This window comes from Episyrphus balteatus, chromosome 1, assembly GCF_945859705.1.
Source record: "Episyrphus balteatus chromosome 1, idEpiBalt1.1, whole genome shotgun sequence".
NCBI classification, from domain to species: Eukaryota; Metazoa; Arthropoda; class Insecta; order Diptera; family Syrphidae; genus Episyrphus; species Episyrphus balteatus.
The window spans coordinates 110705938-110771395 of record NC_079134.1 but is presented as its reverse complement, the minus strand read 5'-3'; the positions used below and the strand labels follow the sequence as shown (position 1 = coordinate 110771395).

At 33.9% G+C, this 65458-nt stretch overlaps 2 protein-coding genes and 1 long non-coding RNA gene across 6 annotated transcripts; 2 read left to right on the top strand and 1 right to left on the bottom strand.

Annotated features, from left to right (window-relative positions):
* Positions 1–18787: 18787 nt before the first annotated feature.
* On the top strand, positions 18788–45757 carry LOC129914531 (uncharacterized). Its single transcript, XM_055993838.1, has 2 exons — positions 18788–19665; positions 45269–45757. The coding sequence occupies exons 1-2, from the start codon at positions 18927–18929 to the stop codon at positions 45727–45729; spliced, it is 1200 nt and encodes a 399-aa protein (XP_055849813.1). The 5' UTR covers positions 18788–18926; the 3' UTR covers positions 45730–45757.
* A 3364-nt stretch (positions 45758–49121) lies between these two features.
* Positions 49122–49894, top strand: LOC129906507 (uncharacterized). Its single transcript, XR_008770810.1, has 2 exons — positions 49122–49354; positions 49447–49894. It is a non-coding gene; the product is annotated as an uncharacterized LOC129906507 (long non-coding RNA).
* Positions 49327–51711, bottom strand: LOC129906505 (uncharacterized). Of its 4 annotated transcripts, none has more exons than XM_055982286.1 (4): positions 50781–51711; positions 50551–50699; positions 50308–50462; positions 49329–50243 (listed from the first exon to the last, which is right to left on the bottom strand). In XM_055982286.1, exons 3-4 carry the CDS (start codon positions 50317–50319, stop codon positions 49599–49601), a joined length of 657 nt encoding a protein of 218 aa, XP_055838261.1. In that variant the 5' UTR covers positions 50320–50462; positions 50551–50699; positions 50781–51711; the 3' UTR covers positions 49329–49598. The 4 variants fall into 4 exon arrangements, with proteins under 4 accessions (XP_055838259.1, XP_055838261.1, XP_055838262.1 ...); XM_055982287.1 differs by having other exon boundaries at positions 49329–49718; positions 49791–50243; positions 50308–50699; positions 50781–51706; XM_055982284.1 differs by having other exon boundaries at positions 49327–50243; positions 50308–50699.
* Positions 51712–65458: the final 13747 nt, after the last annotated feature.

Genomic DNA, 65458 nt, shown 5'->3' with positions numbered 1-65458 from the left:
CGATGTGTGCAAATGTTCCGCATTAGCATTAGATGTTCCGTTTTAGCCATAAGACGTTCGAAAGTTTCCAGTTTTGGTATAGTTTGTCGATGGCCACGACCATGATACAACTACTATAGATATGGCATTGCGCATATGTTTGGTGTTGCTTTTCTCAATTTTGTGCGCGTCGATGACGTCACTGAGTTGAGGCAAGTAGGTACTTTTGGCGCGATTTCACTCTAATTTCTGTTGGTATTGCATTTAGTATTAACTTTTAAGGTGCGTTTAATTGATAAAAACAACATAAAATTGCTTTAATCGACAAGAAAAACAATTTTTTATACTTTTAAATCCATTTATGAAAAAATAAATGTGTATTAACATTTTAATATAAAAAACAAAACTGCAAACCAAAATACTGACATGTTTTGCTTTGAATTCCTATGCTGAAGAAGAAATGTCAAACTCTTTGAGAGTCTGTGACGTAGATGCGCAAAACGAAACAAAATTATAAACGCGAGTGCGCTGTTTAGTTGTATCATGCAATCTGCAATAAATAAAAAAATGGCGCTTTGTCATTTTCTTGCCTTTGTCTTTCTTTCTTCAACTCTCCTTACCGACTAACAAATTTGTTAATGTAGCTCCTGTAAAGCTTTATAGAAGGGATAATGTTTGTTGGGTTTTCGCACTTTTCACCACGCTTCTCTTTCGACATTGTGTTCATACACAAACAGTTGTAAGTGTGTGAGTGTAAACTAGTCTAATCCAAACTAACAATTTCGATGTTATAACGATGGTGAGAAGCTTCTCGTCATGACTAATTTCACACCTAAAAGACTCATATAACCCTGTTTATCATCAAAAAGGCCCCCTTTTTTCACTCCTATTAAACTTATGAGAAGTACAATGAAATACTCCTGTAAAGTTTCTCATCAGTAGCCGAAAGTGGTATTCGATCCTATAGGTGTGGGAAGAAGTACACTATAAGACTACTGTAAAGTTTGTCATCAACAAACGAAAGTGGTGGAGGAGAAATAAAAAGTGAGGTTGGATATAAAAGGAGGGGAAATAAAAGGAGAAGAAATAAAAAAAAATTAAATTGTGTTGCATTTATATTGATTTTTATTTAAGTATTAATATATTTATCTGAGGAGGTAGGTAGATACTAATAGTATAAAAGAAAAATACTTTAAATTTTACACCAATTTTAACTGTTTTTATATTTTATTTTAAACTATTTAACACAAAAAATAATTACAACAACGCACTTGAGAATTTTTAAGTGTGAATAAAAATCAAACACTTTCCAACTAACATTATTATATTATGACACTGTAAGCACTTCCCAACATCATTATAGTGTGACACTAAACAGAAGTCCAGCGAAGCTTTATACAATGCTTACAGAGAATTTTTCATCGCACCTATAATCCCACTATAAGATACTCCTAAGATACGCCCTTTGAGCTCTAAACCTGAAAGCAAAAATGTTAGTTGGGATGGCAATCTTCATAGTCTTCGTTTGTTTTCCCGACATGTCCATTTAAATCTCCGCCCACGAACAAAAACTCTTCCTTTGGGATGTCCTTAAGTAGGTTGTGAAAATCTAGCCAAGAAACGAGCCCTATTTCCCGTGTTACGCCATTTCGTTTCTTGGACACACAAGACTACTCGCCTTCTTATCATATGAAAAATTCTCTGTAAGGGAAGTGCTCTGTTGGGAAGTGCTTATAGTGTCACAATATAATAATGTTAGTTGGAAAGTGTTTGATTTTTATTCACACTTAAAAATTCTCAAGTGCGTTATTGTAATTTATTTTTTGTGTTAAATAGTTTAAAATAAAATATAAAAACAGTTAAAATTGGTGTAAAGTTTAAAGTATTTCTCTTTTATACTAGGTGTGTTTTTTTGTTTATCTATATAGATTTTGTGCAAAAAAACGACATCGAGATTTTTGAAATCCGTGCAAAACTTTGGCACCACTGTACATATACTTTGGCAGCTGTCTTTCAAAAATGTTGCTTTTGTTTTTTTTTTATTTTAACTCCGAAGTGGGAAGGCCATTACATCCATGTTGGATGCAAACAAAAATTTCATATGGCCATCATTGTATATATATTTCCATAGTACTATCATGAAGTAAAACGATCTTAGGAACTCTAGTGTTGACTTGAAAAATCAGAATTTGTATGAAAAAAAACACACTGAGTGCCACCTCAAAAAAGTGGCGACATGAACTAATACTAAATTCGACTTCATGATAGTACTATAGAAATATATATACAATGATGGCCATTTCATCCATGTTGGATTCAAAAAAATTGTTTTTTCACAAAAAACCAAAAATTATCTGTATATTCTTAGCTACATTTTAAGACTATGACCATTAACATTAGTTGCGTCGTTCGTGTGTTATAAGCGTTTGAAGGTAGCCATATTGAATTTTTTTTCGATTTTTTAAAAATCAAATGTGAAAACTTTTTTATTTTTATTTCTAATTTTTCGAAAAAACTTTGGTAATTTTATATCCATATCTGTTCAACAATCTTATCAGGATCCATTTAAGACTTTTATCTGAAAAGTGCATTGCGTATAACTCGAGATATTAACATTTCAATGCAACCATGTCAAACAAATTTTTTATTATTTTTTTCTATGAGAGTTTTTTTCAAACCTCGTTTTCTCCGTTTTCAGATATTTCTGTATGAACACAACAATTAAACTACCTTGGCACTACTGTTTTTATCGAGAGAAAGTAAAATCTGGATAATTATCTGGATTTTTCAAAAATCTATACAGATAAAGTTTTTGTTGTTTTTAACACGTAAATTGTTTTGATTTCAAAAATCTCGATGTCGTTTTTTTGCACAAAATCTATATAGATAAACAAAAAAACACACCTACTATAAGTATAAACCTAGCTCAACAGATAAACTTGGTTTATAAAAATAAGTTAATACTAGAATTAAAATCAATATAAATGCAACACAATTTAATTTCTTTTTGTTTCTCCTCCTTTTATTTCCCCTCCTTTTATATCCTCCCTCATTTTGTATTTCTCCTTCACCACTTTCGTTTGTTGATGAGAAACTTTACAGTAGTCTTATAGTGTACTTCTTCAAACACTTATAGGATCGAATACCACTTCCGGCTACTGATGAGAAACTTTACAGGAGTATTTCATTGTACTTCTCATAAGTTTAATAGGAGTGAAAAAAGGGGGCCTTTTTGATGATAAACAGGGTTATATGAGTCTTTTAGGTGTGAAATTAGTCATGACGAGAAGCTTCTCAATATCATTATAACATCGAAATTGTTAGTTGGGATTGCAATTCTTTCACAAGGTGCAAACACATTGTACTGCTGCATCTTGCTTTGGATTTTTTTAGCTGGTCCTTTGATAGTGGCACAAGTATCACATTTTCGGCACCACTTTTCAACGTCTTCTCTCATACGTAACCAGTAGAATTGCTGTCGTAGCTTTTCCAGCGTCTTGCCTACATGGCCTCCAGTAGTTCCATCGTGCATCTCTCGGAGAACATCATTTACCTTTGACTGAGATGCGACTAGCTGCGTTACATAGGATTTACCATCTGCGGATTCCCACTTACGCCTGAGTAGCACATGAAGTGAGTCCCATTGTGCCCAATATGCTTTTAGAGTGGGGCTTCGGTCGGAGATGTCAGCCCATTCTGGTTTCTCTTGATGTTCCTTCCATGCAAGGATGGGTTCGATGTCCGAATCTTCCTGTTGGGCCATTCTGAGTTCTTCATTACTCCAGCCGCAAATGGGATCAGCTCTCGTTCTTCTAACAGCGACAACTTCCTTTTCTTCTAGTCGTGTGCAATGCTTGCAGTCTTGCTTGCACGGGCGCCGAGATAATGCGTCTGCATTTGAATGCAGCTTTCCTCTTCGATGTTGAATCTGACATTGAAACTGTAATGTTTTATTCCGGGTTCACAATAAAACTTATTTAACTCAATTTACTTTTTTTCAACTCAATTTACTTTTATTATTCGCTCAAACAAACACACTTTTAAATTACTTTATTTACTACTAACAATTCGCAACACTTTATTTCACTTTGTACTGTACTCTTTCACTTTCAAGATTAAACTGTATCCGGTCGGTGTCTACGCTGCCCTTTTATACCGGAATCTCGAGACTCGAGAACGTTCTCAAAGGCTCTCGTCCCTGTCTCTCGAAACTTCCTTTCCAGGAAGGGCACTTATACTTCCAGACTAGTGGGATATTTTGAGATGTACTCAGTGGTATATTTTGAGATGTGTTCAGTGGGATATTTTTAGATGTGTTTAGTGGGATATTTTTCTTAATTACTAAAGGTTCGTTCACGTTTCTACCTTTGCAGTAGTAGGTAGTGTGTTCAGACTTTTATCTTAAAGTAGTTCAGTAATTCATCGTTACATTGCCCCCCTCTTAGGATTGTTCGTCCCGAACAACTCCATTGCTTCTTTCACCATTATAACGATGTAAACGGTCACAATGAACTACCTTTAGTTTGCCTCTTACCCCTCTTTGTATACGGTAAACCACGTCGTTAATTCTGGTTATTGCTGTGTAAGGGCCTTCCCAGTTTTGTTGTAGCTTCGGTGATAGTCCCTTTTGTCGGTGGGGATTGTAAAACCACACAAGTTCTCCTTCTTGAAACCCTGTTGCTGTCGCTCGTGCGTCATATCTTGTTTTCATCCTGTCACTAGACGCTTTTATATTTGTCCTTGTCCGTTGGTGAATGTCAGCCAGTGTTCCTTTCAGGTTATCTACGTACTCATCCATTTCATGTGGCTCGATTGGAACACTTCCAAATTTTATCTCACTTGGCAGGCGTATTGTTGAGCCAAATAGGACTTCCGATGGTGTGTGTCCAGTAGAACTATGTGTTGCACTTCTATAAGCCATCAAGAATAATGGAATATGTCGGTCCCAGTCTCGTTGATTATCATTGACTACTTTTGACAGGTGTTCCTTAAGTGTCCAGTTAAATCGCTCAACCATCCCATCAGATTGTGGATGAAGCGGTGTTGTTCGCGTCTTCTTGATGCCAAGGAGTGAGCAAACCTCTTGAAAGATCTTAGATTCGAAGTTCCTTCCTTGGTCGGAATGAAGTTCCATGGGTACTCCGAACCTGCTCACCCAATGAAAGACAATCTTATCCACAACTGTTTTGGTTTCCTGGTTTGGAATGGCAAATGCCTCAGGCCATTTGCTGAAGTAGTCCATCACTACAAGGATGTATCGATTTCCGTTGTTGGTTTCGGGAAAAGGACCTGCTACGTCTATTGCAATTCTCTCAAAAGGAGCACCCACATTGTACTGCTGCATCTTGCTTTGGATTTTTCTAGCTTTGCTAGCGGCACAAGTATCACATTTTCGGCACCACTTTTCAACGTCTTCTCTCATACGTAACCAGTAGAATTGCTTTCGTAGCTTTTCCAGCGTCTTGTTGATGCCTAAATGGTCTCCAGAAATTCCACCGTGCATCTCTCGGAGAACATCATTTACCTTTGACTGAGGTACGACTAGCTGCATTACATAGGATTTACCATCTGCGGATTCCCACTTACGCCTGAGTAGCCCTTCTTGCACATGAAGTGAGTCCCATTGTGCCCAATATGCTTTTAGAGTGGGGCTTCGGTCGGAGATGTCAGCCCATTCTGGTTTCTCTTGATGTTCCTTCCATGCAAGGATGGGTTCGATGTCCGAATCTTCCTGTTGGGCCATTCTGAGTTCTTCATTACTCCAGCCGCAAATGGGATCAGCTCTCGTTCTTCTAACAGCGACAACTTCCTTTTCTTCTAGTCGTGTGCAATGCTTGCAGTCTTGCTTGCACGGGCGCCGAGATAATGCGTCTGCATTTGAATGCAGCTTTCCTCTTCGATGTTGAATCTGACATTGATACTGTAATGTTTTATTCCGGGTTCACAATAAAACTTATTTAATTTCCACTTATATTTCCGTTCAAATAAGAACACACTTTATTTCAACTCAATTTACTTTTATTATTCGCTCAAACAAACACACTTTTAAATCACTTTATTTACTACTAACAATTCGCAACACTTTATTTCACTTTGTACTGTACTCTTTCACTTTCAAGATTAAACTGTATCCGCTCGGTGTCTACGCTGCCCTTTTATACCGGAATCTCGAGACTCGAGAACGTCCTCGAAGGCTCTCGTCCCTGTCTCTCGAAACTTCCTTTCCAGGAAGGGCACTTCATACTTCCAGTCTAGTGGGATATTTTGAGATGTGTTCAGTGGGATATTTTTAGATGTGTTCAGTGGGATATTTTTCTTAATTACTAAAGGTTCGTTCACATTTCTACCTTTGCAGTAGTAGGTAGTGTGTTCAGACTTTTATCTTAAAGTAGTTCAGTAATTCATCGTTACAATACGTCTGAAGTATCTCGATCCATCTTGCTACTTGACCCTCTGGATTTTTGAAGTTCAAAAGCCAGTTTAGTGCACCATGATCTGTGCGAAGAAGGAACTTCTGTCCATAGATGTACTTATGGAAATGCTTTGTTGCCAATACTAGAGCTAGAAGTTCCCTTCTGGTCACGCGCAATAGTTTCTTTCTTCTTTCGAGAGTATCTTGCTGAAATAGGCAACGACCTTTTCTTCTCCGTCATGAACTTGCGATAAAACAGCACCACCCTGCAAACCAAACCTCAGTAGTTTAGGGGAAAATACAACCACCAACAAAGTCTAGTTTGTAGATGTATGTGTGTTTCCTTATATACCAAAATCTCTCCCCTCAAAAAAATAAAATTGTTTTGTTTCTCCTTTGTAAAATGGGAGGAAAAGAGCGCAACGTATGCAATATACAAAGTTTTGTCTCCTTTGTTCGCGTTTGTTTTGACTTTTGCTGCATTTTATATTTTCTAGCGAAACCTTGAAAGCCGCAGCAACATAACTTTGCTGAGCAAATTATCTTTGAATGTGAGTTCGACTTTTTCTCTGTGCAGACAAAAACGAAAAATATATAAAAAAAATTCCACCATCATCGGGAAGTTTGACACCGCTTCACAGATTTCTTTTACGTACAAATTTCACCACTTCTAGATAAGTACTTTTAAAGTACAATTTTCAGCGGTTTTTCTGTATCTAAAAAAGTACTGGCAAATATACATTAGAAGCACTTCCGGATGTGCTTCGCTGATGTACTGTTAAAGTACATTTGTCTGTACTTTTGATGGAGGGGAAATTTATTTCATCTTGCATGCGAGAAAGAGATGGTTGCTCCACGTATTCTTATATACAAGAAGTATATAACTGAGTTTTTTCCCGAGCTCCTATCTTTTTTCAGCGGCAAAGAAGTACTTCTTTTACGTACATAATTCACCGGTTTTTTCTGTAGTTCTACGTTTGCAGAGCACTGAGCATACAGCTGCCCAACATCACAACCGCAATCCAATCCACAAACAGCCCTGCAAACCAAACCTCAGTAGTTTAGGGGAAAATACAACCACCAACAAAGCTTATTTTGAGAATGTATGTGTTTCCTTATTTACCAAAATCTCTCTCCTCCAAAAATAGAAATTTTGTATCTCCTGAAAAAATAAACTCTTCTTTGATAAATGGGAGGAAAAGAGCGCGATGTATGCAATGCACAAAGTTTTGTCTCTTTTGTAATGGCGGCTCGCGTTTGATTTGACTTTTCCTACATTTTATATTTTCTATTGAAACCAGTAAAACCTTGAGAGCCACAGCCACAGCAACATCAAAAAAATTTTTCGCTGCTCAATTTGAAGAATAAAAATAAAAACAATTTAATTTAAAAAATATATAATCTTCTCAGTGTTGAGTGTTATTTGTGAAAACTATTTTCTCTAAACAATATCTACCACACAAATTCTTCGGCACGCCACAAAAATTTATTTCCACCATCAAAATGCACAGCCTCAGCCTTGGTCATTTAGAAAAAAAGTAATACAAAAATGATACAAAAACAACCACCAATTGATTTGGAAAATAAAGGTATGCTGATTATAAAATTGATAAATTATAAAGTTGTTGATTTTTCTGTCTTTTAGTGGCGATCAATTCCAGACATCATTGACTGAGTTTACAGCAGCTTCAGCCTTGAGCATTTAGAAAAAAAAATCAAAACAAGATACAAAAACTACCACCAAAGTGCAGACTGCAGAGTATTTTTTTATTTTTTTCTTTTTCATTTTTCTCAACTGGCCAGGCCACAGTCGCGTGACCAAGGATTTTTTTTTTATGTATTTTGTTTAAAAAAAAAAACTATTTTGTGTTTTTCCAATAAAATATTAAATAATAGTTGTTTAAAAGAATTGTTTGTTTGTTTTGAAGATTTTTTTATTTACAGATGAAATTAAAATATGGATTTTAGCAGTACGGATATAAACCCATGAAAGTGCTCCAAATAAGTACTTTAAAAGTACATGTACAGTGCTTTTTCTGTAGGTAAAAAAGTACTGGAAAATGTACATCAGAACCACTTCCAGATGTGCTTCGCTGATGCACTTTTGAAGTACATTTTCTGTACTATTAAGAGGGGAAATTTATTTCATCTTGCATGCAAGAAAGAGATAGCTGCTTCACGTATTCTTATATACAGAAAGTATATAACTGAGTTTTTTCCCGAGCTCCTATCTTTTTTCAGTGGAAAAGAAGTACTTCTTTTACGTACATATTTCACCGGTTTTTTCTGTAGTTCTGCGTTTGCTGGGCAACTCCAACATTACTTGCATCTGCGTCAATGATTAATTGTTTGCTTGGAGTCGGATAGGCCAGCACAGGAGCTTCACATAACCGCAGCTTCAGTTCCTGAAAGCTTTTCTCACACTCACCTGACCATTTAAAGGGTTTACCCTTCTCCGTAAGTTGGTTCAAGCTGTTGGCGATTCTCGCAAAATCCTTCACAAATCGTCGATAGTACGTTGCCAGACCGAGGAAACTCCGAAGTTGATGCTTGTCCTGAGGGGTTGGCCAGTTCTTCACAGTGTCAACTTTTTCAGGATCAGTCTTCACTCCTTGGGATGAGATGATATGCCCCAAATATTTAACCTCGGTCTTGAAAAGTTCACATTTCTTTGGATTCAACTTAAGATGTGCTTCTCGTAGCCTCTGGAATACAGCCTTTAGGTTTTCACAATGGTCATCAAATGTTTTTCCGTAAACGATGACATCATCCAAATAATCTAGGCAAGATTTCCAGGTTAATCCATTCAAAACGCACTCCATCAAGCGCTCAAAAGTAGCTGGGGCATTACATAGCCCAAACGGCATGACATTAAACTGCCACAGACCATTTCCTGTGGAGAAAGCCGTCTTTTCCCGATCTTCTGGATGGATTTCTACCTGCCAGTAGCCACTCTTCAAGTCCAAAGTCGAAAACCATTGTGCTCCTTCCATTGCATCTAGAGTATCGCTGATTCTTGGCAGTGGGTAGCTGTCTTTCTTCGTCACATCATTCAGCCTGCGATAGTCGACACAAAATCGAGTGCTTCCATCCTTCTTTTTGACGAGAACTACCGGTGATGCCCAAGGGCTTTTGGAATTTTCGATTAGCCCGTCTTTCTTCATTGTTGTTATCATTTCTTCAACTTCACCTTGTTTGGCCAAGGAGAGACGTCTTGCTGGTTGACGAATCGGCCTAGCATCTCCTGTATCGATTCGATGCTGCACCAGTTGTGTTCGGCCGTATTGCCCGCTGGGTGAAGAGAAGATATCAGCATATTCATGAAGAAGCCTTTCCGCAACATTAAGCTGATGTTGACTCAGGTTGTCTGAATTGAGAATTTGTTTCTTTAGTTTCTCCGAGTTCATAGTCATCTGTGTATCCACCTCGTTGATCTTAGTTATTGCGGCCATGAGATGATATGCCCCAAATATTTAACCTCGGTCTTGAAAAGTGCACATTTCTTTGGATTCAACTTAAGATGTGCTTCTCGTAGCCTCTGGAATGCAGCCTTTAGATTTTCACAATGGTCATCAAATGTTTTTCCGTAAACGATGACATCATCCAAATAGACTAGGCAAGATTTCCAGGTTAATCCATTCAAAACGCACTCCATCAAACGCTCAAAAGTATCTGGGGCATTACATAGCCCAAACGGCATGACATTAAACTGCCACAGACCATTTCCTGTGGAGAAAGCCGTCTTTTCCCGATCTTCTGGATGGATTTCCACCTGCCAGTAGCCACTCTTCAAATCCATCAAATCCAAAGTCGAAAACCATTGTGCTCCTTCCATTGCATCTAGAGTATCGCTGATTTTTGGCAGTCAGTGGGTAGCTGTCTTTCTTCGTCACATCATTCAGCCTGCGGTAGTCGACACAAAATCGAGTGCTTCCATCTTTCTTTTTGACGAGAACTACCGGTGATGCCCAAGGGCTTTTGGAATTTTCGATCAGCCCATCTTTCTTCATTGTCGATATCATTTCTTCAACTTCACCTTGTTTGGCCAAGGGAAGACGTCTTGCTGGTTGACGAATCGGCCTAGCATCTCCTGTATCGATTCGATGCTGCACCAGTTGTGTTCGGCCGTACTGCCCGCTGGGGGAAGAGAAGATATCAGCATATTCGTGAAGAAGCCTTCCCGCAACATTCAGCTGATGTTGACACAAGTTGTCTGAATTGAGAATTTATCTCTTTAGTTTCTCCGAGTTCATAGTCTTCTGTGTATTCACCTCGTTGATCTTAGTTATTGCGGCCACAGATTCACATTGCCCAACAACTTCTCCTTTCTTAAGCTTGATTGGGTACGGTTTGATGTTAAGTATCCGTACAGGTACCATGTTGTTCTTTGGTGCCACAAGAGTCTTCCCGATGATGATGTTTTCGGAACTTTGCTCAACTTCTGGTTCAACCATGAGGTATCTATGGCTTCCAAAGTTCCCCTTTAACTTGGTCCACACAAAAACTTCTGAAGAAGGAGGCAGGCACATGTCTTCTTTGATGACAGTTCTAATTGTTGTCGAGTTTTCAGTGCCATAGACCATTGGAATCTCTACATTTCTGTATTTCAGGACTTGATTACCGATATCCAAAATGATTCCATGCTCCTTCATGAAGTCGATTCCAATGATGCACTCGTCACATATATCTGCCACCAAAAACACATGCGAAAACTCTAGTTCAGCTACACGGATCGTAAGACGAACTTCACCGTACACCCTTGCTGCTTCTCCTGTGGCGGTCTTCAGACGGTAGCTGTTGGTGTTATGTTCGCTGTTCGAATTGCTCGCTGAAGATTTATATCAGATACAGCACGTACAAAGGCTTCTGTCGCAAACTGATTGATAATGTCGTCTCCTGCTGTCGGATATGCCAGATGAGCTAACCTTTCAATATCTGCTTGGAGTTGTTGCAGAGTTTCTCCTCTTTTCTGGACTCTTGTATTGAGTTGGACGCGGAAGACTTCCTGCATATGGCCATCTCCGAAGCGTTTTTCAATGACCTGGACAAGAGCGTTAAAGTTACCATTCTTTTCTGGTGGTAAAGTTTGTCACAACTCAGCAGCAGGACCTCTAAGAGCAAGAGTCAGTGCTATACATTTGTCTTCATCATCCCAGCCATTTGTTGTGGCAGCTACCTCAAACTGTTTCTTGTAGATCGACCAAGAACTTTGTCCATCAAAGGTTGGTGGATGCATTTCTTTCTTCTTTAAATACTCACCAGAACTTTCTCGCACCTTAATTTTTCGAACTTTGTCAAGTTCTTCGGTAAAACTTTGCATTTTAACTTCCATTCCTTTCAATTTGTCATCGAATTTTATTTCTACTTTCTGGAGTTTTTCTTCAACTTTCTCGAACTTTTCTTGAGATTGTTTTTCAACACCTTTGATGGGATCATCAAGCTTACCTTCGATGAGGTTTTTCTGTTCATCTAGAAGGTTCTTTTGCTCTGTGCGTTGTTGTTCCATTTGTTCTCTCTGTTCTTTGCATTGTGTCTCAATTTTGTCGAGAACACTACTCTGGTGTTTTTCTAATTGTTCTCTCTGTTCCTTGCGTTGTGTCTCAATTTGTTCAAGAAGATTTTTCTGTTCACCCTTCTGTTCATTACGTTGTGCCTCAATTTGTTTGAGAAGATTTTTCTCGATCTTAGCAAGGAGAAGAGACATCATGGACGACATATCGGAACCGGAACCAGTACTTACTTGTTCTTCTGTCATTTTAACTTCGAATTGAAATGTATCCAAATTTTCGTTCTTTTGGGTTAAATAATCCTGCAGACGAATAATGAGGTCATTTTTCGATCCAGCAGTAGGAAGACCTCGCTTAGCTAATTCCGCCTTAAGTTCAGTCAAAATTAACTGATTTAATGTTTTACCCATCTTATCTTTTTTTTTTTAAACGCGAGAACTTTTTCGAATTTTAACACTTTGTTTATTTTTATAAAACACCCGCACTTTCTTTTTATTCGCGAAATTATCTAAACCGCACAGTTAAAAAAAGTTTTATTCCACTTTTCTGACACCAATGTAATGTTTTATTCCGGGTTCACAATAAAACTTATTTAATTTCCACTTATATTTCCGTTCAAATAAGAACACACTTTATTTCAACTCAATTTACTTTTATTATTCGCTCAAACAAACACACTTTTAAATCACTTTATTTACTACAAACAATTCGCAACACTTTATTTCACTTTGTACTGTACTCTTTCACTTTCAAGATTAAACTGTATCCGGTCGGTGGGTACGCTGCCCTTTTATACCGGATATGAGATTCGAGAATGTCTTCGAAGGTTCTCGTCTTTGCTTCTCGAAAATTCCTTTCCAGGAGGGGCGCTTCATACTTCCAGTCTAGTGAGATATTTCGGGATGTGTTCAGAGGGTAGTTTCTTAATTACTAAAGGTCCGTTCACATTTCTACCTTTGCAGTAGTAGGTAGTGTGTTCAGACTTTTATCTTAAAAGTAGTTCAGTAATTCATCGTTACAATATGATAGAGACAAGTGCAACCCCATTTTGCAAATTTGTTTAAACGTCAAAATTAATAAAGCAATAAAAAAAAAGTAAGCGAGTGGAGGAAGCGAAAGGTAATTCAAAGAAATTTTATATAAAAAATCAAAAAAACTAATGAATTCCAGCTGAAATAAAGAGATGAATTCATCACACACGTGAATGAATTCCTCCTATCGGCAGTGTTATAAATTGTGTTCTAGCGTTTCATTACTATCAATATACTTTCCTACTGATTCTAAAATATAATAACAATCAAATAACAATTTTTCTGTTCATAGGCGAGTGCTGATCATTTTAGAACTAACTGTTTGGAACCATGGAGCAGAAGTTGGTAAAAAAAATTGGTAATCCTCTACAATTTACTGGTGAAGCAACAATTGCCAATAAACACGCAACAGCACCTGCTGCTCCACCAAAATTGGACAGTGAATCAACATACCCATCGAAAACAACCTGTGGAAATTTATATAACTCTTCGTCAAACAACAACTATAATAGCACTTCAATGAATCAATCGACGAATGCTTCCATGACTGCTCCCATAGCGAGTTTAACTCCATACCACAGTAAATGGGTTATCAAAGCACGTGTTACATCCAAGTCAGGCACGCACTTGGATTAATGCTAAAGGAGAAGGCAAACTCTTTAATATGGATCTGCTAGACGAATCTGGTGAAATTCGTGCTACAGCATTTAAGGAGCAATGCGACCGATATTATGATATGATTGAAGTTTAGAAAATTTCCCCACCAGGCGACTTTGACTGATGCTTAATCCCTTCTTAGTTTGTAGGAACAATGCCAATTGGTATAAATAATCTTAAAATCACCACAGTTAATAATTTTTCCTGCCTTAGATTAACAAATCCCAATCCTTCAATCAGTCCCTATCTCAAATCTACAATTATTATTACTACTCATTGTAAGTTGTTGACAAAGTAGCCTGACCCACTCAGGGCTGGGTTCTCCAAGGTCAATTACATGCAGAATTTGCGCCATCCTCATCTTCGATTTTCAATAAAACCATAAAATAAGGCTACAAACTGAGTTTTAATATTTTTTTTCTTAATTCCAGGTCGAAGTGTCATCACCAAATGCCGAAAGCGAAAATACATTCTACACAAATTCCATTCTCAGTTCGACAATGTGCTCCAAAATTGTCACATCAACAGTGAGCAGTAATAGTCCAAAATCATCAACTTGCATCGTCGACCAATCGCAACAACAATGCAAACTATCATCACTTACATCATCGTCAACTTCCAGTGGTAATTTTAATGTGATTGGTAAGCCTTTTATATAATTTCAAAGAAAGACTTAAACTTATATAGATGTTTTCGTTGTTTTTTTTTCAGTTGAACCCTGTTCAAGAACAAAATCCCAGCTGTAACAATAATAATAGTTGTAGTAATTCTAGTAATAAACCTCCCATAGTTGTTCCTTTGTCCAAAGTTGCCGTCGCAGATAACAGCAATAGTAAAAAGCGTGAAGACCTAACAAGCTTAGGTTCTGACGATTCAGGTGAGCCAGACATTTCTTTATCTTTCGCGTGCAGCAAAAATTAATCATGTGGTTATCGTTGTTTTATGACGCTTAAGCCTCAAGTACCAACAATAACCAACGTATTTATAACTGCAATGAGAATTCTCCATTCAATTACTATTCGTCCATGATACTCAAAGCTTAATTTATATATTTGTTTTTAAGGAATTATCTGCGGTTATCCGATCAGGTTTCTCTCAATCGCATTTGCCAATCACACTAGATTCTGGAGAAAGGGATGCCGAAGAGGAGTGCATTGAAATCCTCGACACCACCTTTGTATATAAAATCTATACTGCCGTGCTAAGCAAAAAGGGCGCATATCCATTTTTGTAGTTTTGAGATAAATGCATTTTACTGAAAAAGGAGTTGAGAATTGTGCATGTGCTCAGTTTCAAAAGTTATTTTGAGCAACTTGTAGTAGGAAATATACATATTTTATTTAACACAGTATTAATATAATATTCAAGCTTCCCAAATGCGTAAAATTTTTTTTTTTAATTCTTAGTGTTAGAAAAAAATGCATTTTTCTATTAGGGAATACAGCGGAGAAATATCGTTGTACTCATCTTCATTGACTATTTTGAGCCACTTGGAATTGGAAATGCGATGTTTTTAGTTAACATATAAATGAGGCATTGTTTCAGGAAGTCCAATATACCCTTAACTCAATTTTGGATTTTTGGCTCATACGCCCTTTTTGCTTAGTACGGCAGTATAGTACTATCATGAAGTGAAATTTTTTAGTTTGTTCGTTACCTGAGTGGTCGCGAGGGCGCTTAGATCGAATTAATAATGGGAGTAAGGAGATGAGATATACATTTTTGTTTGAAATTTGACATATTTTTTAGTTCCTAGCGAACGAAAGTGGCCGTTGGAGTTAAGTAAAAGTTGTACGCTGTTCGCGCTAAATTTTAGCTCCCATAAAAATTATCGAAAAATTTTATCTGAGCTAAAATGGATCCCATACAAATTATCGATAACTTGTATGGGAATTTTATCTCGGCTAAAATTTAGCGAGAACTGCGTACCAGGCTTAACGTTTCAAAAAATAAATTAATTATGCGTAAAAACTACTCTAAAATAATCTTGAACAAAATATGTGTTTTATTGTTGTTGTTTTATTATCTGACAGCTAGACAGCTGCGGATGGGCAACTGCGGATACGTTTTTTTGGGAAATCGAATTTGGCTGCAGATAGCGATGCCAAAAAACACGCTTAAAGCCTGGTACGCTGCTCGCGCTAAATTTTAGCTCCCATACAAATTATCGAAAATTTTTAGCCGAGATAAAATGGATCCCATACAAGTTATCGATAACTTGTATGGGAATTTTAGCTCCCATACAAATTATCGAAAATTTTTAGCCAAGATAAAATGGATCCCATACAAGTTATCGATAACTTGTATGGGAATTTTATCTCAGCTAAAATTTAGCGCGAGCAGCGTACCAGGCTTAAGGCTTAACTACATACACCACTTTTAGCCTGGTACGCAGCTCGCGCTAAATTTTAGCTCCCATACAAATTATCGAAAATTTTTAGCCGAGATAAAATGGATCCCATACAAGTTATCGATAACTTGTATGGGAATTTTATCTCAGCTAAAATTTAGCGCGAGCAGCGTACCAGGCTTTTTGAAAAAGTACAAAAGTGAAAATATTTTTTTTCTGGCTAGCGCAATTTTTTTGTGAAAAAGAGTATACAAATTATTTTTTAGACCAAAAAATAAGCTTCCTGCACTATACAAAATGCGTTTGAAAATTTTCACTTTTGTACTTTTTCACTTTTTGAGCCAATGTAGTTAAGCCTTTAGAGTTTTTTGTTTTGCTAGCAATAATGTCAAACATATTCGATACTCGAGTATCGATCGATGTCAAAATGCCGGACGTCATTCGTTCCGATCTCAGCTCCGTTTTCTCGGAATGGAGATTTTCACCACACCAATACATATGCAATCGACTTCGCGGTGATTATAATTTCAATACTAATTTGAGCCGCCTTCGGACCAGTTTCTGATCCGAAGTCGGACTCAGCTCCGCCTCAGGCGGAGCGAATTCGGACCGAGGTCGGACCTGTTTGCTTGAAGGGAAGTTGACGCTTTGTTTTTCTGTTCCCTCCCTTCAAGCAAGAAAACTGAGTTCAACAAAGAAACTCCGACCTCAGACCGCGAAAATCGGGGTTGCACTCACACACTTGCAACATTTTGTGTATGAACACAAAAGTCGAACGAGAATCGTGGTGAAAAATGACAAAAGGAAAAGAAAGACAAGGCCAACAAGAGCCAAAGCGTCATTTTGTTATTTTTTGTTGAAGTGTTTGGTCGCGTCGTGTCTCGTGTCGTTGTTTGTATAATGTTAGATTATTAACTATAAACAATTATATAAAATTTATAAACAATATGGAAAACAAAAAAGGTACCGTAACATGGGGTTACTTTGCTCCGTTTTTTGCATTATTTTTAGAAAACCTCTTAAAAATGGTAGAGACATTTTTGTATCTATTTGTTTTTTTCTTTTAATTCATTGATAAGACATGAAATAATGCATTAATTCTAAAAAAAACATTCAAATAACAGTAAAAATATTTCGTTTTTTAAGTTGAAAAGTGGGGCAAAGTAGTCCAAGAGACGGGGTTACTTTGCTCCACCTGAAGTTTTTAACTATACTGCCTGTATTTAAAGAGCTGGAGCAAAGCTAGTATTGTATTTTAATAGCCCTGGATCAAAGCTTCAAATCTGTAAATAAAAAAAATTGTGGGTACACACACAACTTTTTTTTTTTACAAAAAAACAAAACAGTCTCTTTTATTTCATTAATTGATTATAAATAAATACGAATTTAAAGAAAAAAACAGACAACTTCATTAATTTAACCAAAATAAGTTTAAATTAAACATGAATAACAATTTAACAAACGAAAAAATAGTTCACTTTTAAAAACAATAAAAACATACATAGAATTAAAAACACATTTAATTATAAAAATAAATTGCTCCTGGGGCAAAGTAACCCCAAAACAAACAAAAAACTGCTTAGTCACATAAAAAAAATGCAATAATTATTATTTATAAATTAAACAAACAAGTGACAAGCGCAGAATAATAACAAAATAATATCATAACTAGAATATTTGTACTTTCTTTGTCAATTATCACACAACTGGTTTTACACACCAAATTTTTCACCACAAAAAAAACACGAATTTCCTACCTCAAATTCACAGGTCAACTGCTTCTTAAAAACTGCCGGCAGATGGTCCGTTGCAACACGTGGCAGATGTATATATGTGTGTGTGTATATTACAGTAGCTTCGATATAGAGAATCTAAAATGTCTGAGCGTGAATCAAGAAACTAACTTTTTTCGTCATTGGCTCTAAGTTACCCCCGCCGGGGCAAAGTAACCCCATGTTACGGTATGTTGTATATATCGCTCAAAGTGTTTGGATTAAAGTGTTGTTTCTGCTTGTGTTGTAGATGTAATCTCTAATGATGAAGAAAAATCCAGAAGGTGAAACATGCGATTGGGTATCTAAAAAAAAACACCAACAACAGCAGCAGCATCAAATGAAATAAAATGAAAAAAATTTATTGTATTTTATATTGTATTTATTGTGAAAATTTCGTTTGCCAAAATAAAATTAAAAAATAAAACAGTTTCAGTGAAAAAAAAAATAAATCTTGTTCTTTTTTTGGTCGCAAATGCGAAACGTCATCAATTTTTTATTCCTCTTTTGGTAGGTTTTCGCTGCTCCGACTCAGGTCCGCCTTCGCCTCCGTTTTCTCGGAATGGAGATTTTCACCACACCAATACATATGCAATCGACTTCGCGGTGATTATAATTTCCATACTAATTTGAGCCGCCTTCGGACCAGTTTCTGATCCGAAGTCGGACTCAGCTCCGCCTCAGGCGGAGCGGATTCGGACCGAGGTCGGACCTGTTTGCTTGAAGGGCTTTGTCTTTCCTTCGTCAATTTTCCTTTTCGCACTTTTTCACCACGATTCTCGTTCGACTTTTGTGTTCATACACAAAAAGTTGCAAGTGTGTGAGTGCAAGCGCGATTTTCGCGGTCTGAGGTCGGAGTTTCTTTGTTGAACTCAGTTTTCTTGCTTCAAAGGTTGTATTTAAATTATAATCACCGCGAAGCCGATTTTATATGTATTGGTTTTTTCACCACGATTTCTCCTTCGACTTTGTGTTCATACACAAAAAGTTGCAAGTGTGTGAGCGCAACCTCGTTTTTCTCGTTTTGCGGTCGGAGTGTATTTGCTGAACTCAGTTTTCTTGCTTGAAGGGGTACGAAAGGTGTATGATCTATCTATCATACACCTACCATAATGTTGTATGGAAAAGTACATGGCTTTTTCGATCGAAGTAAATTGTGAAGCTTTCGTGATGGATTCCATATTTTAATATTAAATAAAACAAATTTAAAATTTTGAGATGTCTCAATCAGAGAATGAAGACCTCGTTCCTCGATGTGCACCAAAACCTTCACCATCAGACTTAATAGCAGCAGAATTTAATCCGTCTGTGCCTGAAATATCTATGGTTTTTAGCCAAATAGGATCTCGGCAATGTGTTTCTCAGCCAAATGTGACTACTTATTCAATTTGGAAAAATAAATGCATGCCCAATGTTGGTCCATCTGAGGGCCAGTCATATAATAATGAAATAACAACTACATCAAAGCGATCCAATGTCTACCCTTTGAGAACTGAAGCTGTTTTAGCTGGGCAGATTGTTTCAAATAAAACAGAGTATTTAAATATAGCCGCAAAAAATGCTGAATCTACTGCAATAGTATCTTATTCTTTAGAATCTGAAAGTACCAAATTTAGTCAAAGGGGCATTTTGCCGAGTTCCTATTGTAAACATAGTGAAATTGGTGGTCAACAGAAACATGAACCTGTTTTAACAAAATCTCTGCAAGATGACGTTCTCACAATTTGTGCGGGGACTCAGACAGATAGTTTCTGTAATGATACTAACGAGCATATAAGCAATCTTGCTACAAAAGAAGACATAGTAAAACTTAAGTCTTTAATTACGGGCATGCAGCAAGAACATCGCCGCTTACTACAAACTATACAAGATTTATTACAAAAAAAGCTTTGTTTTGATACAAACAAGACCAAGTTAAAAGATGAAGGAACTCAAACTGATGAAGAACTTGAAATAAGTAAGAAACCAGTTTGATTTTTCTATTAATTTACAATACAAACAGTTATTTAAAGTGCATTATTTTTAATTTTATTAAAGTGCAATTATACCTACAGAGTACCCCGTAAATAGTCAAAAACAAGTTTACAACGGGTTGGGTGTATTTTTCGATCACACAAGATATTAAAATTTTTGCCGTCACTGCATCCACTCTACGCTTACTATTTCACTATTTATCATAGACCCCATAGCCCAGTAAGAATAGACAAAAAATAGTTAAAGAAAGGAAAACATTTGTGACAGGCTGATTTTTGGTATACAGCTTGGTGTTAGGGTGGTTTACAATCTGTGAAAAGTCCTGAAGTTTCCTCTGTCCGCTAGTCCCATTATAAGGGGTCAAGAACACAACATTTTTTATTTTAAAAACGGTAGGTTTTAGACAAATATTATGTTCTACAAAATTGTAGCTGAGGTTATTTTACAAAAAATTGTCATAAGTTTTTTTGTATCACTTACCGTTTAGACAACATTTCAAAGTAGGGTAGATGTAGGGTAGAGTTAGAAATGTGTAAAAACAAACTGTTTTGTCCCGTTAGACTTAAAAACCCGGTTAAAATTAAATCTATATACTATATTCGATCACTCCTTGCGATATCTCGCTCATAAATCTATATTTTCTTATTCAAATACCATTCAGTTAATCGGAAGGATCAGATGCGTAAAATTATCTTAGGTACCTACTTTTTTGTAAAATAAATAGTGAGAGTGGTCAAATGAAATAGTGTTTATTTGAATGAAAATATAGTTCAAGCTAAATTTTATAATTTTATGTATTAGCTTAGACACTAAGTAATTAATTTGTACTAAATTTTTAAAAAAATTGTATACTTATTCCCATTTTAAACTGTTCGGTAATAGGAAGCCAATTTTTATGAGTTTCCTTTCTTATATTTATAATATTTTTTTTGTTCTCAATATTTATACAAATTTATAATTATAAAACAAAATAAATAATTATTCATAGGTAGATAGAGATGGCGGTAAAAGCAAACCGTGCTTGATGACCCAATTAGCGCAGGATGCGCCGTTTTGATACCAAAACTTATGAAACCTGTGAGTGATAATTGGATTTATTTGAAATAAATTTTGAATTGGTTTTAAAAAAAGGGAAAAACAAGTGTTAGGCAGTCCTAAATCCACTTTGTTGCATTTAGGAACGAGATCAAATCTTTGATCTTTGATTCTGAGATGTTATCTATGACATTAAAGAATTCACTCCCCAGAGAGAGTGCTCTATTCCTAGCAAGGGCGGGACATTGACATAGAAAATGGGAGACCGTTTCTTTTTCTTGCTGGTCCAAGCAGCTGCGACAGTAAGTATTGTGCGGTATACCCAACTTTGCTGCATGTTCCCCTATCGGCCAATGTCCTGTGCACAGCGCAACGATTCTGTTAATGTATTTTCTGGGTCTAGAGATTAGGTCATATTTTTTGGATTTATTATAGGTGGGCCAGTTGAGCCACCTATTGTTAGCTTTTGTTAGATATTTTAAGAAGATATTACCCTTCATGACTCCTATGGGAATGTTAACTATTTCTGCTAGTGCCTCATGAAGGGCCGATCCTTGCCTGGCCAGTTCATCCGCCTTTTCATTGCCTTCAAAACCACTGTGACCTGGGATCCAGATGAGAGTTCCTCTCTGCACTGCTGAACCAATTTGGAGGATGTCGTGACCGAAGCAATTGCTTTTATAGCTGCCTGACTATCTGTTAGTATAGCTATATTTTGGTTTTGATTTGGATATACCCTAAGTAATTTGCAAGCTTCTTTAATTGCCAGCAGTTCCGCTTGGAATACACTGGCAATGTTTGGTAGTCGAAAGGATTTTGAAATATTGAGGGATTCATAGTAGACACCCGAACCAACCCCACAATCCATTTTTGAGCCATCAGTGAAAATGCAGGTGTCGAAGTCTCTCGTCACAATGCCCTCTTCCCAGTCTGATCTCGACGGGAAGCTGACTTTGCAATTCATTACAGTATTCAAAATAGGGGTGCAGTAGTCCGTGGGTGTCAGGAGCATATCCGATTGCTGTGTCACTGTGACCAAAAGGTTTTGCCTTTCAACAACCTGTTTCTTTTAGCCTTAAAACGCTACAAAAAAAGGTCTATGGGTAAAAGGTGCAAGAGAACGTTTAGAGCCTCAGTAGGGCACGACCGAAGGGCTCCAGTCGTCCCTACGCTTGCTGTTCTCTGGATTTTCTTAAGTTTGTTGATGTTATATGCTTTACTAAGTGCAGGCCACCAAACAATGGCGCCGTAAGTAAGAATGGATCGTACAACCGCTGTGTAAGTCCATAGAATCATTTTTGATTTAAGATCCCATTTTTTCCCAAAGGTTTTACTGCAGGCATAGAAAGCAATGCTCGCCTTTCTAACCCGCACTTCTATATTTAGCTTCCACCTCAGTTTAGTGTCCAAAATTACACCTAAATATTTTGCGCTAGAAGAAAGTGATAAGATTTGGCCGTTAAGCTGAGGTAGAGGGAAGGCAGTGATTTTGGTTTTAGTTGTAAAAAGCATCAGTTCCGTTTTACTTTGATTAACTTCTAGGCCACAGCTCGTAGCCCAGTTGCTAACTTTTCTATTATATTTCTACAATTATTCATATTTCATAAAATAATGCAGCCGGCAGATGTTGGAGCTTTTAAAGGGCTCAAAAGTCAATGCCGAGCTTCAATGTGGGAATAGACCAGTTTAAAAGGCAACGACCGTTGTAAAATTCCTAGGTGACAAGAACAAACTTCTGCGGACTGTTGTACACGTTCTAGAAAATAAAAACCGTTTTGGTTTTATACAAAATGCATTGCGCAGACATGGAATTTATCCCTTCGACCCTAACGCGGTCGACCATACAAAACGCATCCATAATAACTTTCTCTAATGTGTCTACCAACCAGTTATTAGAATGCACATCTCACGCCACATATTCATAGCCATAGCTAAAAAAAAAGTTCATTTTAAAACCGTTCTTAAAGTTGTATCGGAAGCACCGAAAAAATTGAGCCCATTGAAGGGCCAGAACCATATGATATATGCCCGTTTCCTATTTGGTTTTTAAATACATATGTATGGAACATTTTTGTTTGCCTTGAAGGTTCCATATTTTTGATATTTAAAATAATTGCAAAAGAGTTTTTATCTAAATAATAGAAGAAAATTGTAAAATTTTATGGGGTTCGGCTTCTGGTGAGAAAGAAATGCCTTCGGTTTTTATTTTTTTATAAGAAAACCTTTGTAGTCATTGACAAAATTTTATTTTTTTATATAAAGTATTCTTACACCTTTCGTAAAAAAATATTTTAATTTTTTTTTTCTCCAATAAATAATTTTTTACAGCGCTTTTACTTTTGAATTTCCGTTAACTGTTCGGGTATTGGTACATCTACCCTATCCAATGTAATTTGATTAATATAACATATAAAAATATCAAGATAAAACAAATACAAAGATTATAGATTAGAAACAACTCAATCAATATATCTTAAACACATTTTTCTGTGGTTCAAGCAGAAACGGGACGATATGCGAGTTTAAAGTGATATAATTTCTAAACGGTGCATGATACAAGAAAACTTTGTAGGACAATTTTCTGTGAAATAGCCTCAGCTACAATTTTGTAGAACATAGTTTTTGTCTAAAACCTACCGTTTTTAAAATAAAAAATGTTATTACCTTTGACCCCTTATATTTGGATTAGCGGACAGAGGAAACATCAGTGGTGCGTTCTTTTATTCGACAATGTTAACTATTGTTAACAATAGTTAACTTTCATCGTTCCTAAATGAGAAAAAAGTTACAAAATGTAACATCGTGACGTCACAACATCGTTCCTAAATCCAATGTTGAAGTGTCAAATAGTTACATTTTGTAACTTTTTCCAACTCAGCTTCTGGACTTGAGTTTCAATGTTAATCTGTCAAACACAAATAAATGGGGAAGAGAGGGGATGATGTGAGAAAAGAATTTTTTGTTTGTTTTAATATTTGAAATTATTTAATGCATATTTTTCTTTCAATTTGCTAAGAATTCAATTTGAAAGAATTATTTCAGTGTGAAATTAAATATTACTTGTTTATTTATTCATAAAATTTATCTTAAAAAAATTTGTTTTGACAGATCAACAAAATGTAACATTAGTCGTTCCTTAATAGAAGTTGAAATTTTCTAACAAAATCTAACGAAAACAACAACAACGATTTTTTTGACACAACAACCAAAGTTAACTTTGTTTAATAAAAGAACAGACCACAGGACTTTTCACAGATTGTAAACCACCCTAACACTAAGCTGTATACCAAAAATCAGTCTGTTACAATTTTTTTCTTTGAACAAATCTATTTTTCCTGGGCTACCAGATATTTAAACTTTTTACACTATGAAAGCACTACTCCATTCGGATAAATAATGTCAGGATTAGGCCTGTGAGGATCAGAAAATGGGCAAAATAAATAATATTTGAAAGGTCCAGAGGAAAAACAGCACAGTCCATTACAACTATGAAATTCCGAGAAAAACGCATTTTAAAATTTTGTTCTCCATACACCTTAGTGCTAAAAGCACATAAGTTATATCAGTTGTAGGTAGAGCTAGAGCATTACTAATGACCAATTTTTTTCTTAGAATCACCCCTGAAATTTAAAAATTTAAAAAGTGAAGAAAAAGACAGATAAAAAATTTAAGCTAAAATTTAGCTCGATCTTTTTTTTTGTAAAAACGTAAAATTTTCAGGAGCAACAAGAAACTGTTTTTTATGTTAAAATTCGACAACATTTCAAATTTAGAGTATGCCGAATTATAATCTAGCTAAAGACGCATTTAAAAACCTTTTCAAGTCTTAGCAGGTTTTTAAGCCTTTTAAGTCGCTGGACTTATGTCGTTTCTGAAATAATCAAATTTCATTGCAAAATCTTTTGTGTTTATCTAGCTATAGCTTTTGAACCCTGCTTCTGAATTTAATGAATAAAATAGCAATAGATAGAGAAAATCTTTACCTCTTTATAGATGTATAACTTAAAGGCTTTCGTGGCATGATGTCTGCTAAAATAATTTAAAACTGGTAAAAAGTCATGTATTTAACAGTCAATAATATTGCCACCGCGTGAAATGTTTCCATATTTTTGAACCCTTTACTTTCAGTTTTTATGTTTTGGGGGGGGGTCTGACATATTTAATTTTTTTTTCAGATGATGAATATACATAAATGAGAAATTTCCAAAAGAAAAGTTTTTGAAAAACTGGACGTTGTTTTTGAATGGTAACAACAGTCCATGAGCCTAGTACGTAAATCGAGTTAAACTATAGTTCCAATACAAAATTGTTTCCAAAATTTAGCCAAGCTAAAATAAATTTAAATTAAAAAAAAAAAAATTTAAATTAAAATTTAACAATTCCAGACATAGTAACAAAAATTGTCAGGTCACTTTTCAGGTGTTATCAATGAAAAAAGTTGATCAATTCAGGGTTAATCTAATACTGTGTCACTTTGTTGCATGCTCAGTTAAGTCTGAATGTTTAAAAAATAATAGACGAAAGGTAAATGTTTCATAAATTAATTTATAGGTAATTTTTTTCAAAATTAAGTCAGTTTTTTACTTGCTCAATAAGGCAAGTATTGGTTCGTGTAGAAAAAAAAATTGAGGTTTTAATCAAAACCAACATTACGATGATGGAGAATTCCGAAAAAGTGGGTCTCGCAATTCCGTCCGTCCGTCTGTGCGTCTCACAGTGGGACGAATGTATGGAAAAATCGGCATTTCTAATATCTTGATATCAGTGTTTAAGTGATTGAAACTACGCATAGTTGCATTAAGACGTCTATTTACACCTAAATCTATGAATTAAACATGAAAGCCAGATAAATGGAAACGTTTTACCAAGGAAATTCATTTTTATTTAATTAAAAGAGTTGAGCAGCGAACTTTTTTTTAAGTATTTTCTCTTTATTATTATTTTTTCTTTTAGTTAATTTGACTGTGATGAAGGTTTTCTAGTTCCTTTTAATGTAAATAAAGAGTGTGATTCTTTATTTATTGATTCGGTTTTAAATGTTAATTTGATTCAAATGAACAATTGTAAAAATAGTTTAAATAGAACACTCGATTTATTGTTTGCAGATAAAGACTTAAATTTGTTCGTAAATAATTCTATTTTTCCAATATTTCCAAATACTTTACATCACATTGCTTTGATTTTTGAATTTAAAATACTAAACTTTTTCAAACCAAAAATGCCTTTTCAATATAGATATAATTTCTCCAAAGCTAATTTCAGTAACATTGCGAGTTATATCAATAATAATCTAGCACTGCCTTCAACTTTTATTCAATCTTGTGAATTATCAAATTTTTACAACAATTTTCTTAGTTCTCTTAAGACGGCTATCGATCTATTCGTTCCTAAAACTAAATTGAAAAATGCTTCTAAGCCTCCTTGGTATAACGGTCGATTAATTAATTTAAATAATAAAAAGAATAAAGCATACAAATGTTTACGAAAGTGTTCTTCTGATGCCAATTTGCGCAGTACTTATGATGAATTAGAAAAGAATTTCAATGTTCTAAATAAATTTTTATATAAAAACTATATTTACTCTATGGAATCCAAGTTAAGAGCCAATAGTAAATGTTTTTGGAGTTTCATTAAAAATTTAAAAAAATCAAATGTATTCCCTAAAAGTATGCAATATTTAGGTTCGACTTTAACAAGTCTACCATCTATTTGCGATGCCTTTACTCTCCGAGTAATAGTCAGCCTATCCACAAGTGTTTTTAGTTCGCTCCGCCTTATTAATTTATTTAATCAATTTTAACCTCAGACTTTTTATTCAAACTGTGGTCTTTTGTTTTTCATACAATTTTGTAAATTTTTCCACTATAACCTGGCAATAAACATTAACAAAATGTGTTAAATACTAAAAATTAATCAAAATTAAACAACAAATTCATGCTAAAATTGTTCCATAGTTATATCTATAAATATAACTGATTTTATTTATTTTCTTTGTGTGAAAAGAGAATAAACCTACTTTGCCGCTCTCAACATTTTTTGCTCCCGTTGCTGATTTTTTGTTTCTTTTTCCCGGTGAGTGAAACTTTTAGCATATGTTCTGCCTATTGAAGCATTATTGAGACTACATTGTATCCGAACTTCTTTCCTACATTTTTCATGTTGCTATTGCTACCAAATGAGCTTTTAACATAACCTACTGCTGGCTATACCCTCATTGTATACAAACCTCCACCTGCTGCATCGCCTAGCTTATCAACAACAAAAACAACAATATACCGATCATCTGTTATCTGTCATCAGTCATCAATCATAACATTTGCCATCTGTTTCAACCGCCACCTATCATCTCCTATCATAAACAACTTTACATTACGAGTTTTTGGTTCGTGCATGAACTAAGCAGACAGATAAATTGAATGGTACAGTGTGTCCCAAACTGTTTTTGGCAAGTAAAATTCAGATTATCTGTCATGGAAATTGTCGCAAATTATTACATATTAAATGTATTAATGCCCCGTTCAGCAGCATCAAACTTTTTAAAGAAAGAAAATCATTTTATTTCTTTTGTGACGATTGTGATCCATTTGCTTACAACAATATTGTTCGTGATGTACTACAAAATAAGCTGAATATCGAAAATCTACATAACCAATTGCTCCAACTTAACAAGCAAGTTGCAAATAATATCGCTTTAAGACATCCGATTCAGGAAGAAGAACAAAGCCAAAATACTTCAAATATAAATAATCCTTCAACATGTGATACTGACAATGCACCCCATAAACGAAAAATTGACGAAACCGATACAGAAGCATCTGACGTACATCCTTTAACAAAAAAAAACCAGCTACGTCTGCATCGATTAATACATCGCAACTACCAACTTTAAACATATCACAACAAGAACTGCTAACGCATTCCTTAAACTCAACATTGTCAAACGATACCATCATAGAGAATACAAAGCCTGCATCAAAGCATATGACTTCTACTGGCCCAACAACACATTCTGCTTCCTATCCCCAATTGTTTCAATCAAACGAAAACTCTTCTCCGATTACATCTGGTCTAAAAGTAGTACAAGGTTATCGAACTATATTTATATCTAAGCTCCATCCTTCAACGAATGCCCTCGATATAAAGAACTATATTGCGACAAAGTTTAAAATTTCCACGCTGATAAACGTTGAGAAAATGATACACCGGAATTTCTCTAAATATGCATCATTTTAAATAAAAGTACCAGATTCATTCTACCAAAAACTAAACTCTCCATTATTTTGGCCAGGGGGAATAATAGTCCACGAATTTATAAATAAACACCAGAGCGCCAAACAAAACCCTTTTCAGAAGAAACGGACAATGCCAAAATACCAAAAAAGCAGCTTCATCAGATACTAATCTACTATCAGAATGTAAACGGGTTAAGGACAAAGATCAATACGGTCTATAAAAATATAAATAACCTCCTTCATGGAATTATTGCTCTTACTCAAACGTGGTTAAACAGCTCTTTTCTGAGCACTGAGCTTTTTGACGGGTCATATCAAATCTTTAGACGTGATAGGCATAACTCAAATGATCTAGAAAAAGTTGGCGGCGGAATTTTGCTAGCTGTTAAAAACAATTATATCTGCACACTCGTTGACGATTTTACTTCTACAGACGCTGAAATAATAGCTATTAAAATAAAATTCGAAACTGGCTACCTATATATAATCTGCACTTATATACCACCAAGCTCCAATAATAATGTATATGAAAAATATGTTGATTGCATTGAAATTATACACAATTTAATGGAACCAAACGACGAACTTTTGATTGTAGGCGATTTCAATTTCCCAAATTTGAACTGGATACAGCCAGACGATTGCAATATCTTATCTCCATCAAACTTATCATCTTCAAATGAATTTTCAGTCATCGACGGACTTACCTCATGCGGGTTAAATCAATATAATGGAATTCGTAACGCTCTTAATAAAATACTGGATCTTGTTTTCTTTACGGATTCAATAAACTCTGACATAGCTGTAACTCCGGCTAACACTATATTATTAAACGAAGATAGACATCACCCAGCAATAGATATATCTTTGAACATGAACATGTGTAATGTATCCTCAAAATCAAATGTAAAACTTGAGTTCAATTTCAAAAAATGTAATTTTAATCTTCTAGTCAATTTGTTGTGTAATGTAAACTGGAATCAACTGTTTCTTAACTGTAATGTGAATGAGATGTGTTTAAAATTCTATAACTTACTTTTTGAATGCTTTTATAAAACGACGCCTTTACGGAATAACTATATTAAATCTAACAACCCACCATGGTTTGATCATAGCATTAAAAACTTGAAAAATGGAAGAAATAAGGCTTGGCTTACTTTTAGTAACTCCAAGGATGATGAAGATTATAGAATCTATTCTGAACTTAAAAATATGTTTACTGAATATTCGAATACCTTGTATTCAAACTATGTATTGAGGGTTGAGAGTGAATTAAAGCATAATCCAAAAAACTTTTGGAATTTTGTGAGTTCCAAAAGAAACACAGACGATTACCCTAACTCTATGTCATTCAAAGACATAACTAGCCATGACTCCATCGAAATTTCAAATATGTTTGCTAACTTTTTCCAAGATGCTTATTTGGATTGTAATTCTAATGAACCTGTCAATAATTTCGCTCCGCACTTAAATTACTCACATCTTACTTCCATAGATTTTACTATTCAAGAAGATTCAATTGCTCGAAATATATTTGACCTTGAAAATAGTTATAGTCCGGGTCCAGACGGTGTACCGTCATGTGTTTTGAAAAAATGTACGTCCCAACTATCTTATCCCTTATGTTTGTTATTTAATATATCTATAAAATTTTCAGTTTTTCCCATATTGTGGAAAAGTGCTTACATTAGACCAATTTATAAAAAAGGACTAAAAAATGATGTTAGCAACTACCGCCCCATCGCTAAACTATCTGTTATCCCAAAATTGTTTGAGTCTCTTATATGTAATGTCTTATCGTTTAATTGTAAATCTATTATTAGTGACAGTCAACATGGTTTCGTCCAAAATATGTCTACCGTTACAAACTTGTTTTATTTCACTTCTTTTTGCATTGACTCATTTGAACAACGGAAGCAGGTAGACTGTGTCTTTACCGATTTCAGTAAGGCTTTTGACAAACTATGTCATAAAACTTTATTACTAAAACTAAGAGCCTTAGGTTTCAACGAAAATTTTTTTAATGTGGGTTGCATCTTATTTAGAAAATAGAAGTTATGCCGTTATTTTCCGTAGTGAATGTTCCAAACAATTTTATGTTAATTCTGGTGTTCCCGGCGAACCCCACATGCGGAGCCGTAGTGTGAAGCAGTAAAGTGGGAGAGTTGTGACCCCCATCCGAGATCATGACTATCGTCGATAATGGAGAAGAAGAAGTTAATTCTGGTGTTCCACAAGGAAGCCACTTAGGTCCCTTATTGTTCACTTTATATATAAACGATGTGACCACAATTATTAAAAACTCTTCTCTTCTTATATATGCAGACGATATAAAAATATTTAAAGAAATATCTTCAGTTAGTGACTGTCTACAACTTCAAGAAGATCTACAAAACTTCAGGGAATGGTGCATTACAAACCGCTTATTTTTAAATGTTGACAAGTGTAAAACAATGAGTTTTACTCGCAAAAAGAATTTAGTCTTGTATAATTACATGTTTGACTCTTGCCCATTAACTAGACCGTCCGTTTTTTCTGACTTGGGGATTATACTTGACCCAAAACTAACATTCACTTATCACTATGATTATATTATTAATAAGGCTAATCGAATTCTAGGATTCGTCAAACGGTTCTCTCGTGATTTTCATGATCCATATGTTTTAAAACTATTATATGTGTCGTTTGTTCGGCCTATACTCGAATATGGATGTGTTGTATGGTCACCATACTATTCAATACATATTGACAGAATAGAAGGTATTCAGAGAAGATTTATGCGATTTTCTCTCCGTTTTCTACCATGGTCCCCCGAAATCAAGACTGACTTTTCTTAATAATTCTTATACTATTTATACAATTTAGTTTTACTATTACACACTAATACTTATAAGACTAAAGTATACAATATAAAGTATTAAGCATTACCCAATTACAAAACTAAGATTGCTTACATCGCAATCTTGGGTAATACTTTATTTTGTTGCTTATTATTTATTAACCTTATTGTTTATTAACCTATATTTAAATTATACCTACTTAATTTCTTTTACCTTACTTTGCGTCATCCTCAATTTCTTGGTGACGCAATTTGAGCCATCAACACTCAATAACTAATATGACCCATCAGCAGTTTTCTTTTGTTTATTTTAATTGTGACGATCCAGTATGCTTTGTCACCGGATCGTCGACCTGCCGTCGCTTCAACTTATTATTGAAGTTGAATCATTGGCCAGGTGTTTACAATTGTTGTTGGCCCAATTAATTTGAGTAATTCGTTTGTTTTGTTTACAAAGCGAATTACTCTTGGTGCCCTTGAATTTTTGAATCATGAATGAATTAAATTATTGTGGAGGGTTATGGTTAGTGTGAGACATAATAGATTAATGTATAACACAACACAAACACCTCTTTCTGCCAGTCCCTAAATAGTCTGAACATAGGTAATTTAAGTGTTACCATATCGGATGTGGAATTAACTCTATGAGGTCTAACTGAAGACTTTAATTCTGGTCCGGATGAAATTCCACCTATTGTTTTGAAAAAATGTTCCGTCGCTCTATCTAGAGTTTTGTGTTTTGTCTTTAATAGTTCGTTAAAGTATGGTGTATTTTTGCCAGAATGGAAAACGTCCTTCGTTACTCCTATTCACAAATGTGGTCCAAAACAGGAAATCACAAACTACCGACCCATAAGTAAATTGTCCTCAATACCTAAATTATTTGAGAAAATTGTTTGCGATAAATTAAATTTTATATTAAAAGAAACCATATCCCCGTACCAACACGGTTTTATATCCGGTAGATCAACTTCCACTAACCTAACCATTTTCACGAATTATATTCTAAATTCATTAGAAAAGGGTTACCAAGTGGACGTTATCTACACCGATTTTGCAAAGGCGTTTGATATGGTGCATCATAAAATTTTATTACAAAAATTAGAGAACATAGGTTTTCATTCCAACATGCTTCAATGGCTGACAGCTTATCTTACAGGACGCAGCCAGATGGTTTCAATTGATTCGATTATCTCTCATCCCTTTTCTGTAACTTCCGGCGTTCCACAAGGGAGTCATTTAGGTCCAATGCTGTTCCTTATTTTTATAAATGATCAACTGGTGCAATATAAACCAATTAGCCCTAAACATATCCAAATGTCAATGTTTTTCTTTTACTCGTCGTTTGTTCCCTATCGTTTACGATTACAATATGCAAAATCATGTCCTTGAAAGAGTTTCTATTAAAAAAGACCTTGGAGTAATTTTTGATTACAAGCTAAACTTTGTACATCACACAGAATTCATGGTGAACAAAGCCAACTCTATGTTGGGTTTTATTTTTCGTAATTCGTTTGGTCTTAGGGACCCATACACTCTAAAAGCCCTTTATGTTTCGTATGTTAGATCGGTCCTGGAATATTGCTGCGTAGTGTGGAATCCTCATTACAATGTTCTGTTTATATTACAAGAATAGAAAATGTCCAGAAAAATTTACAAGATTTGTAGTACACAAACTAGGCTGGAACATTGAAATGCCTTCGTATAACGTTAGATGTCAGCTTATTGGTATACAGACATTAGAAAACCGCCGTAAGATGTTTGCTATAAATTTTGTCAGTGATATTTTATCATATCATATTGATTGTCCTTATTTGTTATCGCTGATAGATCTTTACGCTCCTTCTAGAGAACTAAGAATTCGAACCTTATTCCGCGAAAACGTCCATAGAGTAAATTTTGCGTTTAATGAACCTATGACTCGCAGTGTTAGGGAGATTAATAATGTGTCAAATAATATAGATTTTAATTTCCATTTGAGTATAAACTCATTCAAAAATATGTTAAATTTGTATTTTTTAACTAATTAAATAATGTAAATATATAATTTTATTTTTTTGTGTAGCTTTAATTTTATAATGATTCTATGTATAATTTAAAAATTTCGTTAGTCTATTTGAGATTGTAAACTCTAATTGATATTAAATAAATAAATAAAAAGAAAATAACAAAATAAAGAAACAAAACTTTTTATTCAGTGTCGATTTCGGAAGTATAACTTAAGTCTTCCGGGTTAAATTCTAGGTTAAAATTAAGATCTTTATAATTTTTTGAAGAATATTGATATATATCTCGATCATAATTTGATATATGTGAACTTTTTGACCGGAAATTTGACAACTGCTAATCAATTCTGCATTTTTATAGACTTTGATCCCATCATTTTTTGAATAAACCGGTAAAATGTTATAAATAATATTGGTTTAAGAAGCATTATTTTTTCTAAACTGATGTTATCACTTACGTAATCATGTATAGCTTTAGTTATATTTAGATTAGAATTCAGCCATTATTCGTTAGCGCTCATGAACCTATTGAGTCTTCGAGAAGACTGCTCCATCTTCTACTTTACCTTGAGCCAATAAAATTTACCTCTCCTGTTGACTCCTCTAAGCCAAGAAGTTGTTGAATTTTCAAACACAAGTTTTAAAATTTTCTGTTGTCGGACTATCCAGTCAAGTTTTTAAATTTTGCCCATTTTTGATATAGGGGGTCGAACCTAAAAAACGCGATTATAAGTACTTGGGGCAAATTGGGGAAAAGTTTTTTTCTTGATTCATTTAAAGGACACTTTCCTGAGTATAAAACCATAAAACCCCAGAGAGCCATTTAGGTGTAAAAAAGAAAATCTTACTCAAAGTCAAAAAATTTTTATTTCTACCAACACTTGGAAAATCACGAATAAAAACAAAACCCAACAAAACAAAAATTTGTTTGTAGTTAAGTATTAATTTATATAACGTGATGAGTGCTATTATCCATTATTAAATTAATTTTTTACCGCACAAAAAATTTTGGGAGTAATGCAAATTACAACCTGATTTTTAAACACCAAAAAAAAATTAAACTAGACAATGTTTAGCGCTCTATTACTTTTGCACTAATTGGACAATGCAAATAATTTTGATGCAGTTAGAACCTAAATATATTTGGGATATACCAATCACTCAAAAGTACCGCAATAATATTCGATTTTTTTATTTATTGCTATGGGTCGTCCCACTGTGCGTCCATCTGTACACATTTCCACAGCCTAAACGGGTGGACGAATTTTCTTCAAATTTGGTACAGATGATTTTTATGGAATTCTGAAAGTTGGTTTTTTTTGTTTTTTTATATCTCGTTTAAAAAGTGTACCTCCCATACAAATTTTTTTTTAAACCAAATAACTCCAAAACGGCTCTAACGGTTTTGATAAAACTTTGCAGACGTAATATTAAAAGCAAATGTAATAAAAGTGCATTTTTATTTTTTTTTTCATTCAACAAAATTTGCCTTAAATGTCGGCTCTTCCCCGATATCATTTTTTTTTTATTTATATAGAGCCAGCTCCTAAAAACTACAAGTATAAAAGTGCTTTGAACTGCAAGAGCAAGTACGAGCGACCCCACTCGTGCATTTTATTTTTAATTGCCCCTCCCGGCTAACGACCGGCTTTAGGTTAGGTTAGGTAGAAATGGCTGTCAGGAAAACAACTGACACACTTAGACCATTTCTTGGCCCGTTGTGATACCATGATTTTGTGAGGAAATTCCTCACTAATTAAACCAGTTGGAGCTTTTAATAAAGCGGTGAAGGTTGAAGATGTCAGTATTGATTAGTTCACTAGTATCTTCTAAGAAATATTTTTCCAGGTATTTTTTACGTCTACTGGAAAGGGCAGGACATGAGCAGAGAAGATGTTGGATTGTTTCTTCTTCTTCCTCATCAAGGCAACTTCTACAGAAGTCGTTGGAGATTACGCCAAGTCTTATGGCGTGTCTACCTATGAGACAGTGTCCTGTTAAGACACCTATTACAGAGCTGATATGCAATCTGCTTAGAGACAACATATTTTTTGAACGTTTTGGATCTAGCCTAGGCCAGATCTGCTTGGTCGTTTGGCAAGTTATAATGTTTGACCATCGTATGTTTGTTGCCTCTATAGCTTCTTGCTTCAGCATGAGTTTGCACGTTGCGATTGGTATACCAATATTTGCCTTATTGGGTAAAATTGGTATTAGAGTTCCATTTCTGGCGAGTTCGTCTGCTTCACAGTTTCCCAGAATATCTCTGTGACCCGGCACCCAGAAAAGGTGAATGTTAAACTGTTCTGACATCATAACGAAGAAAAAAAATAACAAAAATAATAAAAAATTATTAAAATTATTTTTATTTTAAGTGGAGTGATTGAATATAATTCAATATAAGTTCAAGTGACCTCAACTCCAAAAATTTATAAAGCGTTTCGCCCAGGTACGACAGTGGGCTCATCAGTTAGATCTGTCGTACCCTTACTAAGACGCCTTATTTTGGTCGATGTTTACAAATTCCCTTAGAATATTATAATTCACAGTATATTCATGCTGTGAGTTTTATATAGTGTCGGTAAACATCGACCAAAATAAGGCGTCTTAGTAAGGGTACGACAGATCTAACTGATGAGCCCACTGTCGTACCTGGGCGAAACGCTTTATAAATTTTTGGTGTTGAGGTCACTTGAACTTATATTGAATTGTTCTGACATCTCCATGAGAGATGATCGACAGTCGCGGGCAGTAACGGAGTTTGTGGAAACCAAAGCTAACGATTTAAGGGCGGCCTGGCTATCAGAGAAGATGCGGATATCCGATGTAGATATCACGTTTTCTTTGAGCCAAGTCAGTACTTCTTTAATCGCCATTATTTCCGCTTGGTGTGAATATTTGATCAATGATGAACTTTCCTGGTCTAAAGCCATACTAATAAAGACCTAACAGATTGCTGACGAACGGCTTCAGGCTGATTCCTGTGTAGTTGGCGCAGTTAAGAGGGTCTTCTTTCTTAAAGATCGGACATTCAATGCTGGGCATGCTTTCCTCCGACCATATTCAATAGATGAGTTGGTGTATACTCCTAACTCTGCGGATACGGAAATGTTGGCCTTTATAGTCGATATAATATTCGAATTCTTCGGAAAATTCTACATCAATTTCATATATGATTCTTTATAAAAGAGTGAGACCAAAAAAAGTTCTAGCGACATGAAAAAGTATAAACCAAATCTGCAAAAAAGAGGTGTGCCTACAGAGGGTTAATCTTTGCAGTCTTCGGTTCTAAGTTAATAACCTTGAAATATTTTCTTTACCTTATGGTAAAACTTCCGAAATTCATTCCTGTTATAGCATCCCTCTATTTCCTCGATCGCTCCTCTCTCATGTTGCTTCTTTTTTCTCCTGAGAAGCCGATGTTCCTCTCTTCTTTTTGGCTTGTAGAAGCTCTGGGGTGGAATCGGCTAATGTGATTTGTGATCGGTGACAATCACAAAAGACAAATTTGATCTGCGTAAGGTGATAGTCACAGTAATAATCACATTTTTGTGATTCTTTCTTGTGACAGCTATTTTGTTATCACATTCATACAAAATTGGGTCATGAAAATAAATAAAACTAAATAAAACAAGTCTTTAATTAAAATTACACAATTATTTTAATAAAACATAATAAATAAACTTAACATCACTTCATTTATAAAAAAAAAAATTAATTAAAAAAAATCACATATTAGTTCATTTTGTTTGTACTGCTGTTAGTAGGAACTACGTTTGCGTAGGTCGTTATTTTTTATTTAGTTCCATTATTTTAATTTCGTTCACCGCTTTTGCCAGCTCCAGCTCCATCCGCTTCAAATTAAGTTCTTCTTTTTTCAGAACAGTGGAGCATTGTCTCTCTTTTGACTTTTCGTCGCAAAAGAGTCTGGACACAATTTTTCAGTTCCACTGTTGTTCCATTTAATTTTTCCAATGACTTATTTATGGAATCGAAATTTTCTTTTTGTATTTCGATAAATTTTTCCTGCAGCTGTATTTGTTTTTTTACAAGATTATTTTCTTCTTCAGCTTTCTTGTTTTTTTTTTTTGTGTTTTTGGTGCTGGTGGGGGTGGTGTGGGCTGCGCCTCCTGTGTTTCTCCAATTAAATCCATCAACTGATTTTCTAGTTCTAAAAACAAAGACGAAAATTAAGAAACTAGAACACATTTTTTCAATTTTAATATCGGCCTTCTTCGCCACAACCATAACTCGAAACTCCAATGATCCCATCAACCGTTGCATCCATACCGCATGCTTGGATAATAGCTTCCTCTGTGGGATCAAGCGGACTTTCGGTGAACGGTCCTCCACCAGTTTGAGCAATAGATTTTTTATTTGCCACCAGCTTCTTTTTTGTGTTGTATTTGCGCACTGCCCAAAACTGAAGAATAAAAAACAAATCAGGAAAATTTACATATAAAGTTATATATTTGTATAATCATAACCCTTTTCCACTCATGGTCTTGGATGGTGGCCCATTAGCATTTAATGACATTATAAGTTTTTCCCAAAGAATTCTATGACCATCCTTGGAGTTGCAAGTTTTTGCTGAAAAGGACTTGGCCAGATCGGGGTGCTTTTCCATAAAGGACGTGAGCAGCTCTATTTGGGCTCTATTTACTGAATTCCTATTAAGATATAGGTTTATTAAGTTCTTATGCTCTTAAATTGCATTAGAATATTAACTTACATATTTGTTTTTACTTGTAACTTATTAATCTTTCGAGCAACTCACAACTCCGCGGGAAAAAATCAACGAATAAAAAATTAAAAAACTCAAACGTCAAACTCATTTGCAAAAGTGATGCCAAATGACATATAATTTTTGGTGATCACCTAAGCCAGATGAAAAATAAAATGTGATCACAAAAGATGATCACAATTGTGACAATCACAAATCACATTAGCCGATTCCACCCCTGGTCTTTCTGTGAAGCGCCGCTTTGCATGCTTTCTGTTTAGCTGGATGTTCTTACCGGCATTCATCATCAAACCAGTGGTTTCGCTGTTGTGGCCTAGTGAAACCCAGAATTTCAGAGGGGCTATCTCTAATGGCTTCTTGGCAATATTGTCGGTTATCTACAGTCGTCGGCATAATTATTTTGACTAATTTACAATTTTCGATCTAATAAGAATAATTTCTAACGGTTAAACTTTATTTAGGTAAAGTTAATGGTTATTTATTAAGTATGTTATGGTGAATCTCATGGTGGTCAAAATAAGTCATATGAGTGAAATTTGGCTTTCAGACAGCTTTTTTTGTATTAGAAGTGCTATTTTTTGAGCGGCATAAGTATTTTGACCAGCATTCTTTTTCAATTTTGGCAAGGTAAAGTAATACCTTTTGCTTATTTTAAGCATGTATTCAACTGCTGAACATGTTTAGGCTCAGATTCATAAAAAAAAATTGGACAAATTTCGCAAATAAACATTGAAATTAGGGCATTTATTGTTACAAGTTAAAATTCCCGTTACCTGTTAAACAAATCGATGGAGAACTGATTTGTTTGCGTCAAATTATGTCTTGGCTAATAAAGAAACACAAGATTACGAGTACTGAGTAGAATCAGCCATGAATCTGTACAAAACAAAAAATTAGAGAGAAAAAAGACAAGTTTTTTTTTGTGGAATTCACTTTGAATCCCAGATTGAACCCTTATATCATGGAGCTGGACATGAAATCCCTAGGGAAGAAATCCTCACCAGAAAGCAAAGATTCCCAGGAGACTTAGAAAACACAATTTTGGGACTTATCCAGCAAGAAAAGCACTAGTTAAACTCTTGAAAGCATGTTGAAAACTATGAAATTCGCAAAAAAGCACGTTGGTAAGCCTAATTTTTTCTGGATCAAGGTTTAATGAACCGATGAAAATTTTTTTGCACTCCATAAATCACCAGGAGTGAATTTTGTTTGGATTCGGTCTAGAAAACTTTGTTCAAGAAAAAAAAAATCTTACCAACGAGTTTTTTTGCGAATTTCATAGTTTTCAACATGCTTTCAAGAGGTTAACTAGTGCTTTTCTTGCTGGATAAGTCCCAAAATTATGTTTTCTAAGTCTCCTGGGAATCTTTGCTTTCTGATGAGGAATTCTTCCCTAGGGATTTCATGTCCAGCTCCATGATATAAGGGTTCAATCTGGGATTCAAAGTGAATTCCACAAAAAAAAACTTGTCTTTTTTCTCTCTAATTTTTTGTTTTGTACAGATTCATGGCTGATTCTACTCAGTACTCGTAATCAATTTCAATTTTTTTCAATTTATTTCATAATGGTGTACAAATAAGACTGAGTCTTTTATAGTACCTTAAGACAGGATTTGCAAGTACAATTTAAGTTATTTAGATAAGTAACAATAATAGTACATACAATATTTTAACAAAAACAAAAAAAAAAAAAAAAAGTTAGATAATATTTACAAAATGATTTAAATTTTAGGTAAGAATAATTTTATTAGACTAAGATTATATATTTTATTTTCAATTTACTGTTTGCATGTTTAATGAATTAAAATAGTTAAATATTGCTTTTTTAAACTGTAAGATTCCTACTATTTGTTTTAAACTTACTGGCAAGGAGTTCCAGAGTTTGCTGGTATATACATAAAATAGTCTAGAAGAGTTCAAATAAGTGCATAAAGGTGTAATAAGATTCAGAGTTGTGTTTCTTTATTAGCCAAGACATAATTTGACGCAAACAAATCAGTTCTCCATTGATTTGTTTGACAGGTAACGGGAATTTTAACTTGTAACAATAAATGCCCTAATTTCAATGTTTATTTGCGAAATTTGTCCAATTTTTTTTTATGAATCTGAGCCTAAACATGTTCAGCAGTTGAATACACGCTTAAAATAAGCAAAAGGTATTACTTTACCTTGCCAAAATTGAAAAAGAATGCTGGTCAAAATACTTATGCCGCTCAAAAAATAGCACTTCTAATACAAAAAAAGCTGTCTGAAAGCCAAATTTCACTCATATGACTTACTTTGACCACCATGAGATTCACCATAACATACTTAATAAATAACCATTAACTTTACCTAAATAAAGTTTAACCGTTAGAAATTATTCTTATTAGATCGAGAATTGTAAATTAGTCAAAATAATTATGCTGACGACTGTATACTTGCAGCTGGCGCACAGTGGGACGACCCATAGCAATAAATAAAAAATACAACTATTTTAGCGGTACTTTTTATTAATTGTTTAGTCTTCCTAAATATATGAAAGCTCTAAATATTATAAAAAAAAAATACATTGATCAATTGGTGTACGAGTAATCGACGGGTTAAAATTGGTATTTTTTTCGGATTATTTTTTGAAAGTTTTTTGATAGTTTTGGAAATATTCGTGTGGTTATAAATCAATTCAACAATGGTTAATAATAGTAATGAAGGTATCTTCATTAAAAATGGTTTTTAAAAAAGTGGATTTTTTTTTTGGTTGTGCTTTTTTATGTCCATTTTTAGTGTATTTGTTTGTGCCTAAAAAAAAACATCGTTCTTAACTTTAATAATTTCGTTTTCTTTCACTCTATTAAGGAGTACTCTAAATTTTTACTCCATTTTCTGGAGTGAAAGAACATAATGAGATTAATTTTTTTGTTTGTAATTGTGTGTGTGACAAGGCAAAAATAGATAATTTCCTTGAAAAAAATAGTGATAACAGGCCTAGGGAAATTTATTTTTTATTTTTTCCCTAAATTAATAACATATGAAGCATAATAACCGTTCGTTGATAAACTCTACTTCTACACGAAGACGCAAGGCGCAGAAATTATCTTCGAATTTCCTTTTGATTTTCGTTTCCGTGCGTCGCATCGCGCGCTTCTACACATAGTATTTTTTTGAAGACGAAAATTTGACAGCTATTTTCTTTGGTTATATTTTGTTCTTGTTTTCATATGTATTTTTACTCCAAAAAAAGCACCAAAATATACAAAAAACAACTCCAGTGGGGTCTATATGTGCAACGAAAACTTTGGAATAAATTTAAAAAGTTACTATACACGCAAATAATACACAACCGACGAAGCAGACTCCGCGACCGACGAAATAAAATAAAGGTGAACAGCAAAAAAAAAGAACCAGATCAAAGAGAAACGTCAAAAAGAGTCACACAATTTTTTACCGGAGATTCACGGTAGAAAATCTTCCTTCCCTTTTTTTCGAACTTTATTTCTACCTTGCTCTTATGTGCGTCTCGCGCTTTGCGTCTTCGTGTAGAAGCGGACTTAGTTTTACTTTTGGTATATTTTTCATTATAATACTTCTGATCTGTTTTTTTTTTCAGCCTAATTGACACACACCCTTATGTCGTTTTCTATTGACGAATCTCAGAATGAGATTTGAGAATTTGACAGCTGAAAGGGGGGGTGAAGTGGGGAAATAGTGGACAAATCTCAGATTTCATGATCTATTTGCGTTCTAAGATTCAAAAAAATGACAAAAAAATGAATCTGAGATTCAAGAATCTGATTCTGGATTTTTATCAAGATTCACGCATACAAACACCCGCACTTTCACACACACTCCTCTGTTTGACATTTGTCTGAACATTTGTTGTTGTTTTATTTTTTTTATACGCACAGATTTAGCACACAATTACAAAACTAGATTTCATATTCTATTTGCAGTGGAAAATCTGAGAATTTTACACAAAAATCTCAAAAAAAAAACGACATTAGTTTGATTATTGTAAAGTAAAAATATCCCATCATCGCAGAAAAAAAATGGGATATTTTTTTTTATCTGGCACAGGATTTTTTTTATTGATGAAGAACACTGGCTGAAAAACTCTTTTATTCGGTTTTCAATTTCATTTTGGGAAAAAGTGAAGAATTAACGAAAATAATGGAAGAAATATATATGGCGGAATATTATATAATAGGAAATATATTCATAATGGTTGTTTTTGTTAATAACATAAGAATTTTAAAGAAACACTTTTCGCATTTTTCTCTTTTCAATCAAAATTTAAAAATTTCAAACTTCAAATTCATAAGTGTGTGTGCAAATCGGTGTAAATCTGACTTAAAATGAGGAGTAAATCCGGGGTACTCCGTAGTACTAAAATTACTCCGGAGTAATTTTTTTTTACACTTTTGTGGCGTTAAAGAACACAAAACCTTCAAAAGTGCAAAAATAAGTACTAAAAGGGTACTCTCTTTGGAGTGAAAGAAAACGACATAAGTATTTTCTAAAAATGGTCGAAAATGGGTCTTGGGTTCTTTTTTGTTTTATAATCAGCAATGTGTTCTTAAACTAAATCACGAAAAAAATCCTGCTCCAACTTGCAATTCTTTATGAAATAGACATTTTATGGGATCAACTGCGGTCATCAAAAATGGTGGCTTATTCAAAATATGGCTCGATTGTGAAAATTTCAAACTTTTCGAACAAAATTAAGCAGTTAATTGGATTGGAATAGCTTAATGAAGGAGAAAATGCGAAATTTAAAGAAATTTCGAGGCTTTTTGTGTCAGTTTGAAGCAAAAATGGCAGCATTGTCAGAGAAAGAAGGAGATCTTTATGGACAATAACCAACGATGGCTTCACTTTATTTTTTTTTGCAAGTTTGTAGACCAGAACATAAGCTTCTGTTTGATGAAAGAAAAAAAAATATTCTAGAGAACTTCAGACAAAAAATGGGACCTCTGGTGGACCAAACCTGGGCATGGCACAACAAATGATGTCAATACTAGTCGACGTTCTTTTTCGAATCCAAAGTTGAATTCCGAAATAACCCGTATAGATAAGAATATCATCTTTAAATTTGCATTAATTTTGACAACACTTGCTGCTGGTCGATAAATAAATATGGACACGTTTGAAGAACTAATTTTTGGAACAAAAAATCTTTATCTTTCGAAGTACAGCTGGTACTGTATGTCTAGCAGTGAATATAAACTTTTACTCCATGCAAAAAACATAATAAGGTTTATTCATTTACCTATACCTAGGTGTTCTTTCGATAGAAGCGTTGTAAGCAAGGAACAAAAAAATAAGGAAAGCTAGTTTGGATCATACTCAAAAGAGTTCGACGTTGAATTCAATTACCGACTTGATTAATCGTTTATTTATAACGTCAGATCTTTAAATTTGAACATCAAAACAAGTGCAGGATTTCAATTCTCAAAAAGTGACCCAAATATGAATTTTACTGGGTTAACAATAGTTAAATTGCAGAATTATACCCATGGAGTTAGGTCTTAGTAATATGCATAATTCTTCCGAAAGTGCTGGTGATTACTTTATGTATAGAAGTATAAATTTGTTTAACTATTTATTTAGCTATTAAAATAATGTAATCTAGATAGCAAAACATAAGCAAACAATTATAAATAAAAATTAAAATAAAAACAAATTCGCTGCTCAGCTCTTTTATATAAAATATCCTAGATTTAAGAATACCAGAGCAAGCCTAAGATTCATAGTAGTAGTCACCGTAAGTCCCTCCCATCTTATATATAGTTACGACTTCAAGGTGGAAATTTTCTGAAAATTTATATGAGTAAGTTTGTGTCAGTGAATATGGTAAAAGTACCAAATGTGCTGGACACAAAAACTGAACTTTGTGATTTTAACTCGAGAAATATAAAGATCTGTGTTTATATTTCTTTTGTGTTTGTAAATTTGTTCGCCAAAAATTATTATAATTTTTTGATATGGTATAACAATGTAAAAGTAAATAACAAAATTTGTTCTTACTTATCGTGTTTATGTGCAGAAATGGAATAATCAAAACAACCGACGAAATAAAAACTAAATTATGAAGTTGGAAACCAAAGCAACATAAAACATACATTAGTGGATAACAAAAAAAAGGATGCGATGAATCCAAAAACACAGTTTTCAACAAAACCTGAAGTAATCGCAATAAAAATACCTACAAGTTCTTTGCGTTACGCAATAAGGTCTTAAGTCACAAATTGTTTTGAGCATTAACCCGCTTATTTCTATCAAATTCTTATCAAATACATGTTTTTGATACGAAAGTAAAGAGAATAAAGAGCGTTTTCTTGCTCAATCGAAAATCCAAAAAACAAATTTAAGGTCACAACATTGCTTGCCTAACGACAAAGAATTAATACACTCCTCGCCACTTCAATAGCACACCCTTTTTGTTTTTAATATAAGTGGATATAATTCCAGTCTCTTAGGTAACTGTTCAATACTATTTTGTACGTCCCCTTATGCACTCCCTCTGTGAGCAAGATCATTCATTTGGTCTTAAAAGTGGATCCATACGTTCGAATTCTATACAGGCTTCCTGGAAACTATCAAAAACTACTTGAAATAAAATAGGTATCTCCGGGGTCTAAAAAATCTCTGTAGATATTTAAAACTTCTTCACCTTGATTTGGTATTTCTTCCATATTTGGTCCTCGTTCAATTTCATTTATGGCTTCCGGCTTGCTCTGGTATTCTTTGCTACTCTCTGTTCTAATTCAGATTTTCTGCTTAAGAGGCTAAGTCTTTGGCGTGGTTTTAACTCTTCCAAAACTATTTCAATACTTGGTAATACTCTTGTCTTGCTTTGTATCCAGCAGGATCACTTCCGCATTTTGTAGCTTCAGGAATTTTTGATTTCAGGAATTTCAACTTCGGTTCATTGATGCCGTGAGATGATAGGGTTCTTTCTATTGATTCACAATTGGAGGCAAGGTGTGTGACCGTGAGTGGCCCGCCATTACATAAGTGACATCTTGGGGGGTCTTTGCTCTCGAGGAGGGGACTATGCATTATGTTTGAGTGCCCCAGTCGCAAACGAGTGAAACATCGGATCGTGGGGCTACTGTACTTTGTAGGATAAAAAGCAGGCATGCATTCCACTTGGTCTTCTTTAAATCGGTACACTATTTTTGTACTTTGTTGTAAACACCTTTTTTACTTACCGCTAAGCTCGTAATCAGGGGTTCACTAGCTGCACTTTTGGCGAGTTTATCAATCCAAATCCAAAATAGTTTCACAGATTTTTTGTTTGCTATGAGTCTGTCTCTTATGTGACGTATGATTCGGTGATTGTTGTTGGTTTTGTATGGGGCATCGATGGTCGAAATACTGTCAGTGAATATTATTTTTTTTCTCTTTTTTCTGTACTCTCCAATTTAATTGCAAAAAGTATTGCATCCGCTTTGGCACAGAAAACTGATGAAAAGTCTGGTAGAAGGGATTTAAAAATATTTCCGATATCGTCAACTACCGCAAAAGGCACCGGAGTTGTCCTGAAGGCTTTTAGGGCTAGTCTCATTGCACCATGATATTCTGGTTTCAGATTTACCATACAATTTCGTATGGTAAATCTTGTGATTTATAAATGATTTAGCGTAAATTACCCTAGATTTAAGTGGCGGTTGAGCAGTAGCATAAGCCTGCTTAAATAATGCTGATAAAAATATTAAAATTACGTAATAATAATGTACACTTCTTTTCAGGAAATGCAATACCTAAACCATCACATATCAAATATAACTTTACAGACGAGGACTTGAAAAAAGTGGAAGATTATGATTATACACACAAACAAATTCCTCAAACATATTCAACTGCCATGTGTAGACTTATAAAGCCTGTAACGGATCAAAGCATGGTAATGAATGAACTTGAAGTAAAATACCTTCCAAATGAAAAATTTAATCATATGCTAGAAGATGTTTTTATTGGAACAAAAGCTCAAAACCAGTATGAATCGGTTTTGAAAAATAAGGAGAATTTGGACAGAAACCCAACTGACCTATCAACGGCTTCTTACAAATACCTAAAAAAATATCGACTTCTCCCTGAAGATAATAATAATGTTTCCATAATCAACAGTGTACCGAAGTTGAATTCTGAAAATAAACAAGAAAATTTGTTGGACTTAGATGTAATTCGATGTAAACCTAAATTTATGTAAAAATTAAAATATAAAATAATTGAAAACATTTCTAGGTTCATAATTATTTTCCAACCACTCACAAGTCAACTAAAAAATAGCTATAAACCTTTTAATTAATAAGGTAACATCTTGAAAAATTAAGGAAATAGATATTTGTGTAGACACGTTATTTAGAAGGGCACCTAGTCTCACAACTGAATAAGAAAAATAACAATACATCCGGTATGTGTTATGTGGGGTTAGGAGAATGTTTAACATAATTTACTTTTGAGAAGTGTTGTTGTTTACAAACGACGACCCAACGACCAAATTCAAGGCATCTATTGCCAATGTTACCATATGGGCAACCCCAACACCAATCGTTTGCATCATATTACATGATCTTACACAAAAGTAGATACATAGAGAAGAGGTAAGAAGTGACAATCTTATCAACAGAGATACCCAGAAGGAGATGGAAAACTTCTGACGTCATACTGGTTTGAATACAAGCTTGGATTGACGCTTTTGGCTAAGTATGCTTGAAAAGATTGACGCTTTTGGCAAAGTATGCGTGAAGACACTGTGGTTAAATTGTTTTTGTGTTTCACATTTCACGGATACAAATGAAATTACAACAACACAAAATAAACCAATGGGTTTTGGGAGTAAAACGAACGAAAGTTTCTGATCTCCTGGGTATAAAGTTTTGCTGGAAAAATTTGTTTCGAATGTAATGTAATTCGGTTCAGTAAGTAAAATTAAAATACAAATAAAAATGTATGTATTTCTATGCCTTTTCATGTATGAATAATTTTAAAACTAGAGCTGCTAGAAAAAAAACTAATGTTTTTTCCGAATCAGCACCCTTAATTTAGTAAGAAATGATAAACAATGGTCTGTAATTTTTTTTTGCTTTGGGAATTTTTTTACAACTTTTAGAACGCGAACTTTTCGACTGGTTAGGCCATCTTCAGGGCACTATGGAGATGTCCTAATTGTGAAACAAAATAAAATGTATTTTGTTTTATTTTTCTAAGAATCTACTTGGAATTGTTTCATCAAGTGCTATAACCCCGGGATTTTCGGGATCAAAAAATGGGCCGGGATCCCGAATCCGGGGATTGCAATCTCTAAATATATATTGCAATTTCATCTCAAATGCCAAGTCATATTACTAATTTTAATTATAATCCTGCACGTATATAGTCAGCAGTTCAGGATGTTAAACCATTGAACGATGTATGTTTTGAACCAGAGCACAGTGCGTCGAGTGTATGGGGGATGTGGACAAAAATCAGAATATAAACAATTTGTGTTTCTTTGAATAAGAAAACCTTCAGAAACACATATTTATGGAATATTTCATCAAAGTAATGATAAATTTCACAAAAAAATAATAAACAATTAAATAATATCGAATGAGAGCTAACTCTGCAGGCAAAATGAGAAAATTGTCCAAAAAATGACAAAAGTGCAATTAAATTCCCTGATATTTTGGAACAAAATATTTTGAAAGGCGCTTTAGTATCCACAGCTTTTTGTTTTCTTAAAACAAACTCATAAAGCACCTTTATGTTTGAAAATTTTACAATTTAAGCCAATTTTTCGAAAAAGTTCTTACTTCTTAGTACTGAAAACGAGTCAACAAAAATGTAAATATTTTGAAGATGAGCAAGTATGAGCAAAAAAGGTGAGCATGATAAGAAAGTAGAAATATAAGGGAACCTTGTGGCATACAAGATTCTGCTACAGCTTACTACAGTCTGATATAAATTTAGTTTTTGAGTCACAAAAAACAGACTTTTTTTTGGTTATATTTTTTAAATACTAATTTCACTTTACAAAAACAAATTGACATACACACCTGATCTTCAGATAATTAACAAAAAAAAAGTCAAGAACATTTGTTTTCACTTAAAAAAAAAATGATAAACATCAATTTGAACCTTAGCTTGAATAATCAAAATATCATGAAAAACACCACTAATCTTATTGAATCTTATACTTAAGCAGTGAAAAACTGTGTTTTATTATTGTTGAATATAAGCCCTACACATAAAGCACCGGTTTTTTATCATATAATAGACTTGATTTTTTTTTTTGTCCACTGGTCAACGCACTGTGCAGAGGTCCAGGGTTCGAATCCCAAGACACCCCAATATTATTTTCCTTTTTTAGCTTACAAATAACTTTTAAACCATTTTTTGACAAAAAGTATTGTGCTGTCTTGGGATTCGAACCTTAGAACTCTGGTGCTGGTGCATAAGACAAATCGTCCTAAGTTGGAATTGGCGTCATATATGCCTGGTACGCAGATCCGAGCTAAATTTTAGCACCCATACAAATTATCGATAAGATGCTCGATAAATTTTAACTTTTTTCGATAATTTGTATGGAAGCTAAAATTTAGTTGGATCTGCGTACCAGACTTTAAGATGAAACTGCCATAGCATTGGCTTGTGGCACATTTATCTCTCTTCCACTCCATCGGCCAATTCATCCATGAAAAAGACAGCAGAAAAACCTGTTTTATTATGACGCTATCCTAAATTTTAGATTTCAACTCAACTTAGCACGCCACAGCTAAGCATAGAGAATTCAAAGATCCTTATGCACTCAAGTCACAAAGTTCAGCAAAACTTTACAAGATATTAAATTTACAAATTAAATTGGAAAATAGAAATGCCGACGTATAGTACTAGATGCTTATTATTTGACATCAAAACTCTAGAAAGTCTTCGTACTTGTTTCTCTGTTATGTTTGTCAGGGATATTTTAACCTATCACATAAAATGTCCCACTTATTAAATTTAATTTATCTTCGTGTTCCTCAAAGAAATGTTCGGGAATCAAATCTGTTTCATGAATATTTTCATAGAACAAATTATGGCCTAAACGAGCCAATGACCATTAACATTAGTTGCGTTTGAAGGTAGCCATAAAAATCAAGCGTGGAAATTTTTTTATTTTTATTTCTAATTTTTCGAAAAAACTTTGGTAATTTTATATATAAATATATTTGTTCAACAATTTTATCAGAATCCATTTAAGACTTTTATCTGAAAAGTGCATTTCGTATATCTTGAAATATTGACATTTCAATGCAACCATGCCAAACAAATTTTTGATTATTTTTTCTATGAGAGCTTTTTTCAAACCTCATCTTCTCCGCTTTTTTTTTTTGTTAATATTTTTAGATATTTCTGTACAAAATACCTAACAAATAAATTACCTTGACACTTCTGTTTTTATCGAGAGAAAGTAAAATCTGGATAAGTATCTGGATTTTTCAAAAATCTGTACAGATAAAGTTTTTGTTTTTGTTTTTTTTTCAAATATCTCGATGTCGTTTTTTGGACAAAATCTATATAGATAAACAAAAAAACACACCTTTTGTTTGGTTTGTTTTGTTTTGTTTTTTTTTTTTTTAATTTTATTTCTTATAAAATATATACAATCTTGACGGCAAATCTAAGTGCCAATTTTTAAAATACACCACGTTTCAAAAAATCGATCACCGTATGAAAATCTTTGCGCAGTACACAACAGTTCACCGGAATTCATACAAAAAAATTCTACTTCAAAAGATTGACATATTAACTGTTTTGTTTAAATAAAATACTTATTTGTGTGTTTCCATATAAATTTTATTTTAATATTGGTATGTTGATATTTATAAGAAAATTTGTCTGTATATTATAACTCAATAATAATAATCGTTTTTCTCTATTATGGTTTAAAAATTCATCTCAGGCAAAAGCCTATTATCTTCTTTTATCGTCCGATGCGTGAGAGTCGCCAAAGTAGAGCTAGAAGCATCTGGACTATAGGGAACTGGGAATGAATTTGAAAGATGGTTCTTAAGCGGGATTGGTTGTAGCTTAGAATAACGTTGATAATGAGATTCATGATTTATTTGATGCACTTTTTCTTCCAACTTCAGGAACAGCAATTTTAGTATTTCGGGGGAATAAATCAAATATATTCAGAAAGGAAGACACGCGTTGAAAAAATCCCAAATCATTCTGTTGAGAAGACAAAACGTTTTTAATGATATCTAAATCCTTCCGAGCAGTTTCAGTAAGCAGAATTGTTACCAGGGAAGTTTTTGATGTGTTAACTTCAGCTTGAACGTGTGCTTCTTTATCTACTGTATGGTCCGTGTAATCCGAGGATTCAATAAATGCTTTAATTAAGTCAATTCCACTTTCAGTTGCGGTTAACTCGCGAATAGTTTCAATAGTTTCTTCACTAGATGTAGTGCCTAAAAGATCACCGAGTTCGCTTAAGCTGGGAATTTCATTTAAATTCCTGATTCCCAATTTAGTTGCAGCAATTTCTATTAAATCAGCAGGAAGACTGTCAGCCTTCAATGTCTCTGATGCTAGATTTGTCACAACTTCGTAATTTGGATATTTAACGTCAATAATATTATGATGTTGCGGTAACAATACTTTTATAGACTCAGTAGCAATTACTGAGTTATCTTTTTGAAAAATTACTGGATGAGAAGCTATGCTTATCTTTAAAACCATAAACATCACAAAAGTCTAGAAAAACGTGCAAATGTTAAAAAATTGTTGTTGCGAATTCAATATTATTGCAAAAACTCACTTTAAGGCCCATGTTTTAATAGCAAGTTGTTGAACAGTTTTGTTGGAACTTATATTTGACCTGTACTGGTCGGAATATTTTAAAATACTAAACTCAAACACCAAAATTATATTCAAAGGAGAACTTCTACCTACATTCATTATTTGCTTGTTTACCTTCCAGGAAAACTCAATAATTGCAAACATTTCCAGCGTTTCAAAATTTAAAAAATTTAGCTAATCAACTTAGGTGTACATTACCTACCTGTTGTATTCTTTCCAGGAAGTCGTATTTTTGGTATACTAGAAAACTAGAAATCCTTTTCAATTAAGGAGAAGAATATTTATATAGTTCAATTGTGTCTAGTGTCTAGGTATCTAGCTTATTTCTAGTTTTATGGCTTTTGTTTGTGTCTAAAAGAAGTGGTTAATAATGCAAAATAAATTATGGTTTATAAAGAAGAAGATTGGTTTTATAATACAATTTCTATATACCTAATACTGATTTATTCTTTAAGAAAATTTGTAAGCCTTTCTATGGTGTAATTTTTTTTAACTTTTCAAACTAAAAAATTGATATAGGTACATAATGAGAAGAGAAAAAAAGTTTTAAGTTATTTTGTTTTTTTTTCTACAAAACATACAGTTATAAATATGTAAGGTCTTAATCTATAGGCCGTGTGCGAATTGCGTTAAAATGCTGGTTAAAATTTGACGTTTATCAAGATAGAAAGATCAAGATAGATTTGAAATTATTTTTTTTATAATGCGTTGATATTTAAAGAAATGTAAAAGTATTAATACAAAGTACTTCTACAAATTATTATTCATCTTGAAAAATTGGAAATGTATTAATCCAGTCAAATAAGGGTTTAACCTCGGAATGAATGCTAATAGAAGTCTAGAAAAATCTCATGTCCGCAAGTCGTGATTCTCAAGGTCAAAGCTCGAAATAGAGATTTTCAAAATTAGCTAAAATACACGGTGGTATTATAACTAATATGACACATGATTTCTAGGTATTTTTTAATGCTGATTCCAAAAATTCTAAAAATGTTTGTTTTTTTATATTTTATACATATTTCTATTTTGTTGGCACCCTACTGCATGGTAAAAAAAGAGAAGGTATGATCATTAGAAAAAACTCAGTATCGAGAACTGTCAAAACTTAAAAATGGCTTCTTAAGTTTTTGACAGCTGCCCATTGAAATTGTTGTTAACAAATTTGTCTTGGAAATTGTTGTTGCTTTTGACTTTGTCAAATTAAACGTCAAAAACTTATTACTCCATTTTGTAAGATGGCGACACTAATGATCATACCTTGCCTTCTTATACCATGACCCTAGTGAACCAAGAATTAGTGTTCGAAGACTGAATTAAATATTTCTTTTTGATCGCAAAAAATAACATAAAAAATGTGAAATTGAGAATTTCTTACATTTTCATACTAGAATATTTAACTTTATAAATTTTCAGCTGGGTTTGTTAAAAAAAAAATAATTAATTGAATATAAAAAAAACATTTTTTACACAGCAAAAAAATAAATTTGATCCCTTTTTTAACAAAACGTCAAAATTTAACCAACATTTTAACGCAATTCGCACACGGCCTAAGTACTTTACTATAAGATTTATTAGGGGTACTCACGTTAACGCGGAAAACCCATAGAAACAGTAGAAACCGTAGAATTTTCTATCGGTAGAAATGAGAAAAATATTCTGCAAATCATAGTTGAGTGTGTTTCTTATTTTTTTCCGAATATTACAAAAACGTGGAACACGCCTATATCGCTTCTTTATTCGTCGGAATGTTCCGGATAAACTTTTTGATTGTTTCTTTATCCATTCCGGAATATTTGGAATGCATTCTTTTTATTTGCAATTCTTGCACATAATACAAAATGATTTTATATGTGTTTTAACTAAAAAATGTGGTTGAAGCTGATTGACATTCTTTTTAAGCTATTTCTGTTTCTTTATTTTTGCGTTTTGGATATTCTGGGGTGGAATCGGTTAAGGTGATAGTTGATTGTCACCTTTTTGATTGTCACTTTTGACCATCACCTATTCCTTGCTCTCAGTACAGTGATCACCAAAACCCCACAAGTGCAGAAATTTCGATGAGTATTCGACTCACACGCTGTAGACCGAAGTTCAATCGCTACCGGTGCCTATTTATTTTTTATTTCTTAATAAATACTAAATATTCTCTATTTTTTTCTTCACAAGAAACCATATTTTACTCAACGAACTAAAATGTTCGTATTAGTTTAGAATATAAAAGGTGTGTTTTTTATTACAACCGGTCTTAACTTGACAAAAAAACGCAGTCTGGGCTAAGCAATTTACATGTTAAATACAACAACACCTTAGCCCCTTGGGCTTAGTTGTTTAGCCCGGAGATTTCTCTGGGCTTAACTTTTTGAAGAGTTTTAAATCTGTGCTACCAAACTAATTTTTTCATAAATTGTTTAGAATTTGTTTAAAAACGTGAAAACTCACGTTTGGAAGGACAAAAAGTATTAAAATAGTTTTGCTAGCCTCCATTTTTGTATCTCTTTGTAAAACATACATGAAAAATACAAGAAAATGACGAAAGCGAAAAATATGACAATTCTAAATTTTTGTTGTGTCTGCTGTTTTCTGAACATTCAATATACAGTGCTGCCAAGATTTCAGGTGAAGCCCCGAGGCGTTTTTTTTGTCCAGTTAAGACCGGTGGTAATAAAAAACACACCTAAAGAGTGTGTTTCTTTATTTTTTCCGAAAATTCCAAAAACGTGGAACACGCCTATTTTGTTTCTTTATTCCTCGGAATATTCCGGATAAACTTTTTTATTGTTGCTTTATCCATTCCGGAATATTTGGAATGCATTCTTTTTATTCCAAGTCAGACCTGGAATTTATGGAATATTCTTTCACACATACGCAGCTGTGTGTAGGTAGTAGTGAGAAGCTGTCAGTTTTTCAACAAAAACAAAATTGAAATGCGCTCTGAAGCAATTCTTGCACATAAATAAATAAAAATTATGGGACAAAATAATTTATTAATACAAAAGTTTTTATTCACGATGCCTCTTGAGTCAAAGACTCAAATTTGACATTTCTCTTTTGATTTAAGTATTGTTGTTGTTGTATTGCACCAAGAAGGAAAAAGAAATGAAAGGAAATGTTGAAAAAAGAAAGAGTGGAAAAAGAAACGTCAAAAAAGAGTCTCAGAATTTTGGCCCACGACCTTTGTATATAAAATCTATAGTACTATCATGAAGTGAAATTTTTTAGTTTGTTCGTTACCTGAGTGGTCGCGAGGGCGCTTAGATCGAATTAATAATGGGAGTAAGAAGATGAGATATACATTTCTGTTTGAAATTTGACATATTTTGTAGTTCGTTCGCTAGCTTACTATTTTGGTGGCGCTGTTTTTTTCATGATAGTACTATAGATTTTATATACAAAGCCCACGACTCTCCGGTCGGATAACTTTTTGTTTTATCTTCTTTCTCTTTTGCACTCATTGGGTGCGTTCACGTACGCATTGGATAGGTTATCCATAGTATCCGATACGTTTGTGAACACGAATCAGCTGTTCTTCAAGTTTCCCATAAGATAGGTAGGTATCCAGAAATGTTTAGGATACCTTTGGATTTGTTTGCTTGTCAACACATGTTTCCGATCAGCTAATATTTTATATGGGATTACAACAACACAAAGGTATCCGTATACCCTAAGATCGGTACGTGAACGTACCCATTAGTATTGAAAAGAGGCGCGCCTCTTGAGGCTTCATGTAACACCCCGCCTCCACAGGAGATATTTTTCTCTAACTTAATGTTTAACATCTACAACATAACAGGCCGCCTCCACAGGAGATATTTTTCTCTAATTCAGTGTCTAACATCTTCAACATAACAATTTTCATTTTCTTGGCTGGGCAAATTATGTTCGGATAATTCATTTCATATGCTTCGTTCGCCAGAGGATGATGTATGATTTTTTGCGGACAAAATTTATTTTATATGGCCAATTTTGTATGATTCTTTTTTTTTTTTTTTATTTTTTTCAATTTATACATGTACCTATTGCTTGGTTTGTTTTTTATTTGCCTTCTAAAAAATAAACAATCTATTTTTATAAAAATTAATAATAATACCTGTTATATAAATTCAAAATAAATAAATAAATTCAAAAAGTATATACCATTTCATGAAATCTAATTCAACTCAACATAAAACATGCTAAAATTCGCAAAACAAACAAATATTATTTTGTCGTCCGCTACTACGGAGACAACCTTCTTCATGAGAGGACAAAAAATAATGAAAAAACTGCACTTCCAAAAGAAAAAAAAAACACATCTGTCAAATTCGATGTTAGACAATCGTGTTCAGACAAAATCGAAGACACTGTTGTCTAACATTAGGTGTGTTTTTTATTGCCACCGGTCTTAACTGGACAAAAAAAACGCAGTCGGGGCTAAGCAATTTACATGTTAAATGCAACAACACTTTAGCCCCTTGGGCTTAGTTGTTTAGCCCGCAGAATTCTCTGGGCTTAACTTTTTCAACAGATTTAAATCTGTGCTACCAAATTAACTTGTTCGTAAATTGTTTAGAATTTGTTTAAAAACATCAAAACTGATGTTTGGAATGAAAATTATTATTTTAAATATTTATTTATTAGTTAGTTAAACTTTTTTTTTCAAAAACACACAAGAAAACCCAAAAGCGAGAAAGATGACAACTCTATATTTTTTTGTGTCAGCTGATTTCGGAACATTTAATATACAGTGCTGCCAATTTTTCTCGGTAAGCCCCGAGGCGTTTTTTTTATCCAGTTAAGACCGGTGGTAGTAAAAAACACACCTATTAGGTGTGTTTTTATTACCACCGGTCTTAACTGGACAAAAAAAAACGTCTCGGGGCTTAACCTGAAATCTTGGCAGCACTGTATATTGAATGTTCCGAAAACAGCAGACACAACAAAAATTTAGAGTTGTCATATTTTTCGCTTTCGTCATTTTCTTGTATTTTGCATGTATGTTTTACAAAGAGATACAAAAATGTATGCTAGCAAAACTATTTTAATACATTTTGTCCTTCCAAACGTGAGTTTTCACGTTTTTAAACAAATTCTAAACAATTTATGAAAAAATTAGTTTGGTAGCACAGATTTAAAACTCTTCAAAAAGTTAAGCCCAGAGAAATCTCCGGGCAAAACAACTAAGCCCAAGGGGCTAAGGTGTTGTTGTATTAAACATGTAAATTGCTTAGCCCAGACTGCGTTTTTTTTGTCTAGTTAAGACCGGTGGTAATAAAAAACACACCTATTGAATCATAACCATTGAATAAGAAGTACAGGAAGGGGTGTTTATCCAAATAAGTGAAGCCGCTTTTTATTAGTGTGAGTTGTACAGATGCACATGTATTGGTAAAGGGTCGCAGTGCAGATATATTGTTCACTCAAGGGGCGCCAACGGAAATGTAACTAGTCTCGTGAGAGACTTTCGTATAAGTGCTATTTTTTATCATAATTATATACGAATTTGAAACTGTTTCTCTTCTCAACTAAAAACAGACTGAAAATTGTTTTAAAATCATTAAGATTAGCTGAAACATTGGCGGTCAATGATTGCATCGCCTTGTCATCACCAATAAGAGTAAGTTCGCCCATGGAAAACGAGCTCGAAATTTGACAGGTTATATAAAATTTTTGACAGTTTATATAAAATGTAATTTTTTTTTTATTTTTTTGTGGCTTCACTCGCCAACTCTATAGGTGTGATAAACACCCCTTCCTGTACTTATTCAATGATCATAACAAGAAATGGCGAGCCTCCACAAGACATTTCTTGTTAAGACACGTCAACATGACAAAAATTATCTCCTGTGGAGGCGGCCACTAATAGCTGACTTGGCGATTGGTAAAGTTGCAATGCGCTACCGGTGATCGAAACAAAAACTAAAATTTACAGGACAGAAGGAGCTAGCATGCGACATTTTACTTTTTTTTGTTATGACTTTTGACATGGACGCCATTTTTAGAAATACAAAATGTAAACATTCGTCCTGTTAAAATTAGTTTAAAAGTTAAAACTACGGCGCTAGTAGTATGTGCTCCAATCGCCAATTCCTTATCCGGTAGTGAGAAGCTGTCAGTTTTTCAATGAAAAAAAAAATTAAAATGCGCTCCGGAGCATAAATAAATAAAAATCGTGGGAAAAATAATGAATTAATACAAAAGTTTATATTTTAATTGTTTTTATTTCTAAATCTTATTCTTGAAAATTAGAAATTTAAGAAATAATAAATGGTGATTTTATATGTGTTGTGTTTTAACTAAAAATGTGGTAGCACATCTGATTTACATTCTTTTCAGGCTATTTCTCTTTTTATTTATTTTTGCGTTTTGGATATTCTCGATAAACTTTTTTGTCTCGCCGGTCTATTCTATTCCTTTTCCGGAAAAAATAAAGAAACACACTCATATTACTCATTTACATAATAGTTGTGTTCACTGGCGCTGTGCTGGACTATTCTAGGCAGAAAAGTACAGCTTTTTGCTGTCCATTGAGTTTTTTTTCTGTGCTGAGTTCTTGTTTGCTATTCATTGACAAATCTAAAACAGTTTAGAACAGGATTTTCTGTTCTTGCTTTTAAGTTAGATCAGGGGTCGAATTACGGCACACGATTACGATCATACGTTAACGTTTTGACTATTTCTGTCTCTATTTAATTATTAGAAAACGATAGGGACACATAGCAACCATTTGTTAACGAACGTATGCCGTAAATCGACCCCCAGGTTAGAACAGATTCGTGAGAAGTGTCAAAATCAAAGCTGTAATTTTTTGTTTTGATTAAACTGTGCGAATATTTCTCGGGTGCTCGCTTAGATATATTATATCCTCTAAGGGTGCTCGTGGTTTTAATAACTAAAAACAATTTTTAATTATATTTTTCGCAGTAAAAACACAAAAAAATACACGAGAAACGATAAACAAAAAATTCATATCATTTACAAATTGTTTGTTTTTTTTTTTTATTTTGATAACTGACGTTTAAATGGCTGTTCTAACTTGTTCTGACGTTTCTCACGAAACTGTGCTGTGCTGTCCTGTTCTGATCTAGAAAAATCCTCGGTGAACACAACTAAAGGCCCCAACCCATAGAATCCGTTGCGTCCTTTGTATATAAAATCTATAGTACTATCATGAAAAAAAACAGCGCCAACAAAATAGTAAGCTAGCGAACGAACTACAAAATATGTCAAATTTCAAACAGAAATGTATATCTCATCTTCTTACTCCCATTATTAATTCGATCTAAGCGCCCTCGCGACCACTCAGGTAACGAACAAACTAAAAAAATTCACTTCATGATAGTACTATAGATTTTATATACAAAGGTTGCGTCCGTTCCGTCAATCCATCCGTTGAAGTTGAAAGATGGGACAGAAAGGGGTGACCCATAGAATCCGTCATATGACGGATTGCTTTGTGACAGCTCACTTCAAATTCCAAGGTGTGTTCGATATTTTATCGCTGAATGTGCACTAAGGAAGTTCTGATGGAAGAAATTTTTAACTATTATTGTTGTTCTTTTTTTTAATAAAATAAAATGCACGACAAGATTTCCTGTAGGTACTTGCTCTTCAGTTAAAAACAATTTTTTATAACAAATTATGAGTTGTAGGTATGACTTTGGCATAGTAAAATTGAACTCTACAACAGAATTTGAGTATTTAATTGATATAATTGATAAGATATATTATTAAATGTTAATTTTTTTACATTTTCTTCACAAATAAACAATTAAAGTTCACAAATCATAAAATCAGAGAAGAAAAGAACACAGTTCTTAATTCTGAGATTCCCCGGCGTGCACTCAGGAACAGAAAATCGAACTGGTCTATTGTTGACAACCAATGTCAAAGGATACGACGGATGAAAAAGTAGAAAGTTGGGCTACTTCTTCCGTCAAATCCATCGAAGTTTTCAACTGACAGCTCGATAAAATACACACGTTCTTATGGGAAGCGACCCATAAGCGACGGATCGCACGGAGACGGACGGATTCGACGGAAGAAGTAGCCCAACTTTCTACTTTTTCATCCGTCGTATCCTTTGACCATAAACAAAAAATACCAAGACTGGAAACTTTCGTACGTCTTCCCCCCCAAAACCCTTTTGTTTACAGTGTTGTTTGTGAATATATGTGAAAGCCACCACGTTGGTAAATGACGTTAACACGCACACATTTATAGATTCACGACATTTACCACACATCGGACACGAACACAACGATAGGTTCACGACACTCACTACACCTCGCAGCTTGTAGGCAAACGTCAGTTGACCGCCGAGTTTCCAGTCTTGATATTTTTTGTTTATGCCTTTGACATTGGTTGTCAGCAATAGATCAGTTCGATTTTCTGTTTCTGAGTGCACACCGGGGAATTTCAGAACTAAGAACTGTGTTCTTTTCTTCTCCGATTTTATGAATTCGGAATTTCGCTCATCTGTCAGTACCAAAAGAACAAAAGAAAATAGAAAAAATTATCTCCTAAACTGGGTGAAGATCAAAACAAACCAAATTTTTCAAGGACGCGCGCAATTTTAAAGAACTGTTGTTTGTAAAAAAAAACTCATACAAATCGATTTCAAGTGTTTTTTTGGTAGTAACGTTCTACTATAACTTAATTTAGTGTCTAAAAATCGAAAAAATTACGGAATTTAAAATATATTTCTATGCTGTATTTTTTGCTTTTTTGTTTTGTTGGTTTGTTTTTGCTGGTTTGTTTTGATTTTCGCCGAGTTTAAAACGTCAAAATGGTAACTGTAAATAGAAAGAGAAGACAAGGCCAAATGTTCGAACTTCCCTATTGTGAACTTTAATTGTATATTTGTGAAGAAAATTTAATAAAAGTAACATTTAATGATATATCTAATAAATTATATCAATTAAATACTCAAATTCTGTTGTAGAGTTCAATTTTACAATGCCAAAGTCATACCTGATATAAAAAATTGTTTTTAACTGAAGAGCAAGTACCTACAGGAAATCTAGTCGTGCATTTTATTTTATTAAAAAAAGAACAACAGTAATAGTTAAAAATTTCTTCCATCAGAACTTCCTTAATGCACATTCAGCGATAAAATATCGAACACACCTTGGAATTTCAAGTGAGCTGTCAAAAAGCAATCCGTCATATGACGGATTCTATGGTCCACCCCTTTCTGTCCCATCCTATGGGTTGGGGCCTTAATAAGTATTTTGATCTTTTTTCACAAGTTATTAAGGCCCCAACCCATAGAATACGTTGCGTCCGTTCCGTAAATCCATCCGTTAAAGTTGAAGGATGGGACAGAAAGGGGTGACCCATAGAATACGTCGTATGACGGATTGCTTTTGACAGCTCACTTCAAATTCGAAGGTGTGTTTGATATTTTCTCGCTAAATGTGCACTAAGGAAGTTCTGATGCAAAAAATTGTTAACTATTATCGTTGTTTTTTTTTATGAAATAAAATGCCCGACTAGTCTTCATGCTCTTTATCAAAAACAATTTTCAATAACAAATTATGAATTTAGATATTTAATTGACACATTTTTATTAGATATATCATCACCCTTCAAGCAAGAAAACGGAGTTCAGAAAAGACACTCTGACCTCCGACCGAGAAAAACGGGGTTGCACTCAACCACTTGCAACTTTTTGTGTATGAACACAAAGTTGAAGGAGAAGCGTGGTGAAAAAGAGTGAAAAGGAAAAAACAACGTAGGAAAGACAAGCGCAAAAAAAAGAAACAGCGTCATTTTGTTATTCCATTTGTGAAGTGTCTCGTGTCGTGTCTTGTATAGTGCCTGGCTACACGGTGATTTTTCAATCGCCTAAGCAGTGAGTTTGTAGGCAAGAGGAATGAAGAGTGAAGGGGGAAGATGCTCACGAAGGGAACTGAATTTTCTGAGAGAAGTACAGTTCCATTGCTAAATTTTTCCTCTATTTGACGTTTGTTCCTAGAAAATGTAAAAGTGGAACGTGATTGGGCACAACAGTGTGTAGCCACCGCATGTGATTTTTCAATCGATTTAAAAATCACTGTGTAGCCAGCCACATAGTTAATTGTTTTTTAAATATATTAAATCATTGACCTATTAGTGCCTGGCTACACAGTGATTTTTCAATCGATTGAAAAATCACATGCGGTGGCTAAACACCACAGTACACATAAAAAGGTAATATATTCCGAACTGACATTGGTCGGCAGATTGTCAAAACATGACACTTTGGCGACCAATGTCAGCTACCGAGTTTTTAAATGTTTAAAATACCAAAGAAAAACGCACAAAAACCGTTAAACCACGCACACCACTAATTTTTAAACAATTATTTACCATTTCCCGCGATTAAACACGAAGAAAATTTGTTATTTTTCAATTTATAATATTTTTAAATGACATTTTATAAATTAAAACAAAAACAAATTTCCTGTTTACTGCGATTGAAATATAAAAATTAAAGGCCGACCTGACAGATTGGTGCCCATTTTTGACAAACAAATTTTGACAACGTTCGGAATATATTACCTTATTATGTGTACTGTGGCTAAACACTGTTGTGCCCAATCACGTTTCTCTTTTACATTTTCTAGGAACAAACGTCAAAAAGAGGAACAATTTAGCAATGGAACTGTACTACCCTCAGAAAATTCAATTCCCTTCGTGAGCATCTTCCCCCTTCACTCCTCATCCCTCTTGCCTACAAACTCACTGCTTAGGTGATTGAAAAATCACCGTGTAGCCAGGCACTTAGATAATAGGTCAATGTATTAAAAAATAATATAAAAATATATAAAATGAAATATGAAAAATGTTGTGTTTGCAAGTAGCGATTTTCAATGTGCAATTATAAGAACAAAAAATCCAACATGTATAATTTATTTAAAACATTGATTGCTTGAAGGGCAAATGTCACAGTACACATAATAAGGTAATATATTCCGAACGTTGTCAAAATTTGTTTGTCAAAAATGGGCACCAATCTGTCAGGTCGGCCTTTAATTTTTATATTTCAATCGCAGTAAACAGGAAATTTGTTTTTGTTTTAATTTATAAAATGTCATTTAAAAATATTATAAATTGAAAAATAACAAATTTTCTTCGTGTTTCATAGCGGGAAATCGTAAATAATTGTTTAAAAATTAGTGGTGTGCGTGGTTTATCGGTTTTTGTGCGTTTTTCGTCGGTATTTTAAACAATTAAGAATTCGGTAGCTGACATTGGTCGCCAAAGTGTCATGTTTTGACAATCTGGCGACCAATGTCATTCCGGAATATATTACCTTTTTATGTGTACTGTGGGCAAATGTTATTTTTATTACATTTTCTTCACAAATGAACAATTAAAGTTCACAATTCATAAAATCGGAGAAGAAAAGAACACAGTTCTTAGTTCTGAAATTCCCCGGTGTGCACCTTAGAGGATGTGTTTTTTTGTTTATCTATATAGATTTTGTGCAAAAAAACGACATCGGGATTTTTGAAATCCATGTAAACATTTGGCACCACTGTACATACACTTTGGCAAGTGTCTGTCAAAAATGTTACCTTTATTTTTTTTTCATTTTAACTCCGAAGTGGGAAGGCCATTACATCCATGTTGGATGCAAAAAAAATGTTCACAAAAAAACAAAAACCATTTGTATGGCCATGGCATCCATGTTGGATTCAAACAAATTTTTTTTTCACAAAAAACCAAAAATCATCTGTATATTCTTAGCTTCATTTTAAGACCATGACCATTAACATTAGTTGCGTCGTTCTTGTGGTATAAGGGTTTGAAGGTAGCCATTACTGAATTTTTTTTCGAATTTTAAAATCAAACTTGGAAACTTTTTTATTTTTATTTGTAACTTTTCGAAAAAACTTTGGTAATTTTATGTATATATTTGTTTAACAATCTTATCAGGATTCATTTAAGACTTTTATCTGAAAAGTGCATTGCGTATATACCGAAATATTAACATTTCAATGCAACCATGTCAAACAAATTTTTGATTATTTTTTTCTATGAGAGCTTTTTTCAAACCTCATTTTCTCCGCTTCTTTTTTTGTTAATATTTTTGATATTTCTGTATAAAATACCTATAAAACAACAAATAAAGTACCTTGGCACTACTGTTTTTATCGAGAGAAAGTAAAATCTGGATAATTATCTGGATTTTTCAAAAATCTATAAAGTTTTTGTTGTTTTTAACACGTAAATTGTTTTGATTTCAAATATCTCGATGTCGTTTTTTTGCACAAAATCTATATAGATAAACAAAAAAACACACCTAATATATAATAATATATATTAGGGGTATTCACGATCTGGTGCAACAGGTCTAGTAAAAGTGTAAAATTTTATTTTTTTACAATAGATCGTGAACGCACCTCTTCTTATCTATAGTAAATATTGAATGGAATTCATGATATGAATTATATCAGCTTCACTCTTTTTTTTTACGGAGTTGTCTTTCCACCGATGCTTCTTCTTTTTTTTCAATTTTTTTATAATTTCATTCTTTGTTGTGTTCGGGTTAATTTATTTTCACAAATTACATCAAAAGAAACAAAATAAAAAAGAATAAGAATAAAAAAGATAAACTGTTCATCATGGGCGACACGGGACGGCGAGCTGCCATCTGTCAAAAAAATTTTACACCATTGTATTTTTATTTTGCAATAGGGTTAGGGTATAGCAAAAGTGCAAGACCATTGTAAAATTTCAATCCATATATTTTGTTGTTGTAGTGTTGCAAGATTTTACACTTTTGCACTTTTGCAATGATACAAGACCAGTTGCATCGGATCGTGAATACCCCTATTATATCCTCTAAGGTGTGCACTCAGTAACAGAAAATCGAACTGATCTATTTTTGACAACCAATGTCAAAGGATACGACGGATGAAAAAGTAGAAAGTTGGGCTACTTCTTCCGTCGAATCCGTCCGATCCGTCGCTTATGGGTCGCTTCCCATAAGAACGTGTCAGTTGAAAACTTCGACGGAACGGACGCAACGGATTCTATGGGTTGGGCACTTCAGAATTGTATGTATCTCACAAATGTGAAGCAGAAACCGTTGAAAAAAAAGCTGATAAACATTGGCTGAGTTCAATCCCCTATCAATTAGGCTATCTGGGATATTTCGTATCTGGAATATCTTTTTGAACGCGACAAATTAATTATTATTCCACCCCGCCTCCACAGGAGATATTTTTCTCTAACTCAATGTCTAACATCTACAACATAAGAATTTTTTTTTTCTTGGCTGGGCAAATTTTGTTCGGTCAATTCATTTCATATGCTTCGTTCGCCAGAGGATGATGTATGTTTTTTTGCGGACAAGTTTTATTTTAAGTCTGTTCACTGAGGTTTTTTCTGTGCTGAACTGTTCTAGTTTGCTGTTCATTGACAAATCTAGAACAGTTTAGAACAGGATTTTCTGTTCTTGCTTTTGAGTCAGATCAGGTTAGAACAGATTCGTGAGAAGTGTCAAAATCAAAGCTGTCATTTTTTGTTTTGATTTAATTGTGCGAATATTTCTCGGGTGCTCGTAGTTTTTATAACTAATAAATGAGTTTTAATTATATTGTTCACAATTAAATTACAAAAAAATAGAAAAAATAAACGAGAAACAAGAAACAAAAAATTCATATAGTTTACAATTTGTTTTTTTTTTTTATTTTGACAAGTGACGTTTAAATGACTGTTCTAACTTGTTCTGACGTTTCTCACGAAACTGTGCTGTGCTGTCCTGTTCTGTTCTGGGGTTGAATTCGTTAACGAACGTAATTGTTGCTATGTGTCCCTATCGTTTTCTAATAATTAAATAGAGACAGAAATAGTCAAAACGTTAACGTATGATCGTAATCGTGTGCCGTAATTCGACCCCTGATCTAGAAAAATCCTCGTTGAACATACTTTTTATATGGTCAATTTTGTATGAATACTTCTTTTTTTTAATTTTTTTAAATTTATACATGTACCCATTGCTTGTTGTGTTTTTTATTTGCCTTCCAAAAAATAAACAATTTATTTTTATAAAAATCAATTCTAATACCTGTTAAATAAATTCAAAATAAATAAATAAATTCAAAAAGTATATACCATTTCATGAAATCTAATTCATTTCAACATAAAACACGCAAAAATTCGCAAAACAAACAAATATATTTTGTCGTCCGCTACTACGGAGACAACCTTCTTCATGAGAGGACAAAAAATAATGAAAAAACTGCACTTCCAAAAGAAAAAAAACACATCTGTCAAATTCAATGTTAGACAATCGTGTTCAGACAAAATCGAAGACAAGGTTGTCTAACATTAGGGGGGTTCACATTGACCAACTTACCGGACAGACCAGCCGCCATTTGGTCTGATCTGATGCTGTTTTGATAATGTGAACACCCATCCGACAGCCTGTCCGGTTTGCCGGATGGTTTTCAAAAAATTTTGATTTTTTGGTGGTCGGACCGACATGTTAGTCAATTAAACGACATGTCTGTCCGGCAGACAGTGATAATCCATTCTCACTTATTTGAGAGCAGAATAGGGTAAAGATATATTAAAAATAAGCTGAAAAATGGGTTTTGACGAAAATTGTCTGAAGAGTGTGAACGAAAAATATAATTCGGCCATCAGGCCAAATGACAACCGGTCTGTCCGGTAAGTTGGTCAATGTGAACCCCCCTATTAGGTCTGTTTAATGAAAAAAATCTAGGGCAGAAAGGATCAGAGCAGCACAAGTTTTTAAATACTGTCAGAATAAGAAAGAACAGAAAAGTTCAACTTCGTATTAAACACAATTGACAGTTGGCTATATCAGTTGCAAAATTTTAAATTCAAAAATTATTTTGTGAAATGATTTTTTACTCAAATAAATGATTTACCAGCACTTTTAATATTCCCGTAATTTTTTTTTTGTTATTAATCAAAAACTCTTAACAAATTCACTTTTTAAAATCTCATTTTCTCTTATAATTTTTCACAATCAAACAAACAGCTGACAGTTGACACTTTTCACTCACTTGCGCTACCCTTAGAGGATATAATATATGGAGTGCTTGTTCCTATACCTAATACATTGTAACGCCATATGCATGGATAGGGGTCGCTGCCTTCGTTTTTCAGTG

What these genes read in the sequence shown, in the direction of transcription:
- LOC129914531 (XM_055993838.1), top strand. Translation starts at nt 18,927, where the DNA reads ATGTCTCAATCAGAGAATGAAGACCTCGTTCCTCGATGTGCACCAAAA. An exon ending in TGATGAAGAACTTGAAATAA is followed by an intron (nt 19,666 to 45,268) that starts GTAAGAAACCAG and finishes ACTTCTTTTCAG; the next exon opens with GAAATGCAATACCTAAACCA.